General features: G+C 41.8%; 1 protein-coding gene across 1 annotated transcript; it reads left to right on the forward strand.

The window, feature by feature from the left end:
- The first annotated feature begins 30,165 nt into the window (after positions 1 to 30,165).
- LOC105045932 (alanine--glyoxylate aminotransferase 2 homolog 3, mitochondrial) lies at positions 30,166 to 42,457 on the forward strand. Its single transcript, XM_010924375.3, has 9 exons — positions 30,166 to 30,538; positions 37,999 to 38,229; positions 38,316 to 38,486; positions 39,353 to 39,496; positions 39,737 to 39,916; positions 40,346 to 40,571; positions 41,520 to 41,633; positions 41,894 to 41,980; positions 42,083 to 42,457. Exons 1-9 carry the CDS (start codon positions 30,305 to 30,307, stop codon positions 42,124 to 42,126), a joined length of 1,431 nt encoding a protein of 476 aa, XP_010922677.1. The 5' UTR covers positions 30,166 to 30,304; the 3' UTR covers positions 42,127 to 42,457.
- Positions 42,458 to 70,323: the final 27,866 nt, after the last annotated feature.

Consider the following 70,323-nt stretch of genomic DNA (forward strand, 5'->3'; position numbering starts at 1 on the left):
AAAACAAGAAGAAAATGAGTGTGTGGATAATATCTCATTCATGACTCTTGCTCCTAGTTATGGAGCTTCTTAACACTCGACACTTTACTAACTTGACGGACTGTAATATACTGTAGAACTCCAGCCTCAACTTGCACTTCTTCTGTATGTATCTAATCAAAAGCGAGATGGGAGGGAATCTGGATCATCATTTGCATAGACCTTAAAGTTATTTTGGTTATAAGCCAGACGAAATAGCTTGCAAGATCAAAGAAGGCGTTGAGGATGTTCAGCCAACCAAAAGTCCTTCCAAAATAAAGTGTCTTCGTCATCTGCCACTTTGACTCTCATGCAGCTAAAAAACCACTCTTCTGCTGCAAGAACGCCTATCCAAAGAGGCAAGCCGAAGTTCTTGAGACCAACCGTCGATATTCCTATTCTTCTTCTATACTATCCATAAGACCTGACACTCCAGGGTAAACTGCCCTCTAAAGTGCTTCTCCTTCATGTCGAGCTTCGAATCATTCATCTCCTCTGCTTTCTTGTTTTTTCTTCTTGGTAGAGCCTCTGCTTTCTTGTTTACTACATGGCACTATGAGTATTCCTTGAGAATTTTCAGACCAACCTATCATTATTGAATCCCACTGATCAGCTACATGATTTTGGTCTCTGGTTTTACCCCGTTCTGTACCTGATCTATGTGACTTAGATTTGAGGTAGGCTTGATGCTGTGATAAGATCTAGCCATGACTTCCACAGCCGAACAGGATCTGCTACCACACTACAAGAGAGGAACACGGGACCGTACAGCAAAAGACACCCAACCAGACAGAGACAGGGCAAACACCTTTTACAAAGGCATGGGCAAGCGTGCACGTCGACTTTATCTTCTCGACCAAACTCAATGTTACATCCGCCCACTGGACCCATGCAGGGAAATTGAGCTGAAAAGTCAGTATATGAAACAATATAACTAAAGGAGTCCCTCGGTGGTCCCTCTTCCAAGTTTGTCATTTACACCAGCTCATTTCCCTTCTCAAGGAGTAGAGAATCCATCAGTGACTTGATTGTCCACTGTATAAATCTGAGAGACACCAATTGGTGCGAATATCATCCCTAATTCCGGGCAAGTGTCAAGTATTGTGCAAATCTCGACCTCAAAGTCTGCCCCCATCAAAACAAAGTGCCTTGCACAACCACTCTAATCCTCTCCTGTTCTGGTCCATGGAGTTCTCAATCAAAGAGTTACGAGGGAAGTGGAATTTGAATATATAAGAACAAAAAAGTTAGATAGATACAAATCACTGCATCTCACCCATTCATTGCATATATTTTAATTTTTTTTTGGGATAAAAACTGTGCATTCAAATAAATCTAATGTAAATACAGTCAAAAGAGTCAGAAAATAAAATATCTTTAAGGTGCTCCAGGATTATCCCTTCTTTTATTCAAACAAATCCTTTAAAATGATCAGCGACAAAGACAGCTACTCAATCAACAGCAATATTCAGCTTCCGATAGGCATGTTTAGAGATATACACTCGTCAACCAAACAATATGACAGATATATCCTTCAAATTATTAGAATTTAACATCTCGATATTCGATCCATATTGAGCCCACAGCGAGGTCTGCGACGAAAAATAGAATCCAACGAGTCCAAGATCACCTCAAACAGAATCCGGATGATCGAAATATGTTCGATTGAAGTTGGCACGAAATCTAAAGTAGCGGAGAACCGTCAGCAGCGGCGGTGGGCCGGCGGAGCGGCAGTGCACGGCCCAGGCACAGCAGCGTGCGGCCCAGGCTCGGGCACACGTGCATGGGGCGCGGCCCAGGCCCACGCGAGCCCGCACTGGGAGCCTGGTCCATCGTGGACTGGGCAGTGTACAGTCGGTCGCATGGACCGCATGGGCATTTTACATGCGTTTCTCATGGTCCATGGACTATTTCATGGACCGATGCGTGATTAGACGGCGTGGGGATGCTTGCGGTCGTGATCCAATGGTCCAGAGTCTTTCTTAGGGTGTTTTAAGGAGTCATTAACCTAATCTAACTTGTTTTTAACCCTTTAAAAGGGTCTTGATGCAGGAGCAGTGAGGTGGTGGCTCGGTTTTGACAGTAGCGAACCCACGTGAAGAGAGAGAGATGCGAGGATGCTCAGAAGAGGAGCAGAAAAACTTCTGGATAGCGGACAGCAGTCATTTCAGGAGTTCAGGAGGATCTTCTTAGAGAGAACTTTTGTGAGGAAAAATTTTCTGTGAGGAAGAGATTGGATATATAAGGGTTGAAGGTGAGATCTCTTTTTGTAATTTTTTTTTCGTAGTAAAATTTGCATGTTCCGTGAAGATATTTTTTTTTAATTATCTTATATATTTTATTATTTTTTATTTTTTTTATTATAATATGTGATATTAAAAAGATTCTGAAAAATGACACCTATCCAACCAAAAAAAATGGTGATCATCACGGATACAACCTTAAATCCAAAACACCCTGACTGATTGTACATATTTTAGTTGAAGGGGGTATTAAACAGGGGTGGCAGCTAGACAAAGAGTCGATCTCTGTCCCCGCACCCCATCAAAACAACTTACTTCAATTATTAAAGTATGGGTTCGGTGGAGACAGGTGATAAGGGTCATGACTCAGACTTTCGTGTATTACTGTTGCACTAATCATGCATGACATTATATATAAACTTTTATTTCCTCTGCATGCATCAGCCACCGATGCTACTGTAGTGCCTCAATCCCTTGGTTACTGTGGAGCTCTGTGCTTGTACTTCGAGCTCAGAGTTCTATTAATGAAACAGACAAATTATTGTATTTAAAAAAAAAAATGCAATGGAGCTATGGAAGTCATGTCACACCACTGCAGACAAAGAACAGCTCACCAACCGCATTGCACATATAACATTAATATTACACTTAGCTATTCGAGATGATTTTTCTTATTCTTTCTTTTCCTTCTCCTTTCGTCCTCCTTTCTTACACATCTTCTTCCATTTGTCGTTCTACTTTCATGGCCTTAACGGATCTCTGAGTGCCTGTCCGTTTCTTCTTAAAATAATTCTTCTTTCATTACAGATAATTTTTTTTTTATTACCATGGATCGCTTACCTGTCCAAATTTTATAATATCATCATACATGACATGGAGGTGGTTTTGAGTGGGATGGTTTCTTTGATGGGAAGGGAGGCCGCTTTTGGTCGTTTTCATGAGATTGAGACCGGCGATCTGCCGGTCTAATGGTCCCTACGGATGGTGAAATCCCATGTCAAGCTGGAAATGATATGAATTATTAGTAGAATAAGTGCTGCCAAGTGCTAACTCAGTTGGATGTGCAATGTGTCGACTTGTGTTGCAACTTGTACGTGGGGCAACCATGAGGTCAACGAAGTCATGGAAGGAATATAGTCTTCTAGCATGAACCTATCTTGGTATTTGTCCTCTTTTGGCGTGATGATTTTGACAAAGACACTATTCATTTTTTCTTGCAATGGTCCCTCATCATATATGCTCCATCAATTTAATTGCAATATAACTACAAATTTGTGTGGTTGTTGAAACATGAAATTCTAATGTTAGTTTTTTAGAAAAAAGAAGAAATACCTACGGGAAGCATCACTAAAGTCAATCAAAAACCTCTGGCTCTCAACCAATTTTTTTCTTTTTTTTTTTTCTTGCAATGGTGCCTCATCGTATATGCTCCATCAATTTAATTGCAATATAACTACAAGTTTGTGTGGTTGTTGAAACATGAAATCCTAATGTTAGTTTTTTAGAAAAAAAAAAAACCTACGGAAAGCATCACTAAAGTCAGTCAAAAACCTCTGGTTCTCAACCAATTTTTTATTTTTTTTTTTCTTGCAATGGTGCCTCATCATATATGCTCCATCAATTTAATTGCAATATAACTACAAGTTTGTGTGGTTGTTGAAATATGAAATCCTAATGTTAGTTTTTTAGAGAAAAGGAGAAATACCTACGGGAAGCATCACCAAAGTCAGTCAAAAACCTCGGGTTCTCAACCAATTTTTTTTTTTTTTTTAAAAAGGATGAATTTGGTAAGCACTTCCATCAGAAATCAAGAGTATTTTGTTTGAGCGAAACAAATCACTAATTCTTGAGAAAGGCTAACATAGACGCAATGCATCCACACTTTTTGAGCTTTTGTAGTAAAAAGTTGTCACCTTCTTGAGGTTCTATATAGGCTTGAAAGGAATGGTAGGATCTTCCTTCTCAAGCAGCATTCTATCTTCTCAGTCCTGAAGAAAACCCTCCATACATTTCATCTTTACGAGAATCTGTGGTCTTCAACAATTAGAAGAAGGGCACAAAAGGATGTAGAGATGTTGTTCTTCTAATCCTTGATCTTGCTCTCTGTTGGGATATGCCGACCGATCCTCCTCACGCCGACTCGCCGTCGGGCCCGCCTAACCAGCGCCCGACTCTGCCGACACTGACCGACCGAGTATACGTTGGTCGGGCAGACCCTCTCCACTCTCGACTGGCCGAAATGAGGAGCCCGACATCCGACTCTCGCAACGCGCCCGACTGACCATCGGAGGGTCCCTGAATTTTCACCCGACGCTCCTTAACCGGATGCCGACATACAGTCGGTCGGCTCCTTCAATCGCCATACGACTGCTGGAGACTGTCCGTCTTGATAGCGGCGTGCGGCACAGCTATCCCGGGGCATTATCCCACCTAAGGCATGAGTCCACCCTAGTGATTTGACAGATCCACGGTGATTTGACAGCCCCACGACGACTCTGACAGTTTTCGATGATTTGACAGTTCTCCCATTGTCTGCGCCATTAATGACGGTGCCATGCCGCGCTCTACTATAAAAACGGGGAAGGTAACAGTGCAGAGAGAGGTTCCTTTCGAAACTCCTGAACTCTTCCTCTCTAGCTCTCTCTCTCTCGCTGAGCTCTTTGATTCTTTTCTACTGTTGCCTAGTCTCCTCTCTGACTTAACCGTCGGAGGGTCTCCGCCGGAGTCACCCCCGGTCAGTGCGGACTTCTTTTGCAGGGGCTCGTCCCCGGCGACCAGGCGACGAGGGGATTGGCCGCAACAGGTTTTGGCGCGCCAGGTAGGGGGCAGCGATAGAGATTACGATCCCCACAGAACTCGAAACATCCTTTCGAGATGACAAGAATCAGAGCTCAGCGGTCGAGGGCCATCGGATCAGCGAGGCACTCTTCCCATCGGGAAGAGGCCTCTCCCCCACCCTCCATGGCGGAACCTAGATCTCCGCATCTCGTGGTGACCACGGAGGCGCAGATCACGATGATCGTGCGGCAGATGACCATGCTGACGGACGCGGTCAAGAGCCTTCAACAGCAACCAACCCGGTTGTCACACTCGCCAGTGGAGCAACCAGCGGCACACCCGATGCCCTCCAGGAGCAGTCGCCGGTGCCCACATCGGTCTCCGTCTCCTCCTCGGGAGCAGCGTTGCAGCACTCCTACCAAGAGGAGGAGAGGCGGCCGCGGCTTGATACCCATCGGTCTCGATGACCGACTCCTTCCCAGTTGGAACGGGCAAGGAAGGAGAAGCGGCTGTGAATGCCATCCGCCTCCCTCTCAGAGTCATCGGGAGACTCCACCCTCGGAGTCTCTCAGCACCGACGGGCCGACGTCTACGAACGCAGGTTCGAAGAAATCGACCGTCGGCTCGCCCAGCTGCAGGTGGACGGACAGAAGTCCTCGAACAACTTCGACTTCTAGACCACCCAACCTCTCTCCCGACTCATCCTCGATGAGTCAATTCCTAGTCGGTTCAAGATGCCTCACGTGGAGCCTTACGACGGCTCCACCGATCCAATTGACCACCTGAAGAGCTACAAGGCTCTCATGATGATTCGAGGGGCGACCGATGCCCTTCTTTGCATCGGCTTCCCCGCCACACTTCGCAAAGCTGTCAGGGCTTGGTACTCCGATCTTCGTCCAGGAAGTATTCACTCCTTTGGACAGTTTGAGCACTCTTTTGTGGCCCACTTCAGCACTAGTCGGAAGCCGCCACGAACCTCGGACAGTCTTTTTTCCCTCAAGTAGGGAGAAAATGAGACGCTCTGACACTTCGTGACGCGATTCAACACGGCCACGCTCGAGATCCGGGACCTCAATGAAGACATGGCTATCTCAACCATGAAGAGGGGGCTAAGGGGGTCCCGATTTACCTACTCCTTGGACAAGACCCTCCCCCGGACATATGCTGAACTGCTGGAGCACGTGTATAAGTACATACGCGCGGATGAAGAAGCTTTCGATCGGCGCCTGACTGAGGCCAAGGGCCCGAAGGAGAAGCGAAGGAAGGGTCGGGACCCTGCCGAGCCTAGCAGGCCCCTGACCGGCAAACAGGTCTCACTCCAGCGACGAAACCAGAGGTCGCCTCGACGGCGAAGTCCGAGACCGACGCGTCTCAGGTATGACTCCTATACTCCTCTCTCTGCTCCTCGTGCGTAGATTTTGATGGAGATCGAAGGGGAGAAATATCTGCGGTGGCCCCCGTCTCTAAAGGTAAAGAGCCTCGACCGACGAAAATATTGTCGATTCCATCGGGGCCATGGCCACAACACTGAGTAGTGCATCTAACTCAAGGATGAGATCGAGGCCCTCATACGCTGAGGGTATCTCGACAAATTCCGAAGGAAGCCGCCGACTCGACCCGTCACCGACCGACGATCCCAGCCGACTGAAGAAGCAACGACTAACCAGCCTACGGCCAAGGTCATCAACATGATCTCCAAACGATCGGGCCTGGGGACGACTGCTGGAGGGGAGCCGATGAAGAAACTGCACCAAGATGATGTAATTACTTTGACAGACGAAGATGTCCGGGGTATCCAAACTCCCCATGACGACGCTGTTGTTGTCTCGACAACAATAGCAAATTATGATGTAAGAAGGATCTTTGTAGATAATGAAAGTTCAACGAATGTTTTGTTTTACTCGACCTTCTCTCGGATGCGACTGTCGGCCGACCGGCTCAAGAGAGTCTCTACGCCCCTAATAGGCTTTGCTGGAGATGCAGTCACGGTGGAAGGGGAAGTTACTTTGCCCGTGACAGCTGGAACCGAACCACGACAAAGCACGGTCCACTTGACCTTTGCGGTCGTCCAAGTGCCTTCAGCCTACACGCCATACTTGGAAGGTCCGGACTAAACGCCCTCAGGACGATAGTCTCAACGTATCATCTGCTGGTTCGATTTTCGATCAAAAATGGAGTCGGGGAGATGCGCGGGGATCAACAGCTCGCTTGGCGATGCTTCTAGATCTCCGCTCAAAGTGATGAATTGAAGGGCTCCCTGATGATCGACAAGTTAGACCAACGGAAAGGGGAAGAACGGGGGGAACCAGCTGAACAGCTTGTTCCTATCCCGATAACGGGGAATCCCGAACGAGTGGTCTGGGTCGGGTCTCAATTATCCGACTCTGAGCGACGACAGCTAGTGGAGTTATTGAAGGCCAACGCCGACGTATTCGCTTGGTCGGCAGCAGATATGTCGGGCATCCCTTCGGAGATGATGACACACCGACTCAACATCGACCCAGCGATGAGGCTGGTGAGACAGAAGAAGCGGTCTTTTGCTCCTGAAAAATAGAAGGCCATCGACAAAGAAGTGGACAAGCTACTCGAGGCAGGCTTCATCAGGAAAACTACATACCCCGATTGGCTCGCCAACGTCGTCATGGTGAAAAAAGCCAACGGGAGCTAGAGGATTTGTATCGACTACACCGACTTGAATTGGGCCTGTCCGAAGGACAGCTTCCCACTTTCAAAAATTGACCAGCTGGTAGATGCGACGTCCGGCCATCGACTGCTCAGCTTCATGGATGCTTTTGTCGGATACAACCAGATCCGGATGGCGCCCGAAGACGAGGAGCACACCTCCTTCGTAACCGCTAAGGGCCTCTACTGGTACAGAGTAATGTCCTTCAGACTGAAGAATGCCAGAGCTACTTACCAGCGACTCGTCAATAAGGTCTTCAAAGATCAAATCGGACGCAATATGGAGGTGTATGTGGACGACATGCTGGTAAAGAATGCGCAGACTACAGATCATGTTCAAGATCTCGAAAAAAATTTTCGCACTCTCCGACAACACCAGATGAAGCTGAATCCGACTAAGTGCGCCTTTAGGGTGACTTCGGAAAAGTTCCTCGGGTTTTTCGTTTCTCGACGAGGAATTGAGGCTAACCCTGAGAAAATAAAGGCAATCATCGACATGCGGCATCCGGACATCAAGAAGGAGGTCCAGCAGCTGAACGGAAGAATCATCGCACTCAGCCGATTCATCTCTTGGTCGGCTGAAAGATGCCTCCCATTCTTCAAAACTTTGAGACAGGTGAAGGACTTCTCTTGGTCGGATGAGTGCCGTGGGCCTTTGAGGACCTGAAAAGGTACCTGGCCTCTCCGCTGCTGCTTGTAAAGTCGGAAGTCAGAGAGACATTGTACCTCTATTTGGTCACTTCTCTTGAGGCGGTTAGCTCAGTGCTCGTCTGAGAGAACGAGAACCGAATCCACCAACCTATATACTACACCAGCAAAGTGCTCCACGGTGCTGAAGCTCGGTATTCAAAGACGGAGAAGATGATATTCGCCCTAATCGTGTCTACGCAATGACTCCATCTGTATTTTCAAGCGCACGCCATTGTGGTCCTCACCGACCAACCCCTGAGGGCGATATTGCGCCGCCCCGACACATCGGGATGACTGGCGAAATGGGCAATGAGGCTCAGTGAGTTCGACATCCAGTACCGACCGCGATCTGCCTTGAAGGCCCAGGTCCTGGCTGACTTTATCGCAGAATGCCCGATAGCCGATCAGGGATCGGAAGATGGGAGCTCCAGAAAAGTTGCAATCTCGGAGCTTGACCCCAGGTCTACCTGGGTGTTGTACATCGACGGAGCTTCCAATGCTCAGGGGAGCGGGGTCGGGTTCCTGCTCACCAACTCGGAGGGAGTAGTCACTGAGTACGTCCTCCGATTCGACTTTAAAGCCTCCAACAATCAAGCCGAGTATGAGGCACTCCTCGCTGGCTTGAAGATGGCGAAAGAGCTTAGGATCGACAGCCTCCGAGTCTTCTCCGACTCCCAGCTGATTGTGGGGCAGGTCAAGGGCGAATTCGAGGCGCGAGACCCGACTATGGCAAGGTATCTCCAGAAGGCGAAAGATCTCATGGCACGCTTCAGATATTTCGAGATCTCCCACATCCCTAGGTTGGAGAATGCTCGGGCCGACGCACTCTCCAAGCTTGCGACTTCAGCTTATGACGCCTTGGGTCGGACGTTCGTGGAGAGTCTTGAGCAGCCAAGCATTGACAGGGCCGAGGAGGTGCTACAACTAGCAGCCGAGCCAAGCTGGATGGATCCGATCGTCCAGTACCTGACCGACGAAACTAGCCCTGAACACCCCGCGGAGGCCAAACGGCTCCGATGGTCGGCCTCCCAATACGTGATGATGGATGGCCGACTCTACAAAAGGTCATTCTCCCTCCCCTTACTCAGATGCCTGGGACCAACCGACGCGGACTACGCGCTCAGAGAAGTACACGAAGGGATCTGCGAAAATCACTTGGGGGGCAAATCCTTGGCCTACAAGGTCCTACGGCGGGGATACTACTGGTCTACTATGAGGAAGGATGCGGCTGAGTTGGTTCGAAAATGTGAGTCATGCCAGAGGTACGCCAACATACAACACTAACCAGCCAGTCGAATTACCCCTATTGTTGCCCCGTGGCCTTTCGCCCAGTGGGGGATCGACATACTCGGTCCTTTCCCTCCGGCATCTGGTCAGAGAAAGTTTATAGTCGTCGCCATCGACTACTTCACTAAGTGGATGGAAGCCGAGCCTCTGGCACAAATCACCGAGCGAAAGATGGAAGACTTTGTCCAAAAGTCTATCATCTTCAGGTTCGGATTGCCGCATACCATTATCACCGATAATGGACGATAATTCGACAACCAAGACTTCAGAGACTTTTGTGCGAGATTCCATATTACACACCGACTGACCTCGGTCAGGCACCCACAGTCCAACGGTGAAGTCGAGGTGACCAATCGGACCATTCTGCATAGACTTAAAACCCGACTGAATGAAGCCAAGGGCCTCTGGATCGAGGAGTTGAACTCCGTCCTATGGGCGTACCGAACGACACCCCATGTCCCAACTGGGGAATCACCTTTTAGCTTGGCCTATGAGACGGAGGCAATGATACCACTCGAGATCGGGCTACCATCGACTAGAGTCGAGCAGTATCAAGAGCCAGACAACTCCAAGTGTCGGAGGGCCGACCTGGACCTCCTACCCGAACTCCGGTGTGAGGCTCAGCTTCGTATGGCTTCTTATCGACAGAGAGTAGCCCGATACTACAATGCCAAGGTCAAGCCAAAGCTTTTCAGGCCTGGGGATCTAGTCCTGAGAAAGGCAGAAGTCTCGAAGCCTCTAGACCGAGAAAAGTTAGCTCTGAACTGAGAAGGACCCTACAAGGTAGCGGACACCTACGGGCCGAGAGCTTACCGACTGGAGACTCTAGAAGGGGACGCCATTCCCCGAACATGGAATACCGATAACCTAAAGTTGTACTACCAGTGAACCTTGTATCCCCTCACCCGGAATATAAATTCAGTCTCAAAACTTCGAAGTCTGGAATCTCGACTCTTCGACTGTGGGTCTGCGCTTGCCAGAAGTACGAGCCCCGACGTCCCGACTTGAGCCTAACATTCCACTGGGGACCAACGGCCCGATCGCCAACGATGCATCGGACGCTTGCGACGATCGGTACATCCACGATGATGGGAGTTACACTCCTTCTGCATACAAACCTTCGGGCAAAACGATCGGCTGACTCGCCGACTCGGCCCCAGCGAAGAAAGCCCAGGTGCCAACGCGACCGATGTTGCATTCGCAATTTACCGACCAGGTTATGATCGATCGAAGGATATTCGGCTTACCACCATTTATCACACGGTGCGATGCATGTACCCGACCTAGGTCTGGATAACGGGAACTCAACTTGTCATCATTTTTTCGATTAAATGCGTCGGTCGCCATTCGACTGAATGCATCGGATGATATTTGATTATCAGATCCTATGGAATAACCCGACCATCGAGCTATGTACGGAGGTCGGTCGACCTTCAACTCGATGTACGTGCCCGACTCACGTTCGACTTGAGCTCTCGACCGTTGGGTCACGCGACAGCCGGGAGGCTGATCCAAAGTCAGAATTCGCTCCACCTTTGCCACAGCGCACGCTACCGACTATCTCAAATCGTTATCTGGGATCACACCGAACATCCTAACTGTACGTTGCGCTTACGACTTACACGTTCAAAAAGTATTTCGACGAATCACACAAGACATATCTCAAGATACATACAGAGGAAAAGGTCAAAGTTAAAGGACTTTGATTTTATTAAAGTTCGGGCTAAGTTTACAAAATTAGGCTGAAACCTGATTACAAGTATGACTGAACAAAAGTAAAAACAAAAGATCGACTAATCTTCGGAGTCGGTTTCCTCCATCGGGCGAAGTTGGGGACAGTCGGTGTATCCACTCGGGCTTCAGGAGTCGGGGCCGCTTCGGCAGTCGGAGCCACCTGACCTTCGGTAGTCTGGTCTGCGTCGGCTTCAGCTTCCACTATGGTGGTGCGATCTCCCGACGACGAGTCAGCCATCTCCTCCGCAGCTTGGGCCTCCGACTCTGGCAGGACGATGCTACTGAGGCCGAGCTCTGGATACAAGTTTCGGACAGCTTCCCGAGCGTCCTCGTACCCCACTCGGTACGAAAGGAAGCCACTCTCCAGAAGGTCTTCCCGGTACTCCTCGAAGTCACGGAAGTCCTCCACGGCCCGACCCATGGCTTCCTTCGCCGACTCTGCCTCCGCCCTAGCAATGTCCGCTTCGGCCTGAGCGGTGGACAGGTTCTCTTCGGCCTTAGCGAGGTTCCCTAGGCTTATTCGGAGCTTCTCGCATTCGGCCTTGAGCTCCTTGGCGAAGTCGTCCCGCTCGTGATGCAGCCGACGAACGGTGTGGGACTTTCGCTTGACGTCGTCCCGAGCCAACTGCAGCTCGGCCCCCGAAGCGGCCAGAGCGCCTGTGAGTCGGGAGACCTCCTCGGTGAGACGGGAGATCTCCCCCTCAAGCCGGGCCTCCCGGTCGACCGACTGCTGCAACTGGTCGACCAGTATGACCTTATCAGCCTCGACAGCCATGGCCTTATCCTTCCAGGCCGCGCGCATATCGTCGAATCTTCGATATCCGGCTTGTAGCTCGAAAATGTTATAAATCAGCTGCAAAAAACGAAGCCGACCGTCAGAAGATCGAACTTACAACAAACGATAATGAAGACGAAAAGGAGGAGGACTTACCCGGATCATAGTCGGGTAGAACAGAGCGCCTGGCATAGCTTCCTGGCCAAGTCGTGGTTGGCCAGGGCCGACGCTCCATCGAGAAGTGGGGAGTCAGTTGATGCTCCTGAAGCGAAAATTTAGTGCAGGGGCAAAATGGTAATTTTAAAACTTTTTCAAAATTACTATTTTACAGTGGAATTATTAATTAATCTCATTAATTAATACTAATTAACCCTACACTAGGATCTAAATATGATACAACAGCATGCATTTAAATTTAAAATTCAAATTTGAATCAGTAAACGTTTTACAGTACTGTATTCAGAACACATCACCTTTTGCGGGTAGTCGATCACCGCAATCTGATCACCGTCGGAGGGCTCTGATCGTCACGTCGCAGCCACCCAACTGTCTGGCCTCTGTGGATCGTCCACACGAAGCTCCCGTCTGATCAGCTCCTCACGAATGCTAGTTCGTGATTTCACCCTTTTGATGGCAGATGTTGATCGAACTCCTTCGATCGATGTGTGCTGACTTCTCGGATGCTCTGGATCATCTGCACAGTTACTTGAGAGGCTGATGGATCTCTCTCTAAAATTTGGTGGACTCACGACACTCGTGGCACACCAATCTCACTTCCCGAACCCTAGGTAGAAACCCTAGGGTACACATCAAAAACCCTGCACCCAATTTTCTCTCTTTTCTTTCTTTTTCTCTCGGAAGGTTTTGGACCTTCACCTTGCGCAGAAGCCTTCCCCACACCCCAAAGTTTCTCTCCTAATTTTTCTACACACGTCCCACCTTTCTCCTCTTTTTAAAACAACGTCAAACGTGTCTTATCCGCGTGAGAAGATAAAGACAAGAGGTTACACATTTGAATTCAAATCAAATTTGAATTCAAACGAAAACCAACTTATCCCTATCCTTTTGGGCGTGAGAAGAGAAGGGGCGTGGCTCTTTGTGTGTGGAAAAAGTTTCACGAGAAATGGATAAGGATAAGGATGAAAGGGCAAGTGATAAGTTATCCATTCAAATTCAAACATGCTTTGAATTTGAATGGGTAACTAATTATTTTATCCATCCATATGGCGCACAAATGAGGATGTGGGGAAGGGTTTTGCGTGAGAAAAATTTCATGAGAAGTTTCTTCTCGTGAATTCAAATGGGTGCAAGGAAGTTGGGTGACGCAGGGAATTTAAAACAAGGTGGTTTGATTCAAATTGAGCCAACCTAGTTTAAAATAGGTTGAGCACAATTAGACCAAATTAAACCCAACATAATTAGGCTTAATTAGGCTTAATAAAATTCTAATCAAATCAGGAATTAACTAAACCTAACCCCTGATCAAATCAAGGACTAAACCACCTTAGCGATTAGGTCAACATTTAACCTAATCGGGTCAATCCAAACTGAATCCAATTCAATTGGACTTGATCCAAAAATAATTACTCAATCAAATTGAGTTAATTAGTAATTAAATCATTAATTAAATCTCTCATAAATATTGAGTCCAAATTTGATGGGCAATCAGGCATTAGAGACCATCGATATGAAACCCTGATCAAAGAGTTCAAATTTCAAATTCAAAATTTGAAATTCAAAATTTTGACCCCGGTACCCAAAATGTGTGGAACTCATGATTAGAGAATCCTAATTCTCAATCATAGAGTCTCAGATAGATAAGACTCATAATCAGCCATCAGATCAGAAAGGAACCTCTAATGTGTGTGACCCCGCAGGTTCGAACCTAAGCTGGTAGCACAGGAACCAATTTCTGTACTAATCGAAGTGACCATCTAGCAATGGTACCCGACGTCCGGATAGGTCGAATAATCGCAATCGCAACATTCAGAACCTACGTGAATATGGTTACCGTATAATTCATCCCTTTTGACCCCTGTGTTTAGGATGACTCAGAGTTAAACTGTCAATCCTGATGATATCATCCGAATCGTGCTCAACTCAATTAGTCCTGTGACTCCTCACTAGGACTACCCTGGCCAAGGTTTTGCTAAATTGAAACACGACTGTACACAGCTCCTAAACTGGAGTGGTCAATCCCATCTTGACACACGCACCGACAAGTCAAGTACTTGACTACACCCAGCAACCTTCTGTCACTGAATTAGAAATTCAGGTAGTCCAGTGCCTAAGTGCAGTGAGTTGCTTGCAAGTCACCGTGGCGGTCTCAGGTCGGAGGGACATTTATACCCATATCCCATCGGAGCAAATCTTGATAGCAGAAATAGCTCCGGAGTTGGTCACGTTCAGTGCAGATGTACCATTACATCTCACCTGTATGCCATACCAGTGTCTCCACACTCTTTGGTTATGAGGACAACCAACCCATATGGCACACAACGACCTATGCTCGATAAATGTTGTCGTCCTTGGTAACAACGTATCATTTGGTCGCAAACATGTTTAAGGACTAAGCGACAAATCCTCCTTTGTCGAGTCTAAATAGTCCTAAGGACTTCACCACAACACAGGAGTTCATTAGAAGATGAAACATTTGTGATGAAAAAATACCAAAATAATTTTTATTTATTTATAATTCATGTACTAATACAAAAGGAGCACAACCGTCAACAGGCTGACGATTGGCTTTGGGACACTATTCCCAACAATCTCCCACTTGGCCTAAAGCCTATCGGTGCAGTATCTAATACCCATCTTAGACTTGTAGTCATTGAACTCCTTCACCGCAATGGCTTTAGTGAATGGGTCAGCCAGGTTCTCCTTCCCGTCGATCTTCTGAAGGTCGACGTCACCTCGATCCACGATCTCCGGATGAGATGGTAGCGGCGCAGAATATGCTTCGTCCGCTGGTGTGCCTTTGGTTCCTTCGCCTGAGCAATGGCTCCAGAGCTGTCGCAGTAGAGCAGAACTGGACCAACAAGGGAGGGTGCTACTCCAAGCTCGGTGATGAATTTTCTCAGCCACACCGCTTCTTTGGCAGCATCTGATGCAGCAATATACTCCGCCTCGCATACTGAATCAGCCACAGTGTGCTGCTTGGAACTCTTCCAGCAGACAGTCCCACCATTAAGGGTAAAAATAAATCCTGACACACTCTTGCTATCATCTCGATCAGACTGGAAACTAGAGTCTGTAAACCCTATAAGTCTCAAGTCCGATTCACCATATATAAGCCACTGGTCCTTAGTATTTCTCAAATACTTCAGGATGGTTTTAACAACCTTCCAGTGATTCTCTCCTGGATCAGATTGGTATCTACTCACTACCCCTAGTGAGTATGCCACATCTGATCGTGTACATGTCATGGCGTACATGATAGATCCCACTGCCGAAGTATATGGAATCCTACCCATACGCTCTCTCTCTTGAGGTGTTGTCGGACAATCCCTCTTCGAGAGAGAAATTCCATGGCCTATCGGTAGATAGCCTTTCTTGGAATTTTCCATGCTGAACCTTTTCAGCATAGTATCAATGTACGTGGACTGGAATAAGCCAAGCAACATTTTGGATCTATCCCTATAGATCCTCATCCCTAGGATGTAGGAAGCTTCTCCCAGATCCTTCATGGAGAACTGTGACGATAGTCAAATCTTTATTCCCTGTAATGCAGGGACATCATTCCCGATTAAGAGAATATCATCCACATACAATACAAGAAATACTATTGCTGGACCATTAGCCCACTTATAAATGCAGGGTTCTTCTCCGTTCTTAACGAAGCCATACGTTTTGATCGTCTTATCAAAACGTATGTTCTAACTCCGAGATACCTGCTTAAGTCCATAAATGGACCTCTGTAGCTTGCACACCTTAGACTCATCTGTGGATGTGAACCCTTCAGGTTGTATCATATACACCTCTTCGTCCAGCTCTCCATTTAGGAAAGCTGTCTTCACATCCATCTGCCAGATTTCATAGTCCAGATGGGCAGCTATCGCAAGCATAATCCGAATGGATTTGAGCATTGCCACAGGAGAAAACGTCTCGTCATAGTCTATACCATAACGTTGACGATATCCCTTGGCAACCAGACGGGCTTTATAGGTCTCCACCTTTCCGTCTGCGCCCCTCTTCCTTTTGAAGACCCACTTACACCCTATGGGTTTTACTCCTTCGGGTGGGTCAACCAATGTCCACACATCGTTGACCTTCATGGACTCCATTTTGGATTTCATGACCTCTAGCCATTTCTCAGAGTCAGGTCTCTGCATTGCATCCATGTAGGTGATCGGATCCTCATCGTTTTCATCAAGTTCGATAGGATCACCATCCCGGACCAAGAAATCATAATATCTGTTCGGTTGATGTGGTACTCTACCAGACCGCCTTAAGGGTGCATAATCAATGGGCTCCGGATCTGATCTAATCAAATCCGGTTTAGGTTCAGTAATATGTGTCGGTTTTTCCACCTGTCGAATTTCGTCAAGTTCGACTTTAGAGGCAACAGTTCCTTCACTAAGGAACTCCTTTTCTAAAAAGATTGCCTTAAGGCTGACAAACACCTTTTGCTCATCAGCAAGGTAGAAATAATACCCTTTGGTCTCTTTTGGGTACCCTATAAAATTACACTTGTCAGACCTAGGTCCAAGCTTGTCTGTAATTAAACGTTTAACATAAGCCGGACACCCCCAAATCCTAAGGTGCGAGAGTACTGGCTTACGTCCTATCCATATCTCATATGGCATTTTGGCTACAGACTTACTCGAAACTCTATTTAGAAGGTAACAAGCCGATTCGAGCGCATATCCCCAGAGGGAGATCGGCAGACCAGCAAACCCCATCATGGATCGAACCATGTCTAACAGGGTCCGATTCCTCCTTTCAGACACACCATTATGCTGTGGTGTTCCAGGAGGAGTCCACTGAGAGAGAATCCCATTCTCCCCTAGATACGTCAGAAACTCATTGGAAAGGTATTCACCTCCTCGATCAGATCGAAGAGTTTTAATACACTTCCAAGTTTGTTTTTCTACCTCATTTCGGAATAGTTTGAACATTTCAAATGATTCTGACTTATGCTTCATTAAATAGACATACCCATACCTAGATAGGTCGTCTGTGAAGGTTATGAAGTAGAAAAATCCACCTCTTGCACTTGAGCTCATGGGTCCACATACATCAGAATGTACCAGACCTAAGAGTTCACTGGCTCGCTCACCTTTTCCAGTAAAAGGTGACTTGGTCATCTTTTCAAGAAGACAGGACTCACAGGTTGGAAGTGATTCACAATCACTAACTTCAAGAATTCCTTCTTGAGCCAACCTGTTTATCCTATTCTTATTGATATGACCTAGCCTACAGTGCCAAAGGTAGACTTCTGACACATTATCTATTCTAGAGCGTTTACCGAATTTTTGAACCACATTAATAGGCTGTGATAGTAAGTAAATTCCATTATTTAATTATCCAACAAATATTGTAACACCATTCAAAATGATATTGCAAATATTTTCTTTTATTAAAAAATCATAACCATACATGGCCAAAAGGCCTACAGAAATAATATTTAATAAAAAACTTGGACAATAGTGACATTCACTCAGAATTACATTACGAGAATTGATTACAAGACTCATGATTCCTAAAGCTAGAACTGGAACTTTGCTTCCATCTCCAACATTCAGGAACCTCTCGCCTTCATCAAATCTCCTACTGACCTGCAGACCCTGCATCGAATTACAAATATGATAAGGGCTTTCGGTATCCAATACCCAGGCAGTAGTATCACAAATCGAAAAGTTGCAAGGAGTTATCATATAATTACCTTGCTTCTTCTTTGGCCTGTTCGGGTCCAGGGAGGCAATGTATTGAGGACAGTTCCTCTTCCAATGCCCGTGCTTCTTGCAAAAGAAGCACTCCGCCTGGCTCTGGTCATGCTTGCGCTTCTTGGTCTGACCCCGTGCTACTGTCCCAGCATGAGATTGCACCTTCTTATTTTTCTTCTTCTTGTTCTTCTTCCCCTTCCCAAAGGGTTGACGACGAGAAGAAGACCCTCCCACTACATTCATCGACTCCTTATGGAGTTGGTGATCCTTCTCAAAGTTCTACAGCAACCCCAACAATCCGTGGTAGTTTACTGCAGGCTTTGTCATTCGAAAATGAGTAAGGAATGGGAGGAAAGACTTGGACAAGGAATTAAGGATCGCATCCTTACCGAGCTGCTCGTGCAGAGGAAAGCCCAATTTGCTTAGGCGCTCAATCATCTCGATCATATACAGTACATGATCAGTGACTGAGGCCCCATCCCTCATCCGAGCATTGAAAATAGCACAACTAGTTTTGTGCCTTTCAACGTCGTCAGGCGTGCCAAAGGAGTCGTTCAACATTTGAAGCATCTCCTGTGGCTGGGCGTTCTCAAACCTTCGGCTGAACTCGTCATTCATTGCTGCCAGCATAATACATCGAACGGTGGTGCGGTCATTGAGCCACTTCAAGTAAGTGTCTCGGATCGCTTTACTAGCGTTCGGAGCTGGCTCCTCAGGTGCTGGATCCGTTACTACATAAAGGATCCGTTCATGCTCAAGAACGATTTTCAATTTTCGATACCAGCTATCGAAATTGGGTCCCATGAGCTTGTCATTATCTAATAATGACCGGAGCGACAGGGTAGTGGCCATAGCTGCTTAAAGGAAAACGAGACCTCTATTAGTACATAAATTAATACTAAAGACTTGGACTTTAGTCTAAAGTTTTTCCCAATATTTTTACGAACTGGTAGCCTCATCCTCCAATTCGAGGAATTACTTTAATTCCTTAATGGGTACTAGAATCCACACAGACTACACACGAGCCCAACTTTGGTTGGTCAACCCATGTGCATCTATGGGTAGGTTCTTAACCAGTTATTTCTCTAAACAACTTCTAGTAGTTTATTTTGCCCCAGAACCTAATCAGTAGGCTTTGGCCTCCACTGAAAAGATCTGGTTAGGTCCAACCATTAACATGACTTAATTTAGTGAATCGGACCAATAAATGATCAGGCCCGACTTTGGCCGGCCAACCTAACCACCATCAGAAAGACTCAATCAAATTATCATATTATGAATAATAATTCCATTAGCCAATGAGCACCAGGCCTTTGGGCCTCCAATGATCATTGAACTAATGGACTCATTATCATTCACTTAATGGGAGGCTATGACTTAGTTATCATTATAACTTAATCATTTTAGGGACCTAATAATTTTGAGGATTTTATTAAAGAATAGTAGAGAAGAAATCATCCAGCCAATTTCAATCCTCCCACTGACTTCACCAAGTCAGATTAAAAAGGATTTAATTAAAGCTGGCATTAGGAGCACCTAAATCAGTCATACTGATTTACCTAATGACATGGGTGAGCTCTAATCACCAAGTGATCTAATCAAAATCTAACTTACCAGATTGGCCAGGTAAGTGAGATCAGTGGTGGGGATTTGCCATTAACTCGTCAATGATCGAATCAATGCGAGTAGCTCCCGCTTAAGAACCACTGGTCAAAACTGCCGAACTTACCTTAGACACCAACCGGTTCATTAGTTTTAATTTTGATCAACTTAGTAAATAGAGCTCCACCGCGTAGCCATGAATTAAGTCCATCTTGGTCTAGTTAAAGACATGGACCCATTCAACTACAACTATTGAAGTTGAGTCTAGAGTATCCTTGACCTAATCTAATTCAACTTTTGATTAGATTTGACCAATTACTCCAATTCGTCCATTTTTTAAACTAACCTTAGGTCTAACCCAATTATGGACCTAATTCATCTAACCCATTGACCCAAAAGTTTATGCAATTGTCTTAGGTCTTAATTCACAATTCTAGACCTACTAGACAACACTTAATTCTTTTAATTAAGTACTTGGGCTGATGGGTCTGGGTTTGGCATTTCGAAAACAATTTTCAAATTTGAAAGATTTTATTTTCTGTTCACCAAATGTGTTAACTCATTTCACAAACGGGTCAGCACATTTCATAAACAGCAATTCTATTGCTCATTTCATAACAGAAAATAACTCAAAATAAATCATAAATTTTCTTTTAGATCTAATCTAACACATTCATGATAAATTTCTTAATTAAGTCCTTTCGCTGCTTCATCGGCATGGGATATAATTGCATCGGCACCCCTACCGCCATAGGAGACCCCATCGAATGGGAAGAGAGGGCCTTTAAACCCTACTTTTCTCCTATGACCGGACGGCCATGGCAACCAACCTAATTAGATTACTTGCTACTTGGATCAAGTATATCTAAATATACAAATTTCAAAATTTCAAATTTCAAATTTTAAATTTCAAATTTCAAATTTCAAATTTTAAATTTCAAATTTCAAATTTCAAATTTTAAATTTCAAATTTGAGATTTCAACCAAATTTCAAATTTCGAATTTTCAGTCTTTGAATTTTAAATTTTGAATTTTGAATTTCAAATTTCAAATTTCGAATTTCAAATTTCAAATTTCAAATTTGAGATTTCAACCAAATTTTAAATTTCAAATTTTGAATTTTGAATTTCAAATTTCAAATTTCGAATTTTAAATTTCAAATTTCAAATTTGAGATTTCAACCAAATTTCAAATTTCAAATTTTGAATTTCAAATTTGAAACTTCTAACAAATTTCAAATTTTAAATTTAAAATCTTTTTGAATTTCGAATTTCGAATTTTGAATTTCAAATTTAAACTTATAGATTACACCTTAATCTACGCATGCATATGTATATCATATTCTAGAACCTGGCTCTGATACCAATTGAAGCGAAAATTTAGTGCAGGGGCAAAATGGTAATTTTAAAACTTTTTCAAAATTACTATTTTACAGCGGAATTATTAATTAATCTCATTAATTAATACTAATTAACCCTACACTAGGATCTAAATATGATACAACAGCATGCATTTAAATTTGAAATTCAAATTTGAATCAGTAAACGTTTTACAGTACTATGTTCAGAACACATCACCTTTTGCGGGTAGTCGATCACCGCAATCTGATCACCGTCGGAGGGCTCTGATCGTCACGTCGCAGCCACCCAACTGTCTGACCTCTGCGGATCGTCCACACGAAGCTCCCGTCTGATCAGCTCCTCACGAATGCTAGTTCGTATTTCATCCTTTTGATGGCAGATGTTGATCGAACTCCTTCGATCGATGTGTGCTGACTTCTCGGATGCTCCGGATCATCTACACAGTTACTTGAGAGGCTGATGGATCTCTCTCTGAAATTTGGTGGACTCACGACACTCGTGGCACACCAATCTCACTTCCCGAACCCTAGGTAGAAACCCTAGGGTACACACCAAAAACCCTGCGCCCAATTTTCTCTCTTTTCTTTCTTTTTCTCTCGGAAGGTTTTGGACCTTCACCTTGCGCAGAAGCCTTCCTCACGCCTCAAAGTTTCTCTCCTAATTTTTCTACGCACGTCCCACCTTTCTCCTCTTTTTAAAACAACGTCAAACGTGTCTTATCCGCGTGAGAAGATAAAGACAAGAGGTTACACATTTGAATTCAAATCAAATTTGAATTCAAACGAAAACCAACTTATCCCTATCCTTTTGGACGTGAGAAGAGAAGGGGCGTGGCTCTTTGTGCGTGGAAAAAGTTTCATGAGAAACCTTTTCTCGTGTAAGTAATGTGGCGCACAAAATGGATAAGGATGAAAGGGCAAGTGATAAGTTATCCATTCAAATTCAAACATGCTTTGAATTTGAATGGGTAACTAATTATTTTATCCATCCATATGGCGCACAAATGAGGACGTGGGGAAGGGTTTTGCGTGAGAAAAATTTCACGAGAAGTTTCTTCTCATGAATTCAAATGGGTGCAAGGAAGTTGGGTGACGCAGGGAATTTAAAACAAGGTGGTTTGATTCAAATTAAGCCAACCTAGTTTAAAATAGGTTGAGCACAATTAGACCAAATTAAACCCAACATAATTAGGCTTAATTAGGCTTAATAAAATCCTAATCAAATCAGGAATTAACTAAACCTAACCCCTGATCAAATCAAGGACTAAACCACCTTAGCGATTAGGTCAACATTTAACCTAATCGGGTCAATCCAAACTGAATCCAATTCAATTGGACTTGATCCAAAAATAATTACTCAATCAAATTGAGTTAATTAGTGATTAAATCACTAATTAAACCTCTCATAAATATTGAGTCCAAATTTGATGGGCAATCAGGCATTAGAGACCATCGATATGAAACCCTGATCAAAGAGTTCAAATTTCAAATTCAAAATTTAAAATTCAAAATTTTGACCCCGGTACCCAAAATGTGTGGAACTCATGATTAGAGAATCCTAATTCTCAATCATAGAGTCCCAGATAGATAAGACTCATAATCAGCCATCAGATCAGAAAGGAACCTCTAATGTGTGTGACCCCGCAAGTTCGAACCTAAGCTGGTAGCGCAGGAACCAATTTCTGTACTAATCGAAGTGACCATCTAGCAATGGTACCCGACGACCGGATAGGTCGAATAATCGCAATCGCAATATTCAGAACCTACGTGAATATGGTTACCGTATAATTCATCCCTTTTGACCCCTGTGTTTAGGATGACTCAGAGTTAAACTGTCAACCCTGATGATATCATCCGAATCGTGCTCAACTCAATTAGTCCTGTGACTCCTCACTAGGACTACCCTGGCCAAGGTTTTGCTAAATTGAAACACGACTGTACACAGCTCCTAAACTGGAGTGGTCAATCCCATCTTGACACACGCACCGACAAGTCAAGTACTTGACTACACCCAGCAACCTTCCATCACTGAATTAGAAATTCAGGTAGTCCAGTGCCTAAGTGCAGTGAGTTGCTTGCAAGTCACCGTGGCGGTCTCAGGTCGGAGGGACATTTATACCCATATCCCATCGGAGCAAATCTTGACAGCAGAAATAGCTCCGGAGTTGGTCACATTCAGTGCAGATGTACCATTATATCTCACCTGTATGCCATACCAGTGTCTCCACACTCTTTGGTTATGAGGACAACCAACCCATATGGCACACAACGACCTATGCTCGATAAATGTTGTCGTCCTTGGTAACAACGTATCATTTGGTCGCAAACATGTTTAAGGACTAAGCGACAAATCCTCCTTTGTCGAGTCTAAATAGTCCTAAGGACTTCACCACAACACAGGAGTTCATTAGAAGATGAAACATTTGTGATGAAAAAATACCAAAATAACTTTTATTTATTTATAATTCATGTACTAATACAAAAGGAGCACAACCGTCAACAGGCTGACGATTGGCTTTGGGACACTATTCCCAACAGCTCCACCACCGGCCGACCTCCTGTCGTCATCGGATGTCATCAGGGCCTTCCCCCGTGCGGATATCCAGGCTCTGATGTCAGAGAAGGAGGGCATGCTTGAGCCCGACTGGGTCCCTGCCGAAGGCACGGCAGCCGCCGACGCAGGTTGCTCGGGCTCACGAACCTCTCCTACCGGCTGAGCAGCCGGTGCACCCTCGATCGATTCCTCGGCCACCCGTCCCTCAGCCGATGGTCCCTCGGACGGGACTTCAACGGGCACCGTCGGTGCCGACAGTGCAATAACGGGCTCCGCCTCCGCCCCAGCCGGCTCGCTCGGCGGAGCTACCTGAGGCCTCTTGGGAGGCCGCAATGGTTCGGCCCCTTGCGTCGGCCTCTTCCGCGCAGCGTACTGCCAGACGTCGGCCACCGTCAATCTCGCCCTCGGCGGCATATCTGCAAATGGCGACAGCTGATCAGCACCAAAAAAGAAAGGAAAGAAGAAAGAGGAAAGGAGAAGAAAAACGAACCTAAGCGAGGGACCCGGCTGAGACCGACATCATACAGGGCCTGCTCGGTGACGAGCTCCCTCTGCTTCGACACCGAGATATCTTTCAGACGGTGGAAGTCTTCTCGGTCCCCGGCCTCCACCCGACTGTTCTCGTTCGGTTGGGTTCGGGGGTGCCCCCAACGGATAGGAAACCCCCAAGGAACAGAAGAAGAGACGAAGAAAAACTAATTCTTCCACCCATGAATCGATGATGGAAGATCGATGATAAAGGAGAGATCCTTCCGAGGATTGAAGTACCACCACCCTCGGGCTTTAGGATGGGGTTGGAGAACGAAAAAAGCTCGAAAGAGTGAAATCCGAGGGATGGTCGGCAAAAGCCGACACAACAGGGCAAAGCTGACTATTAGCCGAACCGAGTTCTACGCAAGTTGCGCCGGACATAGCCCATAATAGTCCAACACATTTCGGATGAACTCCGGGATCGGAAAGCGAAGACCGGTCCGGAGGTCCTCGACGTAGAAGGCCACGTGGCCCTCAGACGGGCTGTTAACCCGACCATTGGCTCCAGGGGCGAACAGCTGAAATTGCTCCGAGATGCAATATTGATCCCGGAGCCGATCAACGTTCGGCCCCGAAAGTGAAGAGACCTCCACCTCCAGGGTCGACCGAGGGTCGTCAGTCGGGTTCCCCGACCGACCTCCTCTTGGAGATGTTCTAGCCATAAACTGGAACAGAAGTCGGAATATAAGAAGAAGGGGGAAGAGAACCGTGAGGAAGCAAGGGAAAAGAAGGACAACGGTGAAGGCTCCTAGAGGAAAAAAGACTTCTAAAGGAGGAAAACGGAGACGGTTACCTGGGGCAAGGGACCGCTCAATCAGAGTTTTAACAGCAAGTGTGGAAAGTAAAAATCCGGATGCAGGCGACCCTGTATATATAGCACCCCCCCGACGGCCGAGATGAAAGCACGACCAGCGAGGATCTCCCAGATCGTGACACGTGGCGACATCTGGGCCCTCCTTCGGTCTGATGGTTCGATGCACCTGCCCTCAGATTGGGCCATGTCATCTCCATCCGCTTGAGCAGACCCGACCCAATGGCCACCTGCCACGTGGCAGAAAGGCCGTGGCATTTTGCATTCCCGAAGAGACGGCGGGAACGACGGTTTTCATTCCCGACGGGATGCCTGACACCGATAGGACGGGACGTCCGAGACCGACGGGACGGAACGTCTGACATCGATGGGATGGGACATCCGAGACCGACGGGACGGAACGTCTGACACCGACGAGTCGCCTAGCACTCGTAAGATGCCTGACACCGCACCAGCCAGCGGTATGGTCGTCAGAGTCAAGATTCGATATGATGGATATCCACTCCTTTCGCCTGACGCTGCCGCCCGCGCAAGGATGCTGGCCAGCACACCATCCGACTCAGGAGTGAAGGGGGGCAACTATTGGGATATGTCGATCGGTCCCCCTCACGCTGACTCACCGTCGGGCCCGTCTAACCAGCGCCCGACTCTGCCGACATCGACCGACCGAGTATACGTTGGTCGAGCAGACCCTCTCTGCTCTCGACTGACCGAAATGAGGAGCTCGACATCCGACTCCCGCGATGCGCCCGACTGACCATCGGAGGGTCCCTGGGTTTTCACCCGACGCTCCTTAACCGGGCGCCGACATACAGTCGGTCGGCTCTTTCAATCACCGTACGACTGCTGGAGACTGTCCGTCCTGACAGTGGCGTGCGGCACGGCCGCCCCGGGGCATTATCCCACCTAAGGCATGAGTCAACCCTAGTGATTTGATGGCCTCACGGTGATTTGACAGCCCCACGATGACTCTGACAGTCTTCGGTGATTTGACAGTTCTCCCATTGTCTGCACCATTAATGACGGCGCCATGCCGCGCTCTACTATAAAAATGGAGAAGGCAACAGTGCGGAGAGAGGTTCCTTTCGATACTCCTGAACTCTTCCTCTCTAGCTCTCTCCCTCTCGCTGAGCTCTTTGATTCTTTTCTACTGTTGCCTAGTCTCTTCTCTGATTTGACCGTCAGAGGATCTCCGCCGGAGTCACCCCCAGTCAGTGCGGACTTTTTTTGCAGACGCTCGTCCCCGGTGACCAAGCGATAAGGGGATTGGCCGCAACACTCTCCTTGTTTGGAGGCTCCTTGTACATTCTTTCATCTCCCTTCTTCTTGTACATATTTTTCTACTCTAAAAAATTTAGGGGAAGTTTTTCACTTCCTCCTTTTACACTCAAAAAAAAAAGAAAAAAAAATCTCAATTTTGTTGCCTTGAGAGAAGTAAAATAAGCATATGCATTAAAAATGAGGGTACACTTGAGGTATTCAAAACTATCAAATACTTTCTCTGATATGATTATAATCATCCATGTTCTTCCTCTCACACACACACTAGTTAAATACCGTGTCATCTTAGAGGTCTTTGTAAAGAGTCCCGGTCCCTTCTCTCAATAAAATAACACTTTGCTAGGAAGAAGGGTGATTGCTCCATGTTGCAACAAGCACATCATCTCAAGTAAGATTAACATTAAATTTGCTACCAAAAAAAAAAATTTAAATTCTATTATTCATTGTCAATAAAGCTTTAAACCATTCCAATTTTGTGCATGTTTAAATATGGAAAAATTATATCCTACACTGCGTATATCATATTGCCATTCATGTCATCAATCACAGCTACTTATTTTTTTTAATGATGCAGTGAGATCATTTCTCCTAAAATAGGACCTATAGAAAAGAGCCATTGTAATTAATGGGATTATGCACAGCTGGTGCACATGATATAATTTCTCCTAACATATATCTCATTCGAACTTGCCAAATAACACCTCACTGCCACGTCAGATACCTTAATGGCAACCAACACAAAATATCACAAAGGACACGTTAATATTCTTGTTAGCATTCTTTTGTTTGCATCCTAATAGAGTATTCAAATTTCATGGATCTGTAGGACTTCTGAATGGTGTCAAGGAAAAAACAAACTGCCAAGTGCTGAAAGAGAGGTGGGGCTAGATAAAACGTGTTAACGCCTTGGCTAAAACGTGGCCAAGCCCATAGTATTTTTGTGGCCGAGCATAAGCCAAGCGAGAAGGGCTGAGAGCAGCACTAAATCCACGGGCGATACCAAACGGATGGCCAAAATTTCTTTCACGTAATATGATACGTGGGCTGAGATGTCATGGTATCTTTCTTTTTATCATTGAAAAGTGAATAAACAATAAAGACAAAGGTCTGTGCTTGTGACATATTTCAGCCAATTAGTCTTCCTTTACCAATAAAAAAAAAAAAATGAGGAAAACGTGATTTACAAAACTGCAGTTCTCAAAGAAAGAAAGAAACATATCACAACCTATTAGGCACAGAAAAACTCACTATGTGGTGTCTTTCACACATAATTAGCAAGTGTCTTAATTAGGTATTGTTTAATTAAGTAACCATCACATGTATGATGGTGTAGGCTGTCAATAATTTATATTTATTTCGTAATGAAAGGGAGTCTTAAGGTTGTTTCTCATGGTTTTCTATCGAATTAAAAAGCTTGAGGAAATGAAAAGATGGAGTTGGTTTTATCGTTATGAAACTATGCGGGTTGCGTTCTTCTCGCTGGTGCCAGGACTTTTCATGCATCCTTCATTCCACTTACTGAATTCTGAGTTGTTTGAGAAGCGTTTGTTGCTGCAACTACATACATCCGCTTCCAGTTAATTTGGCTTGAAGGAGATTCAGCAACAGTGGTCCAATGGATAACATGCAAACGGAATAAACTTCCCTCTATATTTCAGCAAGCTTCCATCATCTGATAGCCGATATCACTCTGCTTACAGCTTTCTTGCAGGCTTTCTAATTTGTTTCTCATGTCAACCCGCAGATCTCCTGGCGGGAAGGCTTTTACCGGTGCCGACTTCCATAGGTATGCTGAGCTCCGAGGAAATATCCAGAACCTCATATTCGCTGATGGTGCTGGCGTTGGATTCTTCCGTTCCTAGTCCTCTGTTTTTTGTTTTGGTTTCCTTTAGTTGTTCGGCTATGTTGACCCCCGCTATAACAAACAAAAAATGAAAAAAAGGGGAAGAAGAAGAAGAAAACTTATGGAAATGAGGAGCAGTACTCTGTGGATTCTCTAAAAGCTAGACCGTACGGACTTTTAAAAAAAAGAAAAGAAAAGAAAACGGAGACTAATGGATTTGCGTCCACTAGTCACCAACTTTGTTCAGAACAAAATCAGGGTTTACAGAGTTTAACTAAAGAGATACAGAAAAAGGATATACAGCAACGGAAATGTACAATCACTCCCCTTGCATGAGACAAGACCTGCTTAGGGGTGGACCGAAGAGATATCCCATAAAGTCGGAACGACGTTGTCTTGAAATCAAAGCGCTCCCTCCGAGCATGGATGGGTTGGCTCACATAGAATGGCAACAAACAAGGGAAAAAAATGGCTAAGTATTCAATGGGAAACTTGTGAAATACACTAGATGATATATTTACCTAAATTATGAGTTCTACTACTGATCATATTACAGATTGCTTCTTAGTTTACTAGGCTAGACATGGCAATTGAGAATCGATGTGGCATTCAACAAGTTTTAGTGCTAGTCAGCCTTACTGCTCAGCCAATTAGCAAAATCCATATTCCATTAGTGAATTGAGTGGAGATTTGGTAGGTGATCTCTAGCTTTTCTGAAACAATTTTAAATCAAATTTTAAGCTTAAGTATTTTGAGTCAGGCTTGAAGCTAATTCGGCTTAGTTGGATTGCACCTTTTTGATCTATCTAACACCAAGGCCAATTGTATTCTATTGCTTATTATGTCCTTCGCTGGTTACAAAACAAATTCTAAGTTTTACCCTTTGTCCCCCCGTCTCTCTCCATATGCATTGGTGGACCACATGACACATAATCATAGGTCATCAACTCTGGACTTAGACGAGGAGATGCTGTTGGGAAAATCAATCACTCAATAAAATTATAATCTATGCGGTTTGTACTATGATCTTGTCTTTTTTTTTTGTTGGATGGGTTTTGTACTATAATCTTTGGTTTCCAGATTTTTGTACTACAACCTAGCTATCTTTGTCTCAAAAACTAAGCCATGAGCGTTCCGTCCACACGACGCATGTGCGGCTTAAAATAGATAGGTGCAATTTGCTGCCTCTTGCGTTAATCTAGGAAGAACTCTGAGCATAAATCCCAAAGAATAATGGGAAGTATGGCAACAAACAAAAGAGTATTCTTTAGAATTTTGTTTGGGTCTAAGACGTGTACGACTGGATCTCCTTGGACCCGTATGGCCTTGTCGTTCTAATATGATATCTATTTCCATTAACATTTCAATATTTTCCATCACAGGGTTCATCTTCCAGGACTAAGCCGATGTAAAATGGGATATATATTTATTTTATGTTATCCAGAGCTTCTCTAAAAAAAGCAATAAGTTAATTCGCTGGATTAAATCCTGATTAATTTCTCGATCCGCATGGTATCCAAATTGATTCCAGGTTTATGATTATTTAGCAAGATCTAGTTTTTTTCAAAATATTGGTTTCGTTGATCAAATTAAGTTTTTTTTTTTCAAAAAAAATTATCTAGGCCTATTTCAAATTTTTAAGATCCACACTTAGTTAGCTGGATGAGACGTGATTAAGTCTAATTTAAGACCCATGCTTAACCTACATTGTGTTCACCTTGAGTGTGGACTAAACCTAGATTTATCCAACCTAGTGCACCACTGTATCTGGTGATTAAGATTATGATGCAAGAGCGATCAAATCTGAATCAAGCAATCCAACCCAAGCTCAAAGATGCAAGAAAGGACATGAGCATGGTTGTAATAATAAAGAACGCAATTTTTGGAACGATTGGCAAAGGACTCTGCTACCCTGAAACTGCCACATTCATATCTAGGTGACATTTATCTAAAAAAAAAAAAACATCAATTGAATCCAAGGCCAATTTTGTCATTTCATATTGATATTTTATAAGGAAACTAATAAAGCCTCTGCATCCCTCCTCCTCTATTTATTCAATGCCCTCCTCCCACTCCCACTCCCCATGCGCATAGAGGGAGGGAGGGAGAGAGAGAGAGAGAGAGGGGATAAGGGAGAAGCGTCTGCTCTTCCAAAAATCTTGGAGGCTGTTTTCGGGAACGAATTATACCCCGATACCGGCACATATCGGGTGCTACATAGAAAAGGGCAATGGCGATGCAGAGGCTTTTCTTGAGACGGCTGTCGTCCGTGGCACGAAACAGGGGTTTGTCTCGACTGGCCGAGGCCGAGACACTCCCTCGCGAGGAGAATGCCGTCGTCCTTCCCAAAATTCCCCCCTTCGACTACTCCCCTCCGCCGTACACCGGCCCGCGGACGGCCGAGATCCTTCGGAAGCGGTCCGAGTTCCTCAGCCCCTCCTTGTTCTACTTCTACAAGAAACCCGTACGTCTTCTGTCTTCACCCAAAAAAAAAAGAGATTTTTTCGGTGAAATTATTATTTACTATAATTTGTCATGGATTTTATGAATTTAGTTTGACATGTTTGTTCGTTAGATCTGGTATTTCTCTGTTTAAAAAATGTTTTTTTTGTTTTTTTTGTGATTTTTTCCCCTTAATTTCTATAAATTATGTCGGTCGTTCGTACATGAACATGAGTTGTTGCTTTTCGAAATCATTCTTTGTTCTTTTCTTAGTAACTTTTTATGGGAAAGGGATCGGGATCGGGATCATCGAATCGTTCGATTCCGTTATGATGTTTCGCGGGGACTGCGTTAAGTAAACAGAGATCGCTTCCTCTGCAGTTGATCACGGCCATTCATTCTAACTGTACAAAAAAAGGGAAAAAAAGATGACGGTGGGGATTTGGTTATACGGTTGATATGTTTTTTGGACGGTTGACCTGCACTACAATTTTCGAAATAAAGATCTAAACAGTATACGGCTCGCGGTACCTACTGCAGTCCATAGTAGGAGATGGAGACTGTAATACCATTGTAGTTCAGCTTTTTTTAGTTCTTTGCGGTTTTTCTTTCTAAGTTCGAAATTGAAATGGCATGTTTTTGGGAAAATATCATGCTCATTTTGTTGATTTATTGCCTGATTTGATTTCTCGGTATATGTCATGCTGCTATGGTCTATATCTTCTATATTTGGAAGGATTTTTAGACACATGACAGCTGGCACAGGTTACACGCTGCTACCTAGGTAGCATGCTTTGACGATGCTACCCCATGCAAATACTTCCAGCTGGACAATGTTGCTTGGATGGTTGACACGTATCTATCAAAAAGACAAAAAAGTAAACCAACTAACAATTGTCAATTTACAATTTAGGGGCCTAAGAAAGCACTCCTAGATTGATAAGTTTCTTGGAATAAGTGCAGCAGGGATTGAAAGCCATATGGGAATTAAAAGTGGAACTTTGTAATTTTTGCAATTCTTGAAGAGTTTGTTTTGTTGAATTTCTGGGGAAATTAGATAGGGATAGTGGCTAGATATGCAAAGGCAATTGGCCCTGGCTATAAAAAATAAAACATGAACTTAAACCATCAAATCAGGCAATCAAATGCAATTATGCAGATCTTTATCAAGTATTTACTAGGAACTGCCAGGCACCATTGTAATTGAGATGAATGCTTGCTTGTATTGAGATGACAGGTAAAGCTATTTCACTGGGATGGGATTTTTGAGTGGTAAAGATAAGCCTTGCAATCATGGTGTATTAAGGAGTTATTTCTGCATGAGCACAAGGAACATTGTTTAGGTCTAGTTTGATTTAAAGGAGGTGTCTCATAATGGAAAAATTCAAGGGGAACCTGGTGAACAGGATTGCAGGGGAATGGAATTTAATCCTCATAATGTGAATCATAGTTCATCCAGGATGGTAAACACCCTTCTTGGACTTATGTTTGTTTTACTTGTTGTTACTATTCTGGGGATTCCACGAAAGGACTGGATGTGCAGTCCTGAGCTCAGTAAGGACTATTTCCCTTTGCTGGTGATCTATTTGACAGGGCATTGGCTGCAAGACTGGATTCTTCTGTCTGTCTCACACATAATTTTCAGTAGGCATTGGTTTAGTAGTCTTTTGTATAAATCATTTTAAAGTTTAAAACATTTAATGCAGTTGAAACCGATTTGGGTAATTGGTGCAGAATTCTTATTTCTGATTATTCCTGACCGCTGGAGCTCATTTTGGCTTTTCTCCATTATTTGGCCTTTGTTGGATGGATGCTTGCGAGAAAGGATGGACTTATTATCTAATATAATTATTTTGATTTCATGAAGTATATTTGTTTTGTAGATATATGAGGATTTATTTTTCTAATGAGTCATGATTGATTTTATGATACGAATCTCTTTGATTTATTTTCCTTTTAAGTCTTTTTCCTTAATTATTTTGCTTGGGCCTTAAGAAAAAGCTAGTTTAGGCCTCTTGATCAATTTTCTTATCTTCTTGATTCACTTCTTTATTTAGATTGCTTGTACTGTAAGAAAAAGGCTGTCATAGGCCTATAAATATGTAACCCCTGGGGTCTTTTTGAATCAATCAAGAATTATTCTCCTTCCACCTATCTTCTATTCTCTCCCTTCTCTGGAGGTTTGATCCTCTCGAAGTGATCAATGGAGGCCTCCGATCCCCTCGAAGTGATTGATATCTCTCTGATCCTTGGATACGATCTGGCTTCGTAGCATCATCCGAATCGGATTCGTACTATTTGGTATCAGAGCCAGGCTATCCTCTCGCCTCGTTGCCATCCCAAGTCATCCTCTGCACCTATCACCGTGACCAAGTGTATGCAAACAAGATCAAAGATCAAGCAGATGGACGAAGACTTCAAAAAATGCCACTGAGGTGCATCTGACCAAGCTTGATAGCCATTTTGGCCGGCTTGAAGGAGAGATGCGGGATATCAAAGATTTGATCTTCGGCCTCAGTGAGCAAATCAAATCTCGGACCACCATCGAAGAACAAAGGTCAACTCTAAGCTCTGATAAGAATCCTTTGCTTCCCACTCCCCCTCCACATTCATTTAATTCTCGAGATGAAGCCATAACAGTACAACCAAAGGTTATGCGGTTAGACTTCCCTTGCTTTGATGGTGAAGATCCAACGGGGTGGGTCTATCGAGCTGAACAGTTCTTCAGATTTAATCAAATTGAAGACTCCCAAAAGGTCCTTCTCGCTTCATACCATATGGAGAAAGAAGCCTTCCAATGGTTCCAATGGTATGAGATGAGCCAAGGGATGGAAAATTGGAGAAAATTTATGGAGGCCCTCTGTATCCATTTCGGGCCTTCCCTATATGAAGACTATATGGGGCAATTGATCAAACTGCGCCAAGGTCCCACACAGTCTGTCAAAGACTACACAAGCCACTTTGAGATGCTCGCTAATCGGATTAATGAGCTCCTCCAAGAGTTTTATATAAGTTGCTACATAAGCGGGTTGCGAGATGACATCCGACATGATGTATGGAATTTCAACCTAAAATCTTATCGGGTGCTATTGGCTTAGCCCATCTTCAGGAGAAAAAGTTGTTGGCACAACGTCGCTTGAAAAGATCCACACTAGTTTGAGTGGCAACTTCTACAACAACACCAACAATACCAACTTTTAAAAAATGAACCTTCAGGCCACCTATCAAGCGCTTGACTCCAGTCGAAGCTAAAGCAAGGAGGGAAAAAGGCCTATGCTATAATTGTGATGAAAAGTATAGCGCCGGTCATCGCTGCAAAATAAATCAGCCATTTTTAATTGAAGGCAAGTCAGATGAAGAAGAGGAGTTTTCTTCTAAAGAAAAAGAAGAAGCTCCAAAAATTTTTGGAGAGATATCATCGGAGATCTCGATGCATGCCATCTTTAGATCCCTCTCTCCCCAGACAATGCGGGTGAAAGGGATGATAAAGCGGCAGCCGGTGACCATCCTTATTGATTCTGGCAGCATTCACAATTTTATTGATCTAACACTTTCCAAGAAGATTTAATGCTGCATCAACAAGGAGAAACCCTTCGAAATAGTGGTGACTAATGGGGAGAAACTTGCAACAAGTGATGAATGCACTAATATACCGGTTTCTATCCAAAAATTTCAATTTCATTCTGATTTTTACGTACTTTCTCTTGGAGGATGTGAGGTAGTACTTGGGGCCTATTGGTTACGTACTCTCGAGCCTATTCTTTGGGATTTCTCAAATTTTTCTATGCAGTTCACATCACATGGGCAACAATATACTTTGAGAGGTTTTCGGATGCTGGCCTCACAAATTGTAAGTAGTCATTACCATTGAGAAGATCCTGTCTAAAATGGGATGTGCCATCTATATGACTCTCCACTCCTTGGAAGGAAGAGAAGTGGATGAAGAATTGTCAGGTGATCTGCAAACTCTGTTGAAGACCTTTAATGACTTATTGGCTACTTCTTCCTCACTTCCTCCTCAATCAGTGCATGATCATCGGATTCCACTCCTATTGGGCAGCACTCCAAATATTCGACCTTATCGCTACCCTTATTATCAAAAGGGAGCGGTAGAGCGGCAATTTCGAGAGATGTTGGTTAGTGAAATTATTCAGCCTAGTCAGAGTTCATACTCATCGCCAGTATTGATGGTGCGAAAATAGGATGGATCTTGGAGAATGTGCGTTGACTACAAAGCACTCAATAACATAACCATTAAGGACAAGTTTTCAATCCCAACCATAGATGAGTTACTGGACAAGTTACATGGAGCAGCATTCTTTTCAAAGCTTGACTTAAGGTTAGGCTACCATCAAGTTCAAGTGCATGAAGAAGACATTCACAAGACGGCCTTTAGGATTTATAAAGGTCACTTTGAAATTTTAGTTATGCCATTTGGACCGACTAACGCCCCCTCTACTTTTCAGAGTCTTATGAATGATGTCTTCAAGCCCTTCCTACGGCAGTTCATCTTAGTATTCTTCGACGACATTTTTATGTATAGCCGTACTTGGAAAGACCATCTCTCTCACTTGAAGGTAATCCTTCACACTCTTTGGCATAATAAATTATTCATCAAACAATCAAAGTGTTCTTTTGGCAAGAAACAAGTGGGGTACTTGGGGCATATCATCTCTCAGGATGGAGTAGCAATTGATCCTTAAAAGATCAATTGCATGTTGGAATGGCCGATCCCTAGAAATCTTAAAGGATTGCGAGGCTTTCTTGGTCTTACCGAGTACTATCGCAAATTCATCAAGAATTATGACAAAATTAGTGCCCCACTCACAGCTATCTTAAAAAGGGATTCTTTCCAATGGAGTGAGGGGGCAGTGTCGGCCTCCAATGATCTAAAGCAAGCTATGATCTCAGCTCTAGTCTTGGCCTTGCCAAATTTCTCAAAGGAGTTCATTATTGAGAGTAATGCCAAGGGCGTAGGTATCGAAGCTATCTTGATACAAGAAGGACGATCGTTAGCCTTCACCAGTAAAGCCCTCTCCGAAAAGCACTTGGGGCTACCAACTTACGAGAAAAAAATGATGGCCATACTACATGCTATCCAAAAATGATGATAATACTTGATGGAGAGACACTTCACCATTTACACTGACCATCACAGTCTTCGATTCTTGATGGACCAACGATTGTCTTCTGAGGTATAGCAAAAGTGGACAGCCAAGCTTTTGGGTCTTAGCTATGAAATCAAGTACAAAAATGAAGCTAAAAATTCAGCAGCTGATGCATTATCTTGGAAAATGGAGGCTCAACTACTTACCATCTCGCGACCACTTCCTAATTAGTTCCAACAAGTTTAAGAAGAAACCAAATATGATGAATCTCTACAAGATATCATCCAAAGGATTCAAAATGAACCAAAGAAGGTACCTAATTACACCTTCAATGGAGGGCTTCTTCGCTATAAATGAAGGGTGGTTTTAGGTCCTAACTCTGAATGAAAGAAAGAAGTGCTCAAATTACTCCATGATGCTCTTGAAGCAGATCATTCCGGTTTTTACAAGACATATAAGAGGGTTATCAAAACCTTTTATTGGAAGAGTATTAAGAAGGATGTCAAGAGGCACGTCGCTTTATGCGATGTTTGTCAATGGAATAAAAGTGAGACGACATCACCACTAGGACTTCTACAACCGTTACCTATTTCGTAGCGTATTTGGTCAGATATCTCTGTGGACTTCATTGATGGACTTCCAGTATCTCATGAAAAAATAACTATAATGGTTGTCATTAATCGACTCTCTAAATATACACATTTCATTCCAGTTGCCCATCTTTACAAGGCCCCTCAAATTGTACAACTATTTGTGGAGCATGTGTTCAAACTACATGGGATGCCAACTTCAATTGTTAGCGATCAAGATCCATTATTTACCAGTTCTTTTTGGAAGGAGCTATTCAAACTCCAAGGAACCAGACTAGCTATGAGCTCCTCATACCACCCTCAATCAGACGGCTAGACAGAAGTCATTAATCGTTGTTTGGAATCTTACCTTAGGTGTTTTGCAGGACAATAACCTAAGACATGGGTCAAGTGGCTTCCGTGGGCTGAGTGGTGGTATAATACAAGCCATCATTTTTCCACCAAAATATCTTCATATGAAGTAGTTTATGGGCATACACCACCCATGGTGCTCTCCTACATTCCGGGGACCACCAATGTAGATGCAGTAGAGCGAGAATTAAACGATCGAGATTGCATCCTACTCTTGCTTCGGGAGAATCTTAATGAAGCTCGAGCTCGAATGAAGCTATATGCTGACAAACATCGTTTAGAGAGAGAATTAAATATGGGAGATATGGTATATCTCTGATTACAACCCTATCGATAGACTACTATCACTGTTTGCAACAATCTGAAGTAATCTCCACGATTTTATGGTCCCTACAAGGTTCTAGAGAAGATTGGACGGGTTGCTTACAGGCTTGAGTTCCCTCTTGGATCAAAAATTGATCTTGTCTTTCATGTCTCATTTCTAAAGAAGAAGGTGGGCTTAAATGATGTAACAGTATCACAACTATCAGATCTGGAAGATGGCACACTAAAAATTCAACCCATTGCTATTTTGGACCGGCGCATGGAGAAGTACAAGCATCGAAATCATGCTATAACTAAGGTGCTAGTCCAATGGGCTCATTTGCCACCTGAGGATGCAACTTGGAAAAGCTGGCACAAATTGCAAGAGCACTTTCCAGATTTTCAATCTTGAGGACAAGGTCAAAATCGAGGAGGGTGGAATGATACGAATCTCTTTGATTCGTTTCCCTTTTAAGTCTTTTTCCTTAATTATTTTACTTGGGCCTTAAGAAAAAGCTAGTTTAGGCCTCTTGATTAATTTTTTTATCTTCTTGATCTACTTCTTTATTTAGTTTGCATGTACTGTAAGAAAAAGGCTGTCATAGGCCTATAAATATGTAACCCCGGGGGTCTTTTTGAATCAATCAAGAATTATTCTCCTTCTACCTATCTTCTATTCTCTCCCGTCTCTAGAGGTTTGATCCCCTCGAAGTGATCAACGGAGGCCTTTGATCCTCTCGAAGTGATTGACATCTCTTTGATCTTTGGATACGATCCGGGTTCGTAGCATCATCCGAATCGGGTTCGTACCATTTTAGTGGACGAAATTAATATTCCAGTGTAAGTTCATTTTATTTGTAATTAAACTGAATAAAATATGAATTAAGTAACATTAACTTGAAGTTCTGATCTGCCAATTTTTTGCAAGCTCATACACTTTTACTCATCACCATTAAAATCATTGGTCTTTTTTATGTGATGGTTAATCGGTTATGACATGAGTATAATCCAAACAATCATTGTTAGTGATGTTTGTTATCAAATGATGCTGAAATTTATTGTTTGTATGGTAGACCATATTTGTATCTGTAAGGTACACTAAAGAAAATGTTGGTTTTATATTTTCGCAGTTGAATATAGTTGATGGTAAGATGCAATATTTGTTTGATGAGGATGGGCATCGCTATCTTGATGCATTTGGTGGGATTGCTACTGTTTGTTGTGGCCACTGCCACCCTGAAGTTATTGAGGCCATAATTAATCAGACAAAACGGTTGCAACATTCTACTGTTGTATATCTAAACCATGCTATTGCAGATTTTGCTGAGGAATTAGCCTCAAAGTTTCCCGGTGATCTCAAGGTTTGGTTCTTTTCCCCCTTTATCTTTCATAGAAACATCTAGCTTCTTCCAATTTATTGAACTTTTATCTAATTCTTTCTTCACAGGTTGTTTTCTTTACAAATTCTGGCACGGAAGCAAATGAGCTGGCATTGATGATTGCCCGGCTTTATACCAGTTGTCATGATATTATATCACTCAGAAATGCATACCATGGGAATGCGGCTGGAACAATGGGTGCAACTGCTCAATGTAACTGGAAATTTAATGTTATTCAGGTACATAAATTACAAGAATGATATTTCTAATACATGTCGATGGTAATGTTAATGCTCACAACCAAGGTTTGTTGTTTTGTTATCGGGTCCCGTGCCAGTACCATTATATTACAGTGTCGGTATGTGGTTCGGTATAATACAAAATAGCATACTGAATATTGGTACTATATAAGACATCATACCGGTACGAGACCGATATGGTATGGTACACTCTACACCAGATGTTATGGGGTGGTGTGGCAGACTATGCTCACAACTAAGACTATTGCAGGTATTGATGTGCTTGGTAAGCGGCATAGGTGAAATACATTGCAATTGCTATTGTTTTTTTAATCAAAGTTTCTTGCGAGCCTGACTTGGGGATTCTCATTGTAGAATATATAAAACAATCATTTTGATTAAATCTTAATCACACAGGCAATGATTATGTCTTTTCTGGTCAGTAATTAAGTTTATATAATACTGACACATGTTTCAAAGTGATTAGGCCTGCCTAATCTTCCCTAATAATACTGATAATACTGAATATGAAATAATGGGGTAAAGCTCATGGATCTTGAACGTGTTGGAGGTTGGATTTTTCTCTTCTCATGGGAGACTGGCCTCCCTTTTCTTTGTATTAATGCTCAATTTCTGGTAATACAATGTACTTCTTTCTAAAAAGTTTCTTTGCTATTCAAGTTTATTCACTGCTCATTTTTGGTCAGCTTCCAATTTGGGTGATGCAACTAAGTAAACACTGATTAATTAATAAACAACCATGCTTATGATCAGAAAAAATGTTTAGCATTAGTTGTAAAATACTGATATCTATCACTTGATTGAACCTAGCTTTCTATGTTTTGATCCTTTTCTGCTGTTACCAGAGTGGAGTGCACCATGCTCTGAATCCAGATCAATACAGAGGTGTTTTTGGTTCGGATGGAGAAAAATATGCAAAAGATGTTCAAGAAATCATCGAATATGGGACTTCTGGGCAAGTTGCTGGTTTCATTTCAGAAGCCATACAAGTATGCTATGATCAATAGTTCTCATATGCTTTTTTTTTTTAATATCACTACTTGCTAAACTTTTTTTTTTTTGAAAAAAAACAATGTTTATTAATTTGTGCGGCCTACCATGTTGATTTCATATATGAAATTAAAAAATGCTGCATTTATTGTATAGAGTTTTCTATCTGGTATTTTTCCAAAAGTTGTTTGTTATGGGATTGCCAATTGTGAAATAAAAAGCTCCTTTCTGTATGACAGGGAGTCGGTGGAATACTGGAATTAGCACCAGGTTACCTGCCCGCTGTGTATAAGATTATAAAAAAGGCTGGGGGCCTCTGTATAGCAGATGAGGTCCAGTCAGGATTTGCACGAACAGGAAGCCATTTCTGGGGATTTGAGGCTCATGGTGTTGTGCCTGATATAGTAACAATGGCAAAGGTTAACTTCTATGTCCCTTTCTTTTGTAAAGCTTTGGTGTTTTGGAAGTCACTGAAACTTGCTTCATCTTTCTAACGAGTTTGCCAGATTTTTTGGATCTAGAACCCTTTCTTTGAAAATAGAATCATTGAACTGCCTAATGGGAAATGTTTATCTCTAATTGTGTCGGTCAGAAAATGTAGCATCTTTTGTGGAGGTGGATGTAGTAGTAAATGCAAAATGTAATAGTACTTGAAACTCATCTTTTTTGCACTGGCCAGATTCCATCCAGAATGGGTGCTGAAACCCTCATACATAATCTAACTGGATAGTATTCCTGATAATCCTGTTAACTCAAAATAGTTACTAAATTTTATAGTCAAGTCTTTCAACTTTGCTCTGTTCTTGGTTTTAATCTAACCTTGACTGATTCTTGTGCATTGTCATCAGGGTATTGGAAACGGGATACCTATTGGAGCAGTTGTTACTACTCCAGAAATTGCTCAGGTCTTGACCCGCAGAAGCTATTTCAATACCTTTGGCGGTAATCCTGTCTGCACTGCTGGAGGTCATGCTGTTCTTAAGGTGCTTGAGAAAGAAAAGCTCCAAGAAAATGCACATGTTGTGGGATCTTACTTGAAAGATCGACTCAAGGCCGTCCAGGAAAAGCATGAAAGTAAGCTTATGTCTTATAGAGATTGCCTGCCATAGTTATGTCTTTAAATTGCAGGCTTTGCTTCAAAGCTTCATTATTATTTGCTGATAAAAGAACTTTTATATAGTCTGCTATGGGAAGCATGCCATATCAACATACATTTTTGTGTAGTTTTGGAGAATTTGTTTCTAAAAAAAAACTGATTTTATTATGTCTAGTAACAATCAGACTATGCTTTTATACTTACATGTATCAAAGAATATTTGTAGGAAATGTTTTAATATTTGGGTGGCTATTTGTCACCTCAGGCCTGTGCCAACTTTGGCAGGAGGCGGTAAATCAGTAGAACCCCAAAAGAAAAAGGCATGAACACAAACTCTAATACCCCCTTAATGAATTTACTATTCATCTGATTCAGGGAACAGGGATTTTTATAGCAAACTCAATTTGATTGTGGTTAATCTAGCCTCAGAAGTCTGTGATTACTGTAATGGGCTAGACAGGGATAATCTGTCTAGAGAAGCTTGCAGTGCGTCTGCTTTGGCAAGGTCCCTTCTCATCCTCATGTAATTGTAATGCAGGCTTGTCCTACATGTGCCAAGGATGAGCTTTGTTTCCATCATAACAACATACACCTTCAAACATGGAAAATCTTATCCCCTTTCTACGCCATCAATTATTCTGATCATCTATAGCATGTTAAGCTGTTTCTTCTATATTTTATGAATATGAGGTCTAACATGGTACTAACTAGATATTTTATAGATCTGACGTGTATCCTTGTATTCCATATGAAAGTCATTCTTACAAAAAATTGGCAAGACAACTACTGAACTACCTGTTTTCCTTTTTATTTTCCTTTAGTTTCTCTTAATTATGTTAGGACTTGCTATTGGTTTTCCATTTTGCTATTTATTTCTGGAAATATCTTCTGATCGTTTGGTGTTTGACTTGTTCTGTATGCTCCAGTTATTGGTGATGTGAGGGGCAGAGGCTTGATGCTTGGAGTTGAGCTAGTTACTGACCGTCAACAGAAAACTCCAGCCAAAGCTGAAATTTTGCATGTCATGAACTTGATGAAAGGTGAGTCATTTTTATCCATGCAATGCTGGAAGGTCATTTTGTTAAGCAAAAAGGCCATGAATCTGTTTATTTTGTTGGTAGTATTTTATTGAAGCCACTGCATCCTGATGGCATTGGCTTTTAGGATAGCTATAGCATTCAATGAAGCCAATGAGGTGTGAAAGTGATTTGAATACTATACATATCTATCGTCTTACATATGGTTTTTCTCCCTCCATTTTATAAGTCTGATTCCTGATAAACCTGATTTCTTGGTGCAGATATGGGTGTATTGGTGGGGAAAGGTGGCTTTTATGGGAATGTATTCAGAATAACGCCTCCTCTCTGCTTTACCAAGGAAGATTCTGGTGTGCTTTCACTCGAGCTTTGCTGCAGTATGATTGATATCTGTAGTAGCTGAAGTTATAAATCGCTTTTCTAACTCCATATCATCGTCTTCTTTTCTGCAGATTTCTTCGTTGACGTAATGGACACTGCATTGTCAAAGCTGTGAAGCCTGATCTGATGCTCTTGAAACTGAATGGAGTTGTAGTTATCTATCCATCTAGCTTTGTATATCCCTCCTGGGGGGGGATCCTTTTTCTTGTGAACAGTAAGAGCTGTTTTCTCGTAAGGAGCTGATGATGGGGCACCACCGCTGTGGGGGTTTCCTGCTAGTAATAAATAAGAGCTTGGAGCTGATGGTGAGACACCACCTCGTTGTCTCTCGCTCTCTTTAGCTATCTTCCCCGTAAGAATGAATGGTTTGCTATTGAAATATTTGCTTTTGTATGGTACATCGTTTAATGGTAATAATAAATAAAATGGCTCGTATTACCTATCAATGTCCTTCACCTACTATCATTCATGGTAATAATAACAAAATGGAGAACCTGTGCGAATGTAGTTGTGGACGATGACCATCTGTCTCAGTTTATAATGCAAAGATTATGCATTTGGTCAGATTGGGTTCAGATTGTATTGTACGTATGAAAGGAATTCACTATTGGATCATGCGATAAGCATTTTGAGATATATATCAGTGGATCAATGAAGGGGTTTGGAGAGCTTAAGATCTGCATGAGGTGCCATTTAATGGTTGACATCATGAAAGAAGTTTAATCACTCTTTCGGATGAAAGATGCAACCCGAACCTCGGTTAGGTCATGGTTAATTGGTGAAGTCTTGGCCGGTTGGTGCCACCTTGGAGAATGAAGTGATGCTGAGATAATAGTGTGTGATTACTTTGAATTCATGTAGGAAGAAAATTGTAGATCGGGAATTTAGAATTTTAGGTTGACAATTTCGTGACTTTCTCAATCCAAGATCTTAACCTTAGCAACGGCTATGATGAAAAACAAACACTTTTGCCGTCATAGTGTCCTTGTAAGATTGGTGAGAGCAAGAATATAAGGTTCTCTCTCTTTCTCTCTCTGTGTGTGTCTCTCTTTGGGGTAAAATATGAGGTTCGTTTAAGAACTGAAATTTTGCCGCCAAAAGAAAGTGCTGAACCAAATTCTATATGCCACTGATTCATCCGACACCCAATAATCGCCCCATTTTTTATGTGGCATTTGCTAAGAAGAGCACCCTCAATCTATTATACGATATGTCAAAATCTAATCGCCTAGAAAGGGATTGAGCAAACGAAGTTTTCTAGAACAACGACTATTTCTTAATATAATTGAGCAACAAGTTTATTTCCTCGTATTAACAACACTAATTCTACCATTTTACTTCAATAGATTAAATGATAACCATTAATATGGTGATGTAAAAATGAATGAGGGCAGTATGCTGGTGGCTTATTTATGGAGATGGACGGATTTAAGGACCGATATACTATTTAACTAAAAATTAATAATCATTAGAATTCAACACCTCATTAGTGATAAGCAAGGACAATCACCTTTAAAAGAATGACCCCACAACATTTCCTCTTTCTGGAAGATGATCTTAGAAGGTCAAAGACAAACCTATCAAATAGCCAAGAGCCTTTAAGATGATCCATATAACTTTATAGAACGTTAGAGATTTCCTTCATATATTTATTTCATAATAACAAAACCATGCAAGAAACCTATTAACATAAGTAGAGTGATCAAGCCACCACTTAAACGCTACCTTGTGCAACTAAAAGAAGAAACTATAGTCCTTCTCTCATCAGAGCCAACACTACCGCAGCCCTTCAGTTGCTCACCTCTAGTAGGTGGCCACCATGGATGACAAGTGAGCATATCTGGCTGAGACCGGGATCGGTCTGTGGTAGACCAGCCCCGAGAACCGGACTGCCGATGCGAAGAGAGACACAAAGTCCATGGCTATCTGCCCAACCTCCTGAAACCTGTATAAGCTCTTCCTCATGATGACACCAAGAACTATGGAGAACGCAGCTTCCCAGTTCATTTTGCCTTGCTAAATTCTTCATGGACTGAGCAACTGGTGAGTTGGCTTATAAATAACTGAGGATGGAACCTGTTCTTCTATCTAGAGAAGGTAGCACCTAAAATGTGTGGCGTAAGAGGCACATGCATTGCCTTAGTTGAATGGACCAAAACACCCTTGGGCTGGATACCATAGAGTAGACCAGTTTTCTCTTTGCCTGAGGTTGAACCCTTTGCAGGGGTTTGGGTCTAATTTGATAGAGAGGATTTTAGACATGTTTTGATGATTGTAGTCTCCAAGATACACTTTTTGATTCACATAAAACGCTTGTAGAGTAAGTTTATCATCGGGGACTACCATAATCCTAAATCCAGGAACAGCAATGAAGTCTTTTTTTTTTAGGCCTATCATGATACGAATTAAAGTCTAGTTACTATGTTTCATTTAAAATAAAATATAAAAATATTCTGATTTGAATGAAATCTGAAGTTGCATCGTATAAGTAAATATTAGTTTCCTTATCATTCAACGAGCCTCTTATGTTCTATAAAAATTTGAGGTAAACAGTCCTTACGTAAAGGCCAGTCTATCCAACTTTTAGGCATTAAGATGCATTTAAGACGTAGGTGATTATCCACTTGATTCATTGGTCCAAAGCACAAGAGTATGTGAGTAACTGAGTGAGTTCATATGCAGTTTGGCCATTATGTAAGTGCCATGTTAGCACTCCATCAAATAAAACAATGAATGAAGCAACAAATTAGCATTCTTTCACAAGCTGTGAACTCGTTCTTTTGACAAGCCGAGTTAACCTGGTTATGTTTGGCTCTGCAACATCTAGATAAAAGCTAAAGTTTAAGTTGAGGTTCATGCATAAATCTGGAGCCAGTCTCATCTTTCCATTTCTCCTGATTTCTTGCACCTTCTAGGTTAAGAATCAAGCCAAGCTTGAACTAGTGGGCGATCCAAATTAGAACCGGTCCAACTTCTTGGTCTGGTTTGCTGCACCGATTTCATGGGAAACCACTTCTAACTTGGAGGGTATTTTCGGAATTAGGTGTGGTGGAGGGGTATTACGGTAAAAGACGGTGGATGCTATGATAGAGAACATGTGAGAAAAATGGAAGGCGTACGTGGAGAGCAGCAGTACCGTCCTATCCTGTTTCAGGCCCTTGGATAAGTATCCAATGGTGAGTGAAATGGCATCGGGGTTTGGATGATTCCTTCAATGATTGGTGTTTATTTTGTACGTGAGTACGCCCTCCTATACGCCTTCCCTTCCAATATGTTCCTAGGATCCGACGTGAATGACCCAGGGATCAGTTCTTCCGTGGCCACCTCCAGCTTTGCTGAGAGTAGAGGCCAGAGATGAACGGACTGGCGTAGGGGGTGCCAACTTCCAGTTCTAGGCCCAGGCAAACTTAAAATGAAGGCTTCTCACCAAGGCCAGCTTTAAGCGGACAAGGATTCACTGGAAGAAGCTTTGCTAATTGAACATAAAGTCTTGCAATGGGAGAAATTGGTAATAGCAGCAGCCTTTTTTCTTGATAGACGAAGCAGCTTTCACTTCCAAGTGAAAAGGAGAGTCACCTTGATTCAATTGGGAAATCCAAAGGAAGAGAACTCCATCTTTGGCATCTATAAATGTGGAAAAAAGAGTCAAACCATGACAGATTGTGACTAGCATATAAGATTGTTTCAAGATTGAATATTTATTTAGTTTTTGATTCCATTAATGTTAAATTCAGATTCGAACCAAGCATGAATCAGTCTCGAGTACAAGCGTAAGCTTAGCTTGGTTCCAACGTGACATGATTTAGAATTTTCAAGCTCATCAGTACTCAGAATCATCTTCGACTCTCGGACTCGATGTGAAATTAAGCTCGAGTCGAACTTAAAACAATGACAAATTAATCCAATTTGATCTAAACATTCGAGTTTGAAATTAATTTCAAAACTTCATCCTCACTCTCTACCCTCGCTGTAAATCGACTTTAGCGCCGGAAGGCGCCACGGTTTTACGGGACCATAACATCATATGGGATCCTTTGGCCACACTTTTCTTTTGACAAAAGCCTTCTTAGGAATCATGACTTGGGAGGTGGCCATGCACTAAAATCTAGAGACATTCAGGAACAAAATCTCCAACTGGCTCTGCTGCCACTCCGAAGTCACTTGCCAAGTAGATGACAGCTGGGGTGAGACCACTTGCTTTAGGCTTCCACATTTGTCCATTCCTAGATCTCCTTCACCGACTGTCTGCGTGTGTGGTGGGGTTGTCATCCCTTTGTGCCTTTGTTTCAACTTTCACCCCGTGTGAACCATAAAACAAATCGATTGCTTCTCCCACGTCTTGTTCTTCGCCTGCCAATATGACAGCAAGAAACAATTTGAGAGGGGAGAAAAGTTAGGGTTTCTGTCCTCCTCTTTTTGTCCTCTTGGATTCTGTACATATGTGTGTAGATACATACAGACACATATATATTTGAGACTGATCAGTCCTGGACTTTCTTTACATATATAGCTTACTCATGTTGACATAAAAGTTGTGGGCTTTGGTTTTGGGAGCCACCATCATGTTGGGTCTTATTTGTAGCAAGATGAAAGAACTATAAACAAGACTAGACCAATTAAAGTGAAAGCTTGGGACAGCCTCAAGCAAAGTCCAAAGTTTTTTTTTTTTTTTTTAAGGCGGGGGGGCACTCTCTTCACAAACTCAGATGAGTGTATGCTAACAAGTTAGACTTGGGCCAGGGACAAAATGCACCCAGTTGAGATAGGCAGCTCTGGCTTTGCCCAGCAAACTTGGCGTCCACCCCATGTCAATAAAGTTGTGAGAATTGCTCAGGATGTTATGAAAATGCATGATAAGGTACCAAGACAAAATATGAGCACACTGGCTCAGCTGTCTCCACTCAGGTTGGGAACAAGTCTCGTGGTTGACGTGGCGGGACTGCGACGTAGATGGTGGGATCCACATGCTACATGCATTTTTAAGAACTGAAGCAAATATATTGAACGTACTACTTTTCTATTCTTCTTGTGAATAAGATTAGTTTAAATTCACTGTTGAGGATGGTAATCCAACAGTAAGTATGAAGCCTAATATATCATACTTTGAACTATAGTTATGCTCTAGTGTGCAATTGAATTTGACCCATGCAGCATTAACTGCTGATATTTGGCTTGTTCCAGCTAACATTTTATCTATTATATCACTTGCTTGAAGCCATCACTTGCTACTCGGTCGCAAGAATATTGCACCATGTTTTTTTCTGATCGATAGTTTATAATGCACTAAAGCAAATTCCATGAAAACAACAACCTGCTTTAACTTGTTAAAAATGATCCAACTGAGCTTTGGAGATCCCCTGAGAATCACCTCTCCAGCCACCGTTCTCTTTCAACCACAAGCCAGCAATAATGTCCAAGTTTTTTTTAGGGAAAAGTTCCTTTCTAGTTTCTACTTTGGTTGCTTTATATCGACAATTTCCTCTTTAACTAAAGGCAGATAGCCAAAGGAGATCCACTCACTGTATACACCGCAAACATGCTTTCAAGGCATACAGTGCACGGCCTCTTTTCTTGCTTTCCAATTTGCTGCAAGGGAATACTAAACACACCCACACACACAGAGAACACTAAAAAGGGAAAATGACTAGCTAAAGGAGAACATAAAAACTTGGTGATCACAATGGCTTCAAGCGATTGGTGTCCAAGAGGATGCGGTGCTCTGTGAGCTCCCCAAAGTAATGGAGGTCAGCAGTCATTAAAGATGGCAGATAGACCATCCCCAGACGAGGCCTCCAAAAAGGTCAAGGCTAGTCAAAAGCTTTCACCTAGCCCGCCTCGCGCCACCTTTGTCACTCTGGCCTTGATTCAACGCTACTCATGATTCTGGATTTCTTACCTTTATGCATAACCATCAATTTATTTTTTCTTGCGCATTGTACTGAAATAACAATAAAAAGTATAGAGAGTTAGCACATCCCAGTCACATCAACTAACCATCAATTAGTTAAAGATATAATTAATCAAGGATCGATAAGCATACCTCATCGACTATTGTAGTCGACAATATAATTCTGATAATGGTAAGATAACATACGTAATGAACCAGGCGGTGTCACCCTCATGGATTTCTTATGGTGTATGTCTGAAGATATGGACAACATGCAATTAACTTCATACTTGAAACTAAAACTGTATGAAAAAAAGCAGGAAAGTTTCATTAAGCAACTTGTCAATTGGTTTATATTAGGTTAACACCTGTTGGACGCTGACAACCGTGTAGCTTGGTTGCAACGCTGGATAGGTGGTACAAGCAGCTTTACCACTAAGCCTAATCTAGTCCAAATCCTGCAGATGATTTCAGTAATGACATAATAGCCAACTCATTCGTATTTTGTTAGAGCTTGTACCCTAGTTAAGGAGTAGGGAGATATTTATCATACACTTAAATTTATCAAAGTAAGAGGGGATCTCTTTAAATTTTAGAAAAAATTATATGGACACCCCCTCAAGTTTACCTCAATTTCACTTACACCCTCTCAAGTTTAAAACGTCTCAATTAGACTCTTCAAATTATCGAACTGTATCAATGTGCCCCTTCCATCCATCTCTGTTAATGGAATGCCGTCACATGACCCTCACATGATGCATTATTTTTTTGAAATCGCAAAATTACCCATGATTTTAATTGGAGAAAATTATATGGACATCTCCTTAAGTTTACCTTAATTTCACTTACACCCCCTCCGGTACCCTTTTCCGCAAAATCCAACCGACGGTGGCTAGAAATCAGCCAATCGACGGGCCGCCGTCATCTTCTTGACGCCAGTCGAGGGCGATGGGGGGCAGCTATCACAGCCGGGGGGCCAGAAGGGTGGGGCTATCACAGGAGGGGGTTCTGTGGTGTCGATGGCAGTGTGGCAGTGAGGAGAAGAAGAGAAGAGAAGGGGAGAAGGGGGGATGCTATCGTGGGGCGAGGAGGGGCTGTCGCAGGCCTGAGGGCGGGGGGCCGGGGTGGAGTGGGGAGCAGTTCACGTCGGGGCCAGAGAAGGGCGGAGGGGGGTTGGGGGTTTCGCAAGGGCCAAGGGAGGGCAGAGGGGGTAGGGGGCGGTTCACACTGAGGCCAGAGGAGAGTGGAGGGGGGGTGAGGGTTTCGCGAGGGCCGAGAGAGGGCGGAGGGGTGGTGGGTGGTTCACGCTGGAGCCAGAGAAGGGAGGGGTGGTGGGCGGTTCACGCTGGAGTCAGAGAAGGGCGGAGGGGTGGTGGGTGGTTCACGCCGGAGCTAGGAGGGGGAGTGTCATGTCGGAGCCGGATGAGGGGCGAAGGGGGGTCGTACCGGGGCCAGAGGAGGGGGTGGGGGGCGGTTCATGTCGGGGCCAGAGGAGGACGAAGTGGGAGAGGTGGGGGTTTCATGAGGGTCGGAGGAGGGCGGAGGTAGGGGGTTCACGTGGGGTCGGGGGAGGGCGGAGTGGGGGGTGGAGTTTTGTGAGGGTCGAGGGAGGGGCTGCGCTAAAGAGGGGCGACAGGGGGGTGGAGATGGGCGATGGCGCGGTCGCGGGAGGGAAGGAGGGGTCGTGAGGGAGAGAGAGGAGAAAAAATGGGCGACACGAGCCTCTGCTGCTCTGCCCTTCGTCCACGCCATCGGATTTTTTTAAAAAAATAATTTAATTATAAAATAATTATAGTTTTAAGTCAAATTTAATTATAATATATCCATAGTAAAAAGACTGAAATATCTTTTGGAGCACCTGAAGAAAAAGATGGGTATTTCTGACTTTTCGAAGGGCAATATAATGACGTTATCATTTAAATGGACGGAAGAGCACATTGATATACTTAGATAATTTAAAAGATCAAATTGAAATATTTTAAACTTAAGAGGGTGTAAATGAAATTGAGGTAAACTCGAGGAGATATTCGTATAATTTTTTTTAAATTTTATCATTTGGTAATGTGTAGTGGTAATATTCCATCCTTTCTCAATGAGTGAAAAAGGCAATCTTTTTTTTTTTTTTCAAAACAAAACATGTTTGTGCAAATTGTGTATTGTTTGCAGTAGTGTTGATGTGGTGTTTAAGAGTGAGGCGTTACGCAGCCATAACACTCTATTAGAACATCCGTGGATACTTTGTGCAATCAATACATGAACATTACTTAAGGAATGTGCTAAATAATAAACCTTCTGAAAGCCCTCAAAGGTTGGGTTAATCCATCATTAGATGTTTGACTACTGATGGTCTTTCTAAGTAATAATGTCACTGTCTTTTGTCAACGTGTTACGCCTAGCTTTGCTGTGTGGCAAATCAGAAAAACCAAACATGCTGCCATGTTTCCACTCAAAGTGAGGTCAGTGTTGGGAGCATCATGTCAAGCAGAAAGTCTCCTTAGAGCTTCCCTCGTCTCCATGAGAAATGTCAGTTTGAATGCTCTTTTAAGAAATTGTAATATATCAAATCGAATCAAGCATAAAAGGATTACTCCAAACTCTTTGCCAAGTGAACCAACAAGATTATCATTTAATAATGCAAATTGGCTTTGCATCGAAATACTTTAGACTATCTTTGCTTTGTCTTTAGGCTTTATTTAAATATTCATAGTTCATGTCAATCAAGATAATGATCAGCACTCTCTCTCAATAAAAAAATTCTCATCATTATCATGTGTATGAGTGTGTGTGCGTGTATGTATGTTAGCGGCAAGCAGATAGTGGAATATTGCAGATCCACATGTTATTGCATCAATCGTTGGAATTTGTCCCATTATTCTATCTTTAAGCTATAAAAAAGTTATAGGTTCTTCCTTTTTGTTAATTATAATCTTTAGTAGACTCGTCATAGAGATTTCAAGGAAACATCAAGTTGACAGTGCGTTACCGAGTACAATTACCTATAATAACTGATTTGTCCGTATGATCATAGTAATATTGGTAACTAAAGATATAGGAATAAGGTTAAATTTGCATAGTGCATGCGTGCTGTTTATGCTTGCATACATATTTACTATAGAGTTCTGTTCAAGCACTTCATCAATTTCTCCTAATAATGTCCAAAGAGTGGAATAACTATTTGTTGCAATGGTGGTACCATGTCAAACTTGTAACAAGTCAATGAGAACGCTTATATTTCATTAATTACCATGTATTTCATCGATTTTCATGATGATACCTCACACTGTTCCTATCGATTTCCGACTTTTGATTGGTTTGTTATAAATTTGATATAGTATCACCGTTGCAACGAATATTTACTTCAAAAAGTGGGGGAACAAGTTATGAGAGAGTTAGCATGGCTCATGGAGGGGCCTTGAATCATGACATGCCATGCTATATCACATTTATATTAGTTTGTAGAATGTGAACTTTATATTGGCATATAGAGCCAAGGGTGTGTTTTGGCAGTACATTTAAGGTGAGAAAATCAACAAACTAATATAGTGCTTTCCAATTATATTGTGAATTAAAAAATATTATAAGAGTATTTAGCTGCCAACTGGTTTTAAATCTTAGGCATACCGTTGACATAAATATATCATTAGAACCATACAAAAGCAAATCTTTTCAGAAAATGTAGTGCCTAATATGGAGTAAGCAAATTTAATCTTAATTGAATCCAAAGAGTAGCTAATCTAAGGATATAAATCTTGGGTCAAATTAAATCCAAATGAGATTAATTTTGTTGTGCCCCGATACCACTTATTGAGGGAGAAAAAAAAAAGAAAGAGAAAAAATAATGTTGCCCAGCTATGCAACCCAAGAGGGGGGGTGAATTGGGTTTTAAAAATTTTAGGCTTAACTAATTACTTGTAAAAATTATATATCAAAAGCTTGATGAATGAAGAGAGAGACTTTGGTTTGAGATTAATTACTTAAAACAAGAATGCAAGGATATAATGGAGAATTAAAGAGAAACAATAAAGCATGCCACAAACACAATGATTTATAGTGGTTCGGTGCCAACCTTGCACCTACATCCACTCCCCAAGCTCCTACTTGGGAATTCCAATCCACTATACTTTGTATTCAACCCGAATACAACCGTCGGAAACTCCGACACTAGCTATCCCAAGCTAGTCCACTTGTTTCCCGGGTACAAGCTGACCCAATACACTCCGATTTCAGGTTCGGATCAACCTTTCCTTGTTTTGGAAACCCTCCAAAACAAAAACAATTGCTCACAAGATAAAATCAGTTTAGAGCACAAATAAGTACAAGAATAGCTCCTTAAGTGAGCGAATATAACAATAAATACGCTTTACTCAAATGAAGAAGCCCTTCTTGGATTTCCTCAAAGTGGATGAGAGATGAAGTAAATGCTTGAGGAGTTGGTGAGCTTGATTGAAGGCTTCTTGAAGGCTGTAAATGAGCTCTTGAATGAGGTTGAGAAGTTGGCTTGAGAAAACTCTCTCTTGAATGCACTTGAATGCCCTCTTGAATGCTCTTGATTTTCTCTTTTCAAATCACTTGAATGCCTCTTGGATATTTGGATCTCTCTTGTTTTTGTTTTCCACCTTTTGAAACCTTTATAGCCTTAAGAGACAAGGGAAAACAAACTAGGCAGAAAAAGAGCCGTTAGAGCACAAAAAGCAGCATTAAAAAGCAACCAAATCTGGCCAAAAACTAGCCGTTACAGGCAAATCCCGACATATGAGTCGACTCATGAGTCGACTCATGCCTCAGGGGTCGACTCATGAGTCGACCTCTGTTGCAAAGTCCAGAGATTGGGTTTCTGGATTTTCTTGGCCCAAAACAGCAGAGGTCGACTCATGAGTCGACTCATGCCTTGTGGGTCGACTCATGAGTCGACTCACAGGTCGTGCCAAGCCAGAAAACCAGCGTGCCATGGCTAATCTTTGCGTGCCAATCAGCTCATAGTTTCATGAGTTGACTCATGAGTCGACTCATGAACTTCAAACCTTCATAACTCCAAAAATATAAGTCCAAAAATCATGAAACTTTCACCAATAGATTACATATCATTTGTTCTACACGATGATGTTATTAAATCAGAGTTTTGATAAAATTATGATTTTGCCCCTGTAGAGCATAAGGTCTTTTTCACATAAAAATTATTTGTATCCCTTCCAACTGTTTTGTAGTCATCAAAATCAATCTAGGAGCAACAATCTCCCCCTTTTTGATGATGACAAAATATTTGAACAAAAGCATTTATATGAATCATGAATTTCAAAAGCATATGCTTGAAAAGAGTATGATTCTTTTGGCATGTGAAACAAATGGTTATATGCATAAGTAGTTTGCCCATTTGCTTAAAGATTGGAAGATATGCTCATTGGATTATTGTTTTGGTGTAAGAGCAGAAAATTTGATTTTTTTTATCAGAGCAAACTGTATTTTGAAAAATTTTCTCAATTCTCAAAACTAGTCATGTGTGCCAAAGCATATTGAATAGTTGATTTGGAAAGAGTAATAGATCATTTAAGTTTAAGATGTATCAGAGCAAGAGAAATGAAAATCCTGCAATGTATCAGTATAGGAAAAACAATTTTACAAAGTATCAGAGAAAAATTTTGCAAAGTATCAGAGTAATAAAAACAGTTTTTCAATGTATCAGAGTAAAATTGAGTAATTGTATCGGAGTAGTAAAATTGTCAAAGTATTAGAGCAATGTATTCAATATATCAGAGTAGGCTTGAAATTTCAAAGCCTATCAAAGCATATTCAATGGTTTACAGCAAATTAGAGTATAAGTAATTTTAAAAGGTACTTATTTGCAGTATATTTAGCATTTGTACTTAAAATTGTCAATGTATTAATTTCTCATAAGTTGTAGTGTTTGCTTTTGATGGATTTCTTTGTGTTTAATTTCTCCCCCTTTTTGACATCATCAAACAAGGTTAAGTCCTTTTTCTGAAGCATTAATTAAATTTTTTTTTGTAGGGTTTGCTCCCCCTTAATGAAGCAACTATTAACAGCAATCATAAAATGATAATACCATAAAGAGAAGACAATATTTCACAAAAGAGAATATATGACCAAAGTAAGATAATCATCATTCCAAAGGTAAAGCCATAATTGTTTCAGTACATAGATTGTAACATAAAAAGTAACATACAAAGTCAACTAGCTCATGTCAATACATGGCCCCAAAAATACAGATCCTAGAGAGGACTAAATACTAAAACCTAGGATCTAGAAATGATCAATGATCAGAATCATCAGAAATGTGATAAGGATCAGATGGATCTGGATCTGAGATGCGTCCTCGACCCCGTCTGCCTCTGGCACGAGAGGAAGAACTGGCACGAGCAGGCGAACGGGAGGAACTGGGTGGCTGAGAACGCTGAGAAGCTAGGGACTGAACTGAAAGGGTAAGTCTGATGGAGTCAAGTACAGTCAGTGCCCTGGAGACAGCCTGGAGAAGTGCAGTGAACTGAGTAGTAGCTTGCTCACTTGATCCTCTGATCTCCTTCCTCAGTAACTCATAACCGCCCTCAAGAGCTCCTCTGAGTCTGCCGGCCTCTGCAGTGAGATCAGTGACCTCAATCGAAGACTCCTGAGGCTGAGGGTGTGCCAAATCGAAGATCTGCCCCTGTAACTCGAGAACTCTGCCAGTCAATCTCAGAACAGTGTCCTCAAGCTGCTGAATCCTCATGGACTGATCTGCCATCATCTGATATACTGTGGAGATGTGGGGAGTCAAAGTCTGATCAGTAGAAGTAGCTCCTGGTACAAATGAAGTACTGCTCATCTGACTCGACATCAAAGAGACCATACGCTGTGCAATCCGCTCAATCTGATAATCGGACAGTGTGAACTCTGGCGGAGGTGCTCTGCTCTCTGGCTGATGCACAGGTGTGGGTATCCTGGTAAACTCAGAAGGGCCAGCCTCTGGATCCGGAAAGAACTGTATATCTGGTGAAGCTGCCCTGAAGCCATGAACAGGAGATGATGGACCTTCTTCTTCTTCAGCTCTGACTTCTGCTGTATCCTCAGCTCTTTCTTCTGCTCTCTCTTCTGCTCTTTCTTCTGTTCTCTCTTCAGCTCCCCTGATCCAACCACCACCACTTTTTGTGAACCCCATTCGATGCAAGGTGTGAAAATTGAAGGTATCAACATGAGACAGTTTGGTGGGAGCCTCCCCCTCACAACTAACTCCAAACCTCCTGAAAACTCTAGTCAGGGCCATACCATAAGGCAAATGTGCCTTAGATCTGTTCAGAGTCTCTCTCATGGCCTCTATCATAAGTGCTGGGAGGTTTAGGGGGGTTTCTGTGATAATGTGAAACATAATGCATATGTCCCTGCCTGACAGAAGATCGTGCCTACCACTCCTAGGGAAGAAAAGTTTTGTGACCATTTGATGTAAGATTCTCATTTCTATAGGTAAAATCTTGGCCTCTAGTTTATTCAAATTTCCTTGGTAGGTTCCTCCAAATATAACACTTATACCTTCTTCTTTCACGGGGAGTTCCATGTATGCATAACCTTCACTAGGTAAGTGTAAAATCTCCCCTAAAATGACAGGATCCAGACAGATATCAATCCCTTTCACAGTTGAAGTTACAGACCCATTTCCATAAATAAGATTCTGATAAAACTCCCTAACAAGGTCAACAAAGGTGACTTCTTTGAGTAAACAGTAAAAGCTCCATCCCTGAGTTTTGATCTTACTTGCTAAAGAAAATCCCTCACTTTCAAAGAACCGGAAGTCAATGTTTTTCCCGGTTTCTACTTTTCTATCTGAGAGAGGGTTCTTACTGGGAGTTTGAGAAGACTGTGAAGGACCTTGAACTGAATCTGGAACGGGAGCAGAGGTGGACTGTGCCGCTTGTCTTTTCCTTCTGACACTTTCTTCAAGTTCCCGGACAGACTTTCTCCTTTGGGGAAGTTTCATTTTTGGTGCCATACCCTCTTCAATAGCAGGCGAGGAGACTTGAGGAGCAAGTGAAGGAGTGGAGGAAGGATTATAAGAGAGTGATTTGAGGTTTTGGAGGAGAGAATGAGTGGATTTGAGAGGGACGGTGGAGTGCTAGGGCACGCTCCAACCGTGAAGAACAAGGGAAGAGGTCACAAAAGAACCTTTCCCGGAGTGGCTATTTGCGGTGGAGAGGAGGCGGGAGGAGTTCCACTAGCTCAAGCCTAGGAAATGGAGCAAATGGGAGAAGGGAGAATGGATTTCGGAAGGAGGAAGACGAGCGTGAGGGTCGGCTCATGAACAGTAATTCAACATATAAACCCTTCAGCCCGTTGGAAGTTGCTGGGAATTACAAGTTTGCCATTGAGTCGACTCATGGGGGTCGACTCATGAAGTTCAGAAAATCAGAAAAAATGTGAATAAATTCCAGAAAAATTTGAATTTTGGGGAGAAGGAGTTTAGCTCTAAGATGAGTTTTTAGAATGAAAAACTTGAGATTTTGGGACCAAGAAAGGTGTTGGAAATTGAGCTCTTAGGAGATTTTGACCATAAATCATTGGAATTTGAAAAATAATTCAGGCAAATGGATCAAGAATTCCTAGATTTCTCCTAATTTCACAGAATCTATCCTCACTAAGGGCCTTTGTAAAGATATCAGCTAATTAATTTTCGGTGCAAACATATTCAAGAATTATATTTTTGTTTTGAACATGTTCTCTTATGAAGTGATGTCTTATTTCAATATGTTTGGATCTTGAGTGTTGAATAGGATTTTTAGATAGATCTATGGCACTTGTGTTGTCACACTTTATTGGTATTTCATTAAGTTTAATTCCAAAGTCTTCGAGTTGTTGCTTAATCCACAAGATTTGAGCACAACAACTTCCGGCTGCAATGTATTCGGCCTCAGCCGTAGACAGTGCTACCGAATTTTGTTTCTTGCTAAACCATGAGATTAGGTTAACTCCAAAAAATTGACAAGTTTCACTTGTGCTTTTTCTATCTAGTTTATATCCAGCAAAGTCAGCATCAGAATATCCTAATAAATCTATTTGTGAGTCCTTAGAGTACCATAACCCTAAAGTTTGAGTACCATTTAAGTATCTAAGGATTCTTTTAACAGCATTCAAATGAGATTCTTTAGGATTAGATTGATATCTAGCACATAAACAAACACTAAACATGATATCAGGCCTACTTGCAGTTAAATATAATAATGATCCAATCATGCCTCTATAGTATTTTAAGTCTACACATTTACCTTCATCATCCTTGTCAAGCTTACATGAGGGACTCATTGGTGTGCCAATGGGTTTGGAGTTCTCCATTCTAAATCTTTTGAGTAATTCCTTGGTGTACTTGCTTTGGGTGATGGAGATTCTCTCTTTTGATTGTTTGATCTGGAGTCCGAGGAAGTAGGTGAGTTCTCCCATCATGCTCATCTCGAACTCTCCCTGCATAAGCTTAGCAAAGTCTTGACAAAGGGATTCATTAGTAGACCCAAAAATTATGTCATCAACATAAATTTGTATAACTAACATATCATTTTGATTTTTTTTGATAAAGAGGGTTGTATCTACATTACCTCTTGAAAAACCATTACTTAGTAAAAATTTGCTTAGTCTATCATACCATGCTCTAGGTGCTTGTTTTAATCCATATAATGCCTTATTTAATTTAAAGACATGATTAGGAAAGGCATGATTTTCAAATCCAGGGGGTTGTTCTACATAAACTTCTTCAGCAATAAATTCATTTAAAAATGCACTTTTAACATCCATTTGAAATAATTTGAATTTCATAAAGCAAGCATATGCAAGTAGAAGTCTAATGGCTTCTAATCTAGCTACTGGTGCAAAGGTTTCATCAAAATCAATCCCTTCTTCTTGATTATATCCTTTAGCAACCAATCTTGCTTTATTTCTAATTACATTACCATGCTCATCTAATTTGTTTCTAAAGACCCATTTTGTGCCAATTATTGAACAGTTTTTAGGTCTTGAAACCAAAGTCCAAACATTATTTCTTTCAAATTGATTAAGTTCCTCTTGCATTGCATTAATCCAATTATGATCTTTTTCAGCTTCTTCAATAGTTTTAGGTTCAAAATGAGATACAAAAGCACAATGATTAAACACATCTCTAAGTGAAGAGCGAGTTTTTACACCATGCATAGGATCACCAATAATTAACTCCTTAGGGTGGTTGTGAACATACCTCCATTCCTTGGGTAGGTCATTTGTACCTTGAGGTTGTTCTTGAATTTCCTCACCTATCTCATCTTGTTTGTCTTCTTGTTCCTTGTCCTCTGGAGTGGCTGAATCTTTCAGAGTGATCTCCTTCATACCTTCTATTAATGGATCTGCATCATCAACACCCTCATTCTTCCTTGAAGGAAGATCGTTAGATTCATCAAAGACAACATGAATGGAGTCCTCAACTACTAAAGTTCTTTTATTAAAAACTCTAAAAGCTTTACTAGTAGAGGAGTAACCCAGAAAGATTGCTTCATCTGATTTTGCATCAAATTTACCAAGTCTTTCCTTACCATTATTTAATACAAAACATTGGCAACCAAAAACATGAAAATATGCAATATTTGGTTTTCTTCCTTTCCAAAGTTCATAGGGGGTTTTCTTAAAAAATTGTCTAATTAAAGCACGATTTAGAATGTAACATGCTGTGTTAATAGCTTCCGCCCAAAAATATCTTGGAAGGTTGCTTTCACAAAGCATGGTACGGGCCATTTCTTCTAAGGTTCTGTTTTTCCTTTCAACTACCCCATTTTGTTGGGGTGTTCTAGGAGCAGAGAAGTTATGGCCGATTCCATTCTCATCACAAAATTTTTCAAAGTCTTGATTTTCAAATTCAGTTCCATGGTCACTTCTAATATTTTGAATTGAAAATCCTTTTTCATTAGTGACTTTTCGATGAAATTTAGTGAAAATATGAAAAGTTTCATCTTTGTGTGCCAAAAAGAAAACCCAAGTAAAACGTGAATAATCATCTATTATTACAAAACCATATCGTTTTCCTCCTAGACTTGTGGTTCTAGTTGGTCCAAATAAATCTATATGCAAAAGCTCTAATGGTCTAGAAGTTGAAACAATATTTTTGGATTTAAATGAAACTCTAGTTTGCTTACCTAATTGACATGCATCACAAATCCTATCTTTTTCAAAATTCAGTTTAGGCAAGCCATTAACTAATTCTTTCTTAATTAATTTTGAAAGAGAATGCATGCTAATGTGAGCAAGTCTACGATGCCAAAGCCAACTAGTCTCATTAACTTTAGCATTTAAGGATACTAGGCATTGCATGTCTAATTTGGCTAAATCATTTAGATCTACCATATAAACATTGCCATGTCTATGTCCTAAAAATTTGATGCCATCATTAACAGGACTAGTCACAATACAAACAGATGATTCAAAAACTACTTTATACCCTTTATCACAAAATTGACTAATGCTAAGTAAGTTATGCTTTAAACCTTTAACTAACAAAACATTTTCAATATATTTGGAGGGAGTGATACCAATGTTACCTATCCCGATGATCTTTCCTTTGCCATTATCTCCAAAGGTGACCATCCCTCCATCCTTAGCATCAAGCGTGATGAATTGTGATTCATCACCAGTCATGTGTCTCGAGCATCCACTGTCCAGATACCATTTCCTGTTTTCTCCATGGGATGCTAGACACACCTGCAAACAAATATCAAGTTTTTGTTTTAGATACCCAAGCTTTCTTGGGTCCTTTTTGGTTAGTCAAGATGGTTCCTTTTGGAACCCATATTTTTTTTACAGTTATGTTTGCACAAGTGTAAGATTTATGCCCTGTTCTACCACATTTAAAACAAGTAGTATTGGTAGGCTTGTTACTTGAATAATTTACATAAATATTTTTCAGAAATTTTTGTTTCTTTAAGGGGTTATAGCCAAGTCCGGCCTTATCATATACGGCCTTTTGATTTTCAAGAATCATATTTAGTTTGTTTGAACTTAAGGTGAATTTATCTACTATAGGTTTCAGCTTATTAATATCATTCTTTAGGCTTTGGTTCTCTTGAAGCAAAGTAGATTTTTCAACTGAAAGATTTTCTGCTTGTTTTACTAAAGACTGATTTTTCAGTTTTAGTTCTTTGTTTTTCATTCCTAGTTTCTTCAATTCATCAATTAAATCATTGAAGGCTTCATGCAATTCTTCAAAAGTAAAATCACTAGGGTTTTCAGAAATTACCTCATTATCGTGTGCCATAAGGCACAGGTTGGCTTGTTCTGTTGAGGTCTCCTCATCGGAGCTTGAGTCGTCGCTCGCACTCCATGTGGTCATCATTGCCTTCTTTTTGAACTTTTTGGGACCTTTCTTCAATTGTGGACATTCGGATTTGAAATGCCCCGGCTTCTTGCACTCATAGCATATAAGGGGTTGATCTTTTTCTTTCTCTTTGCTTTGTTCCCCTTTTGTGAAAGGTCTCTTTCTCATCCCCTGTTTCCTCTTTCTTAGGAACTTCTTGAATCTTCGGGTGATGAGTGCCATTTCTTCATCCTGTTCTTCATCTTCTGTATCGTCAGTTTCTTCATCAGGAGAGGCTGTGGATTTGAGGGCAATGGTTCTCTTCTTTTTGACTTCATCCTCTTGATGTTGCTTCATGCTAAGCTCGTGAGTCATCAAGGATCCAAGAAGCTCTTCTAGAGGTAGAGTGTTTAAGTCCTTTGCTTCTTGGATAGCAGTCACCTTGGCTTCCCAGGTTCTTGGCAATGACCTGAGAATCTTCCTTACAAGTTCACTGTTAGTATAAGATTTGCCAAGACTCTTCAAACCATTAATTATATCAGTAAAGCGAGTAAACATAGCAGTTATGGACTCATCATGCTCCATTTTAAATAACTCATATTTATGTACAAGCATGTTTATTTTAGACTCCTTTACTTGATTTGTTCCCTCATGGGTTACTTCTAACCTATCCCATATTTCTTTAGCAGATGCACAGGTAGAAATGCGATTAAATTCATTTGCATCAAGTGAACAGTAAAGAACATTCATAGCTTTAGCATTTAACTGTGCCAATTTCTTATCAACCTCATCCCATTCTCTTTCGGGTTTGGTTGACTCCACACCATCTATTATTTTGGTGGGTGTGTGTGGACCGTTCACTATGATACTCCACATATCATAGTCTAGTGCTTGTATGAAAATCTTCATCCGAGCTTTCCAATAGGTGTAGTTAGACCTATTGAAAAGTGGAGGTCGGTTGGTAGATTGCCCCTCGGCTAGAGAAGTGCCGACGTGGGTTGCCATAGAACTTTGGCTCTTTGATTGTTAGATCAAAGAAGGGCTAGAGCACCGGGCTCTGATACCACTTGTTGCCCAGCTATGCAACCCAAGAGGGGGGGTGAATTGGGTTTTAAAAATTTTAGGCTTAACTAATTACTTGTAAAAATTATATATCAAAAGCTTGATGAATGAAGAGAGAGACTTTGGTTTGAGATTAATTACTTAAAACAAGAATGCAAGGATATAATGGAGAATTAAAGAGAAACAATAAAGCATGCCACAAACACAATGATTTATAGTGGTTCGGTGCCAACCTTGCACCTACATCCACTCTCCAAGCTCCTACTTGGGAATTCCAATCCACTATACTTTGTATTCAACCCGAATACAACCGTCGGAAACTCCGACACTAGCTATCCCAAGCTAGTCCACTTGTTTCCCGGGTACAAGCCGACCCAATACACTCCGATTTCAGGTTCGGATCAACCTTTTCTTGTTTTGGAAACCCTCCAAAACAAAAACAATTGCTCACAAGATAAAATCAGTTTAGAGCACAAATAAGTACAAGAATAGCTCCTTAAGTGAGCGAATATAACAATAAATACGCTTTACTCAAATGAAGAAGCCCTTCTTGGATTTCCTCAAAGTGGATGAGAGATGAAGTAAATGCTTGAGGAGTTGGTGAGCTTGATTGAAGGCTTCTTGAAGGCTGTAAATGAGCTCTTGAATGAGGTTGAGAAGTTGGCTTGAGAAAACTCTCTCTTGAATGCACTTGAATGCCCTCTTGAATGCTCTTGATTTTCTCTTTTCAAATCACTTGAATGCCTCTTGGATATTTGGATCTCTCTTGTTTTTGTTTTCCACCTTTTGAAACCTTTATAGCCTTAAGAGACAAGAAAAAACAAACTAGACAGAAAAAGAGCCGTTAGAGCACAAAAAGCAGCATTAAAAAGCAACCAAATCTGACCAAAAACTAGCCGTTACAGGCAAATCCCGACATATGAGTCGACTCATGAGTCGACTCATGCCTCAGGGGTCGACTCATGAGTCGACCTCTGTTGCAAAGTCCAGAGATTGGGTTTCTGGATTTTCTTGGCCCAAAACAGCAGAGGTCGACTCATGAGTCGACTCACAGGTCGTGCCAAGCCAGAAAACCAGCGTGCCATGGCTAATCTTTGCGTGCCAATCAGCTCATAGTTTCATGAGTTGACTCATGAGTCGACTCATGAACTTCAAACCTTCATAACTCCAAAAATATAAGTCCAAAAACCATGAAACTTTCACCAATAGATTACATATCATTTGTTCTACACGATGATGTTATTAAATCAGAGTTTTGATGAAATTACGATTTTGCCCCTGTAGAGCATAAGGTCTTTTTCACATAAAAATTATTTGTATCCCTTCCAACTGTTTTGTAGTCATCAAAATCAATCTAGGAGCAACAAATAAATATCATAAACAAATCCAGATAATGTAGATTGGCCTTAAGTCTACTTCTATAGGGTGTGCAAGTTTCACTGTAAGAGAAAAAAATCAAACAAATACAAAAGAAACTCACTACTCAATCTTTATACAAAGATCTCTCAATAAGATGTTCCAAAATTCTCACAAAATCTCTCTAAAATCTCTCTTGAAGTCTCTCTGCACGATCAGGATATCACCAGCTATCCAATGTAATAAATAGCTTGTCAATTGGAACTATATAGTCTCCAGAATCATCAAAATAGTGTTACACTAGGATGCCGAGTCCAAAACAAACCCTAGATCAATTATGAACCGTTTGATCGTGATCGGCTTGAACCAGAGCTATCCGATCACGTAGAATCAGCCCTCTAATCTCTTGATCACAGTCGACATGAATTGTGTCCATCGAATCTTTGCCAGATCGGCTCACAGCCATCCGATCACTCCAAAACACAGCCCCCACAGTCCTGATCAAACCTGGATTTGCCTCAGCCATCTGATCCTGATCGATGGCTCATTGGGCCATCGGATCACACACTCCACTAGGCCTTTAGATTGCGTGCTCGATGAATCCCCACCATCTGATCCACGTGTGGCTGGTAGATCGCGCCAAACCTCTGATCCACGGTGGATCGCGATACCCAAGAGTGCGTGTGGGCCACGTGCGTGCCTGGACTAGCCTAGCATGCTACTGGCCCAGTGCCAGCATGCTGTCGGGCCTAGCCCGCACCATCGTCGGCCTGTGTCGGTTCGTGGACCCCCTCCGATGGCTCGTGGGCTGTACCATCTCTTTTCGAGCTTTTTTCACGCGTATCTTCGCTGTTTGGACTCTGTTTGGACTGTTCTTAGACTCGTTGGACTCCGTTCATCATCCTAGATCTCGTTTTTGACTTATTGTAGATTGAATCTTGAGATATTTTTCTCAACAATCTCCACCTCGACTCGATGTTTGGCATCCATCTGTCTCTGAGAGCCTATGATCCATCTTGCCCTCATGCCCTAGGGAACGCCTGCTATCTTATGGATAGGCAAATGTGGGAGTCGAGCCAGACTGCTCGATCCTACCTCTATCATGAACTGTATCCATTCTGATCAAAGATCTATTCGAAAAAGCCTCCTGCGTAATAGGAACTGTTAGAAAGCAGATTGATTTGTATGCATAGATCGGTACGGTCACATTAACCACAACGGAAGCAGACTTTAAAATTTTTAATCTGATCTAAACATATAGATTTTCAATCTTAATCAATCCTAGTATCGTCTAACATATATAAATAAATTAATTACAGAGATCTCAAATCATAAATGACAAAGCAAGAAGTTATACCTGACGCTTTTCCCTCTTTCTTCTTCAGATCGGATCCTACGGATGTCTGGGGTTGCTGTCGGAGCCATACAAGCATCCGATCTCTGTTGGTATCCATACGAAGATGTTTCGATCAGAACTCTAAAATTCTCGAGGTGCTAGCTCCCTTACAGGCTTCGTTCTTCGGCTTGGATCAGGGCCCTTTACTTTATATTACTTGAAGCAGCCTTGTATAGGATTTTGGGGATTGATCCTAACCATCAAGAAAAATCAAGAAACTTTCTTGATTTTCTTTCTCTCTCTCTAAGGCCTTTCTAATGTCTCAGATCAGATCTAAAGAAGGAAGTAATGGGGCGTGGAAGGGAGGGAACAAGAGGAGTTGGCTGGCATGGATGAGGAAGGAGCGATAAGAAAGAAGTAGTGCACAAAATAAGGGATTAAACCCCTCAACGCCAACAAGCCCTCTTAAATATTTGTTGCACAAGAAAGAGGTTAATTCCATGCCAAAAACTAACTCTAATCATATTAGAATTAGTTTGAATTAGTTAGGCTCTATTCTTATCTAGATAGGTGTCCTAACTAATTAAGAAACTAGGTGGCGCCAACTCCAAAACCCCCCCGCACATCAAGAAAAAATCAGCGATAAAATCACAGCCCACCCCTTCTTTTATTTGGCCAAATGGAGAGAGAAACCCAGAGAACCTGGGCTCAAAAGGTCAGAGGCAATTCAGTTCAAACTGGATCCAAATCGAGTTTAAATTGAGTTCAAATCGAGTCAAATTCGAAAAGCCGTAAAACTTGATCTAATCAAGATTGAAATCTAAATTTGATTTAGATAATTAAACCCAATTAGCATTAAAATAAATTAAATTTAATTAATTAAATTTAATTTAAATAAATTAAAATTTGATCTATAATTTAATCAGTCCCAATTAAATTATAATATTTACAATTAAGTCCCTGTGATAACAATTAGCAGCTATTAAATCTGTAATACTTAAAAAAAAATTTAAATCATCAATTCAATTAATAATTTGACTTTAATCCAAATCATTGATCAGGTCAAAAAAATTTTTGTATGTGACCACTCAGGTTCTATTCTGTCTGGTAGTAAGACATACCGTGATCTCCATCATAGTATCATCGAAATTATTTTCGATGGACCAAAATAATTCTAGCTCAATCCAACAAGGATCATTAATCTAAAAAAAAATATTAGTGAGTTCTCACAATTCATCAGTGATACCTAGCAGCATTTAGTGGCAACTCTACAGAATAAAAAAATCTGAACCCTTAGATGCAGTTATCGTGTGATTCAGTCCTTCTATCGTGAGTTCCGACTTGAGAGAGGTCATGAAAAATTTATCAAATCTCATCGTCAGTCATATGCCTGATTGGCTCAACTCAAATTCACTTATAAATCCTATGAAAACTCTTTTTCAGTATTCACACTTGTTTCAGTCGAAGACTTTCTGAACTTAATCTTGCTAATCGGATAGAACTACTTATTTTCTATCAAGATCGATAGATTCCATTTAAGTGCATCTCACTCTAACAGTGAACTTGAACCTACTGTAGCCAACATACACAGCAACGATCTGAATGATTAGGGACCAAAGAAACGTGCAGTCAAACTCAGTAGCCTCACTGTGAATAGCCAATACACCGTTGGTCAAAGAACCACTCACACTACTACAGCATCGAGAAGATCACTGACAAGTGAGTAGACATCCAAGTGGTTTCTCATATTGGTCATGCTCAGTGCAAGTTGTTCAAGTTGTTCTCTAACAACCATCTGTACTCTCATCTCAATATCTATTTACCACAAACTCGATACTTATATGCCCATAAGAGAGGTCATTCATGCACTGATCTTAAATGGATTGATTACTGTTCTCCGTGATGATCCTACAATCAGAAGTATTTAGAAATTAATCACTAATGATATATATCTCAAATTCTTAGCACCTTGAGAATATACAAAATTATCTTTGTTAATTTCTAGAACAAATCATAGATACATAAACATGATTGAAAATAAAAATACCCTTTATTCATAATAAAGTTTTACAAGTATAAAAAATAGATCATAGAATTATAAATATGTCAGTCAATGATTGGCTTCTAGGACACATCTAATAGGAACTTCATTCTGTGATGTCGTCTCTCGTCCTCTCGAGTCTGGCATCTTATATCCGATCCATCTTCATCTGGAGCTCCACCTCGCACTAGACTCTCCGTCAGATAGTAATGTTCTCTCGTCCTCTTCTCTCCCTCCAGAATAATCTTATTATCACACAAAACTTTCAAAATTCTATCATCAGTTATCTATCTGTAGCTATTTGAATCCAGTCTGCTCAGTGAGATAAAATTTCGTCTGAAATTGGATATATATTGGACCTCATCCAATCTCCTCACTGCACCATCATGTATTCTCCAGCTGACCATTTTGATACCTCTGATCACATAGTTCGATCCATCCGATAGATGAACAGTACCCTTACTGCCCTCCAAGAAGTCAAACAGCTCATCTCTGTAACATATATGATTGGTGCATATAGAATCTAAAATCTACTATCGGAAAGAAGTAGATACCTCATTAGATATCAATAGGACATTATCCTTCGACTCGCTACTAGCTGTCGCTGCAGTAGCCCTCGTTCGATCTATGAGTTGAGGGCAATCTCTGACACGATATTTCAACTCATCACACCGGTAGCATCTGATCTTGCTGGAGTCCCTTATCTTGGACCTGGATCATCCTTCTTGCGATCCTCTGCCGCTCCATCTGCTCCTCCAAAAATCATCAAAGCTGAGCTGCCACCATTTGAACTCGAAATCTAGTTTTTCTGCTTGAGAACCTCATTCTGGAGAATCGCCATGGTGATCTCATCTATTTTGATGGTGCTCTTCCCTACTAGAAGAGCAGTCATCAAGGACTCATACAAAGAAGGAAGCGATGCTAGCAAGACTAATATTTTAGTCTTCTCCTCAACCTTCTCATTTACATTGAGAAGATCAATGAGAATCTTCTGAAAGTGGCTGAGATGCTTCTACACGCTTTGTCTTTCATCAATCTGTATTTGGTAGAACTGCCTTCAGAGGAAGAGAGTGTTGGCGAGGGACCGCTACATACAACTCCTCGAGCTTTGACCACAGCACCATCGAAAAAATCTCGTTAAGTACATGAATCATCATCTCATCCATCAGGTACAAGCATATGGTACTCACCGTCTGTATCTGTAGTCGCTCTCAGGTCTTCTTCTCCATGTTGTCCAGCTTCTTCTCGTATAAGAAAGTGTTGATCAATCCGTGTTGGATGAACACGTCTTTCACCCTCGCTTACCACAAGAAGAAATTACTCTCTCTGTCAAACTGATTGATCTCTATCTTGATTATGCTTATTTTCTCCATTTTCAATCTCAATCAACACCATCTCTGTCTGGATTGTCTGGTACCACTTATCCACGGTAATTAGGCTCTGATACCAATTGTTATACCCTGATATCACTTGTTGAGGGAGGAAGAAGAAGAAAGAAAGAGAAAAATATTATGAATAAATTAAAATAACATGGTTTGGTCTCAAGCCTATCTCCACGAGGTGTACAAGCTTTATTATGAGATAAAGAAAATCAAACAAGAGACACTCACCACTCAACTCTTGTACTAAGATCTCTCAATAAAAAATTTCAAACTCTTTATAAAAGCTCTTTGAAATCTTTTTTGGAGCCTCTCTATATGATCTGAATATCACCATCTATCCAATACAGCAAACGGCTCGTCAATCGGAGCTATATAGCCTCCAGAATTATCAAAACAGTGTTACACTAGGATACCAAGTCCAAAACAAATCCTAGATCAATTTTGAACCATCCGATCGTGATCGGCTCGAACCAGAGCCATCCGATCACACAGAATCAGTCCTCTGATCTCCTAATTACAGTCGACATGAATTGTAGCCATTGGATCTTTATTGATCGGTTCACAGCCGTCCGATCACACCAAAACATAGCCCCTATAGTCCTGATCAAATCCGAATTTGCCTTAGCCGTTCTATCCCAACTGGTGGCTCTTTGGGTTGTTGGATCATGCACTCCGCTAGGCCGTCAAATCACATGCTTGATGAATCCCCACCATCCAGTCCACGCGCGGCTGGTAGACCGTGCTAAACCTCCGATCCACGGTGGACCGCAACACACAGGCGTGCGTGTGGGTTGCGCGCATGCTTGGGCCGGCCTTGATGCACTGCCGGCCCAATGCCAGCACACTGCCGGCCCAACGCCAGCACATTGCCGGGTCTGGCCCGCACCGCCGTCGATCTGCATCAGCCTGTGGGCCCCCTCCAATGTCCTGTGGGCAGTATCATCTTATCTCGAACTTCTTTCGTACATATCTTCACCGTCTGGACTCCGTTTGGACTGTTCTTGGGCTCGTTGGATTCCGTTCGTCATCCTGGATCTCGTTCTTGGCTTATTGTAGATCAAATATTGAGATATTTTTCTCAACAAATTCATCATATTCTCGATCACCCATTCTATTTGCAAAATTATTGTACTTAATAAATTATATTTTTTGGTAAGTTTAATTTTTAATCCAAAACATGTAATCTATCTCCATGCATCTCGCAGGTCCTGTGCTTCTCTTTATGTAGGGTTTTGTTCAAGTACTTTGTTAATTCCTCATGACTATATATATCAAAATTGGGAATGATACAATTTGTCAGAGGATTAGTGTGGTCCTTGAAGGGGTCACTAGATGGTGTTAAACGTGCCATGCCAATCTTTTGGTTTGCTACTGCTAACTTTGTATAGGATATATTTTGACAGGACATATAGCATCTCTATAAATTGAAACCATATTATATTCTTAAAAAAATAAATATTATTTATCTTTTGATATTTTTTATAACCCAACTCAATCATCTAAACTTATTTTTATTTTCAACATGTATTTTCATTAATTGTCAATTACCGAGTTGATATGGATAAAGGGGATTAAGTCATAATTCACAAGGAACTGTAGGCAGGGGGGATAGACATGATTCATGAGAGATTGCTGATTGTAACATAATTCATGAGAGATCAACAACCTTCGTGAGGAATTATTGAATCATGACATGCCTTTGCATCTTTAATCTATAAACTGTTGTAGATAACATGATTGGACAATACCCTATAATATTTTCTTGCATTATCTTTTTTAAAATTTTTTTCTCTCTCCTCTTTCTCTATCTATCTATCTATCTATATACACATTGAAACTATATTAGTTTTAATTAAACTTCACAAATTTTCAAGAAAAGATCAAACAAAACAATCTTAACGAATTTCCTCTTTGCCATGGATTCAATTTCAAAACTTTTGAGTTGAGGGGCGGTCTGTAGATTGCGGGGATGCTGAAGGACAAGAGATAGAAAGCATTAGCTTCTTCCAGTTATTTCTTATCGGAGGCATCCAATGTGCTGAGCTGGCAAGCACAAACTAGGTGGACTCAACTCCCCCGGGGACCACCGTCAAGTGGCTCGCTCGCGGGCCCTGTCTCCGCTCTCCCGCGTCTCCCCCACGTCAAATCCATCCCTGTATAACCCTCCGCGTCACTCCCAAAACGGCCCTCCCCTCCCCTGTGGTCCTTATCTTCTTTATACCCGTCCATCGTCGATTGGACGGCCCTGGAGCAGTCCCTGAGCCACGTCCGAGCCGTTACGTCGCGGAACTAGCGTCAGGTAACCCGCATGTCGGTTTGACAACCATGCTCCAAAGCTTATTACTTGGGAAATGGACAACCACGTGCCGACTTTAGGAAGGAAAATTCCCTGCTAAAGATGATCCGGAATGGGGCACGGAAAAGACACCAAGTCGAGACGAGCTGCAGCCCACCATGAGACAGAATAACGGGATGGTACGGTGTCCAGACGGTTGGGATTCGCCAGGGGCATGTTGGGAAGGTCGAAGCCAACACTAAAGTGAAAGCGGGGGCAGAAAGCGAACGGCGGCTGCCAGAGTTTTTATTTTTTTCTTTAATTTTAAAATAAATAATCGAAAGTTTGAAACCGATAAAAATAGGGAGGAGAAAATAAAAAATTATTTTTATATTTTACTAGAATTATAAAAAAAATAGATGAATGAAATTAGATAAATAAATAAATTTATTTAAAAATTATAAAAAAATAAATAAGAAAAAAAGCTATCCAACTACCTGACTCACTAATATATATACACCCTCTCGAGTTGAGAGGGTAAAAAAAAAAATGAGTAGGTATTGTTGGATAAATTTTTATATTGATAAAATTATTTTTAATTAATTTTTTAATAAAATTATAATATTTTATTTATATTATTTTAATTTTAATAATTTTAATTAAATAATTAAAATTACTTTTTAATTAAAA

Source organism: Elaeis guineensis, chromosome 5, assembly GCF_000442705.2.
Source record: "Elaeis guineensis isolate ETL-2024a chromosome 5, EG11, whole genome shotgun sequence".
Taxonomy (NCBI): Eukaryota; Viridiplantae; Streptophyta; class Magnoliopsida; order Arecales; family Arecaceae; genus Elaeis; species Elaeis guineensis.

Coding starts and splice junctions, on each gene's coding strand:
- LOC105045932 (XM_010924375.3), top strand. CDS start 30,305: ATGGCGATGCAGAGGCTTTTCTTGAGACGGCTGTCGTCCGTGGCACGA. Junction 39,497..39,736: donor TCATTTCAGAAGCCATACAA/GTATGCTATGAT, acceptor TCTGTATGACAG/GGAGTCGGTGGAATACTGGA. Junction 40,572..41,519: donor CGTCCAGGAAAAGCATGAAA/GTAAGCTTATGT, acceptor TGTATGCTCCAG/TTATTGGTGATGTGAGGGGC.